Genomic DNA, 72089 nt, shown 5'->3' on the forward strand with positions numbered 1-72089 from the left:
TGCTTGTAAAAACAAGTCAATATGTAACTCTCTGATGCTAATTAACCCTAAAGGAAATTCACTAGGTGAATGACAACTGGTCCAATGAGTGAAGACAACTTTGAAAATCTATAAATAGAGGTTTTGTCATCAAAATTTGATATATAAGTTTTGTATAGGTTTATTTTAACTATGAGATGCAACCTAAGAGGAGGGGTGGTTGAATTAAGGTTGTCCCCTTTTTTTCAATTTAGCGTTATGTTCTTAATTTTTTTCGGATATGAAAAAGAAGTGTTCTTAGCAATATAAAGTGTTATATTGCAGAAAATTAAAGTGTTAGAAAATAAACGAACACAAGGGATTATCCTAGTTTCTCTTATCAAGGGTACATCTAGTCCCTTCTCACCTTGAAGGATTTTTCATTATGTTAGATCTTTGTACAAGCCTCACACCGAGATCTCCTTTACAGTCTTCTAACATAAACACTAAATCTACGGTGGAATTTGAATCCCTAACACAACCGCAAATGTATGACAATACGAAATAGTATAATAGATTGTCGAACCTCAGAGACCATATGCTTAACTACTGATTTCTATAAAGTTAGAACAACCGAATATTTAAGTGTTTTCAACAATAGCTTAAACCCCAAACCCCATAAATTCAAACCTAAAAACTCTACCAGTTCTAAGCATGCTAGCAGTAACTACACAAACCAATATATTTCTCACTCTGTTAACCATAATTCTGTCCCTGTGAACCTTCCTTATCATCCTGAAGGTGCTGAAAGTGAGTATAGTCAAGGTCAGTTGGAACGAAAGCGGCGAAGGCAACAGGTTTCCAGCAGCAGTGTAGAGAGTGTCGAAGATGTCCAGTCTTTTTTATCGGCAGGTCCTGGCAGCCAGGACTGTCGGGACAAATGAAGATTTTAAGCTGGAATTGTCGGGGCTTGAGCAACCCGCGTGCAATTCCAAATCTGAAACAACTTGCTCGTAAACATCACCCGGATGTTTTGTTCCTTTCAGAAACTTTGTCAAAGAAGCAGAAGCTGGAAAGTATCCGTGGGTTGCTGAAGTTTGATTCTTGCTTGTCCGTTGATGTCGTCGGAAGGAGCGGAGGTCTGGCGGTGTTTTGGAAGGAGACTGTTAAATGCAGTATTATTAATTTCTCAAGGAACTTTATTAATGTAAGGGTTGAAGATGAGGAGAAGGGGGAATGGTGATTAACCTGTTACTATGGCTTTCCGGAGAGAAGTCGTAGACGAGAGGCGTGGGATATGTTACGCGATCTTAAAGAATTGTCTACTGTGCCGTGGTGCGTTATAGGAGACTTCAACGATTTACTCTCGCAACATGATAAAGTTGGTATTCATCAACATCCCAATTGGCTTTGCGCAGGTTTTCGAGATGCGGTTACTGATTGCAACTTACTAGATATCCCGCTGGAAGGTCACCCTTACACTTGGATTAAAAGTAGGGGTACTGATCATGTTATCGAAGAGCGTCTTGATCGTGCCCTTGTGACGCAAGATTGGCTGCACGCTTTTCCTGAGGCTAAGCTTTTCAATTTACTGGCCTCTCACTCAGATCATAGTCCTATCTTGCTGCACTGCGAACCGCTCCAACGGAATCGCCCCAAAAATTACTCTTTTAGATTTGAGAATGTTTGGTTAAGTAATGTTGATTTGGATGATGTGGTTAGGAAAGGTTGGGAGGTAGAGGCTAATGGGGAAGTTCTGAACCGTATAAGCAACTGTGCTAAAGAATTATCAACATGGAATAAGTTGTTTTTCTCTCAGCAGAGACATAATATGTCTTTGCAAATGGCAGCCATGGAAGCTGCGAGGTCGGCAAATGATGAGGGAGCGGCAAGTCGATTCATTGAGGCGCATCGGGAGTATAATAACATCCTGATCCGAGAGGAAATTTTTTGTAAACAAAGAGCTAAAATGCATTGGCTCCGGTACGGAGATTCGAATTCAAATTTTTTTCAAAGGTCTGCCACAGTAAGGAGGAATTTCAAAAGAATTGATGTGCTTATTGATGAGACAGGAACTGAGATAAATGATCAAGAGGAAATCTGTCGCATAGCTAAATCCTATTTTGAAGATCTTTTTAAAGTTAATCAAGGGGAGTATGAACCGGTTTTATCGTGCATTTGACCGATTATTTCTCAGGTTGACAACTACAAGCTGCTCTCACCAATTACCAAAACTGAACTTTACGAAGCTCTTCTTCAGATGCATCCGGATAAATCTCCGGGTCCCGACGGTTTTAACCCGGCATTTTATGAACACTTTTGGAATTTATGTGGAGAAGATATATTCCAGGCAGCGGTTATGTGGCTGGAGAGAGGTTTCTTTCCTCCAGAGCTTAATGAGACTAACATTTGTCTTATCCCCAAATGTGCTAATCCTAGAAATATGAAGGATCTTCGCCCCATTTCTCTCTGTAATGTTGTCTACAAGCTCATTGCCAAGTTGTTAGCTAATCGATTGGAATCGGTTTTGGATAAATGTGTTTCGGAGGAGCAATCGGCTTTTGTGGAAGGGAGATCCATCCTTGACAACACTGTGGTAGCTACGGAAATTATTCATGCATTAAAAAGAAAGACGAGCGGTAACTTATCCAACCTGGCCTTAAAGATTGATATTAGCAAAGCTTATGATAGAGTTGATTGGGGGTTTCTTAGAAGCGTTCTGCTCCGCCCGGGCTTTCATGAGAAATGGACCCACTGGCTTCTTATGTGTGTTACTTCAGTGCATTATTCTGTTCTTGTTAACTCGGAAAGAGTCGGACCCATTATTCCAGAAAGAGGACTGAGACAAGGCGATCCTTTGTCACCATACATGTTCATTCTTGTCTCCGAAGGTCTTTCTGCTCTTATTAGAGTTGCCGTCTCACGTGGGGACATTCATGGAGCGCGTGTTTGCAAGGGGGCACCTAGTGTGTCCCACTTTCTTTTTGCTGACGATTGTTTTCTCTTTTGCAGGGCAAATCTAACGGAGGTGTCGAATCTTATGAAGATTCTTAATACTTACGCTGACGCGACAGGGCAAGTGATCAACCTAACCAAATCTGAAGTGTTTTTCAGCCGTAACCTAAGTGGACCAGCTCAAGCGGATTTAGCCAAGGTGATGGGAGTACGATGTGTTTTGGGTACAGAGACTTATTTGGGTCTACCTTCCATGATTGGTAAAAGTAAGAAGGCGGTGTTCTCATTTATTAAGGATAAGACATGGAAAAGAATCAATTCTTGGAGTGGTCGCGCTTTATCTAAAGCAGGGACGGAGGTTATGATTAAATCAGCTCTTCAATCGATTCCAGCTTACATTATGAGTGTCTATTTGATTCCGGATGGGGTTGTGAACGATATTGAAAAGATGCTTAACTCTTTCTGGTGGGGGGGGGGGGGGGGGAGGTCGAAACAATAAAGGTATTCGGTGGTTAGCTTGGGAAAGGATGACTATGTTGAAGAGTGAGGGCGGTATGGGGTTTCGAGACTTTAAAGCCTTTAATATGGCTATGGTAGCAAAGCAAGGTTAGAATCTTTTGGCGAAGCCCAATTCTCTCGTAGCTAGAATCTTCAAAGCAAGGTATTATCCCCATTCCTCTTATTTTGATTCTAAGGTGGGTAGCAATCCGAGTTATGTCTGGCGGAGTTTGTGGAAAGCTAGGAATGTTCTTAAGCTTGGTAGTAGGTGGAGCATAGGAGAAGGAAGTGGTATTAAGGTTATGAATGATCCGTGGCTCTGAGAGAAAGAAAGTTGGTGGGTGCGTGGTCCACAAGTTCAAGGTATGTATAATCTTTGTGTTAAAGATCTTTTACTTCCTGAAGTAAAACAATGGGATGTGGGTAAGGTGAACCTTCTTTTTGACCATGTGGGGGCTGAAGCTATTCTTAGAGTCCCATTATTGGAGGAGGTTGTGGAGGATAGATTGGTGTGGCAAGAGGAGAGGAATGGTGAGTATAGTGTGAAATCGGGATATAGACTTTGGAGAAGTGTGCAAAGTAATAGCCGACAATATGGTAGTGAAGGTAATTGGAAGAATTTGTGGAACATAGTAGCACCTCCGAGAGCTAAGCATTTGTTATGGCGAATTTGTAGAGGTTGCCTTCCGACTCGTTCTAATTTGCTACATCATCATGTTCAATGCCCGTCTTTATGTCCTTGGTGTGAATTAGAAGATGAAGATGAATGGCACATTTTTTTCGGTTGCGTTTCTACTTCTCAAAGTTGGCGAGCAGCAGGTTTGTCATCTATAATCGATCCTCGAATACATACTTTTCATGATGCTAAGTCCCTTATTTTTGATGTGTGTAGTCGAGAGGATCGTAGGGATGCTGGTAGGTTTGCTGTGTTGCTTGAGTCCCTTTGGAAAAGCAGAAACAATGTGGTTTGGCAAGATGATCGAGAAGATGGTATAAGAATTGGTTTACAAGCCTATCACAACTGGTATGATTGGTTTTTAGCTAGAAAGGAGCTTAATGTGTCCGCAACCAGTAATAATTCAGTGGATTGGATTCCTCCTTTGATTGATAAGGTGAAGTGTAATGTCGATGCAGGTTTTAATAATGTTGGTGGTACTACTAATAGGGGGTGGTGTTTTCGGGATCACTTGGGGAGATTTATCAGAGCCGGTGTAGCTTGGGATGTGGGTCTTTTTTCGGTCTTTGAAGCCGAAGCCATCGCTTTGAAGGAAGCTATCCAGGATGCTATCTCTCTCCACTTATCTCATGTTACCTTTGAAAGTGATTGTCAGTTTGTGGTCAATTCTATTCAATCTAAACATGTTGGTACTTCCGAGTTTAGTTTTATCATTAAGTCTATTCAGAATAATTTATGTTTATTTCCGAACTTTGAGGTAAAGTTCATTAAGCGCTAAGCGAATTCGGTTGCCCATAAGTTAGCTAAGGCGGCCAATTCTTGGTCTAGGCGTAGTTCTTTTAATATGATACCTCCTTGTATTGTTCCTTGCTTGATGAATGAAAGATGTTAAGTTTGCTCTTGTAAAAAAAAGTGTTTTCAATTTTTTTGAATAAAATTAGTAGATAAAAATTTATAATGATAAAGAAGACTTTAGAGTACATGATAATTGTTCGGTCATATCCAATAGATCCTTTGATTAAAGAAATTAGATAAAACGATGTTAGATTGAAAATTTCCGCTAAAAGAAAGTCAATAAAAAATGATGTGTTGAGAAACGCTAAGTGTTGAAAGCATTCATTATCAAGCTTTGACAGAAACAATCCCGTCGACTAAGAAGTCTCGACCAACATGATAGGTATGGTTTGAAAGAATCACAACTCTTGGGTTAAGTGGAAGACCGTGTGTTAACCTAAAAGTAAATGGGGTTGAGGGGTTAGGGATCTCCAACTGGTTAGCTTAGCCTTATTTGGCCAAATATAGATTGAAATTGATTAAATGTGTTTATGGTTTTTATGTGATATATCGTTAGCTAGATACACTGCTTCAATTGTTTCTTCTCTTAGGTGGCGAGGGAGGATTATGGGCTTCCGATCAGTTTCTTGTTGGTGGAAAGACGTGTCTCTTCTCGGGTCTAAAGAAAAGAGGATGACTCCTCTAATTGGTTTGTAGATGCTATCTTAAAAAAAGTGGATCATGCCTCTAGACTTCTATCTTTAAAGATCCTTGGGCTAAATCTATTTCCCATACGATTAAGTTCCTTAGGCTGTTTACCATCTCTAATCAATCTGATGAGTTGTTGGGAGAGATTAGTCAGTGGGTTGATGGGAACCTAACCTAGGTAGAATCTGAGGTGGAGAAGACCCTTCTTTCTCCACAAATTACCTTTATAGATAATAATGTCTTTGTTTTTGGAGGCTTTACTCTCTCTCTCTCTCTCTATATATATATATATATATATATATATATATATATATATATATATATATATAGAAATAGATAGAAATACGTGGAGTTGGATCCATTCAAGAGATGATATATTCTATTCTTTTTCCTCTCACATGGTTGAGAATCCGACCCTTCCCCTCATAGGATTAGTTGGACTCCTTCTAAGATTGATATTTTTTTCAGTCAATTTTTGCAAGATAGATTTCCCTCTAGAGAAAACATGATTAAATGAGTGGTGATTGTAGATCTAGATGGGATCTCCCGTCCCCTGTGTAAGGATTAGTTGAATCAGTGTCTCATCTTTTTGTCACTTATGAGTTAGCTCTTCATTGAGGTATAAGATCTTTAGGTGGTCACTTTCTCCAATAGACTTAGGCTACAGTTTGACACATCTTGTGCTATCTGAAAACCATAAAATTACAATCAAGTCAAATACTACTAATTAAAAAATGAATTTAATGTTAATAACAAATTATTTTTTGGACAAAGAATAATTGGCAGGTAATGAACATATGGAAGAAGAAAAAAAAAGGAATCATATCTTCTAACAATTATAAATCAATTGTGCATTTCATTACATTTGTTTGGATAACAATTAATAATCTATTACACATTATTTAATAACTTTTTCTAAAAACTATTAACCTTGAAACTATTTCTACCGTTCATTAGCAACATCTAAACATGAAGTCAAAAGAAAGCTCTTGCAGAAAAGCTAATCCTACACAGAAATTATTGACAGCAAATCATTTAGCTATTAAAATCAATATTTGACACATTCAAAGGATGAAGAGATTTGACAACATGGTGACTAGTGAGATCATAGTTTTGAGCATGTAGTAGTTGAGCAACTGTGAGTTGATAAGCTCTCTCTGAAGGATGAGCAGCATCCCAGAAAAAGTAGGCTGCAGTACTTGGACATTGGTAAGTAAACATGTTGCATGATGCTCCCATTTCAAATGTTCCAGTTCCACAACACCCATTCACCACATTTTCGAACCCTGATGTCGAAGGATTCGTTATGATATTAAGCATAGGACTATAAACATCAACAAACTTAACATCATAATCTGGAAGAGAGGCCTTGAGATTTGAAACCCCGGTCGATAACATGCCATTGAATGTTTGTGCCAAAACATTCTCAAAATCTAGGCATGCACTTGGTCCTCCAAATATAGACCTAGCTGAAGGTAAACACCCCAATGGTATTGTACTTAGAACCCACACATGTCGTGCTCCAAGTTGATATAGACTCTGTCAAAGTAGTAGTTAGGATTTTGATATTATAATCTCAAGAGAAAGAGTTGATGAAATTTTGAAAGATGCATCCATTCGAACCTTGAGGAAATTTTGACTTGAATCAACTAACATATCGGCATATACATTGAAAAGTAAAGCTCTCCTAATGGTATAAGAATAAGCAAATGCAACATCATTGTTTCCGGCCGATATTATAAACAAAGCCTTTGATATGATTTCGGCTGCTTTTTGTGTTCCAACAGCTGTTCTCAGTTTTTCTATGTATTGTTTGAACAGGTCCAGTTGAGCTCCCATTGTTAAAACTCCTCCCTACAACACAAAATATTATTCATTATAAATCGAATGAGCTGACACAAAAATGTTTGCACACCTAGTCGGGTTCTTGAGAGGAGGAGGACACTCTCAGGTGCGCAAGCCTTCACCACTAGACCAACCTTTGAGGGTTAATAACTTGTGGATGTGTATGTGTACATGCATGAAATTTCAACAAACTGAGTATTACTCTATTAGTACCTGCGAGTTTGCTGTCAAATCGTCTAACCCTGAACCGCCCGAAGCAAAGCATACTCCAGTAGGAAGGTCTTGATCCGTTAATTGTGGGTCTAGGTATGCCGGTAGCGTGTCTTTCACTCCAAGAGCCGCCGCTATACACAAATTGATCACATTAAATCTATTAGTATATATGCAGAGAATAATCTGTCGAACAAAAGAGAACTATAATAGACAGTAAAATTCTTCCTCTAACAGATTTAACTGCTGTATTAGTTATATAATAACATGAAATGATAATGAATTATCAATGCTTGTGAATGTGAAGACTTACTTATCACATCTGATAGAACTTTGCCGTTACCGAATCTTCCCGTAGCAGCTCCTCCATAGAAATCCCTTCCATAGGGAGGAAAGTTACACTTAGAAGCAGTTGCAAGATTGTTATTATTTCCAGTGTCAAAGATTGAATCACCAAATGCAAACACTGCAGGATATACTGCATTGGCATATGCTACAGTTGCAGTATTGGATACTCTGCCAAATAAAACTAGAAAAATTATCACTAACCTCATCCACATTAAGTTCTTCATTCTACTATTACTTTCTGATTTTCTTGCAATAGTGTCAACCACAGTAAAATATTTATAGACACTAAATCTATGTCCCAAGTATTTTTCTTGTTTTAATTTTTAGAAAACTAATTAATATTTTATAACTGTCTTTGACGAATTTTTAACTATATATTTACTTGAAGTTATAATCCTAAGCATAAATACACGTAATACTAATTTAATTCTTATCCACCTTCATAGTTTAAAAAATCAGTTACCAGAATAATAAAGAAAGAAAAACAGTAGAATATTTTTTATTAGTTTTTAATACTTACTTCAATTGATATTTAATTTAATTAATGAATTGTATTTTTAAAAAATTAAAACTTTTTAATCAAGCTAATTAATGATTTCAAGCCTGCAAGATGTGCTTTGATTTTTCAATTTTGTTTTATATATCAATAAATATTTCTTTTATCAAAATAAAAATAAAAAATAATTTTTAAAAGAAAAATGCTAACGGGTGCTCTACAGAAATGCTAAAGATTATAGATTATAAAAAATAGTTTATATTCTTATGTATATAAATTTTAGGTGCTAAATTTTTTTTCATCTAAGATTCTAAACCATTCTATGTTTCTTAAACATTCATGGATGATTGTCATTCAAAGCACAACTTTAAAAGACAAAATTTCAGGTTTTCTGAAGCAACAATTGATTGCTCCTATACAACAATCGATTGATGTAATTTCTATTTGTGAAAAAATGGATTTTATAGAGCAACAATCAACTGACCGACTGTCCCATTCAATCTTTTGACATAGTGCAAAATTTGATATTTTTTAAACTTTGGAAGTGGATCAATCGATTGACATCTCCATCTTTTCTGAAAAATCTGAAACAATGTATTACCTCTTCATTGCACATGTTCATGAAACCTTTTCACATATCACTACTATTAATCATCAGCACTTTTCAAGCACTGCTACATATCACTAGGGTTATTTAGACGACCGTAGTAATATGGTGTTACCAAAGGTATATTTAATAGTAGTGAGAACTCTGCTCTGGCCTTGATCTCCTCATTTGAGGATGCTTTATTTTGCGCCAGGTACTCGTTACTGGATGCCCTTACAAATATTTTTTGGTTTGGAATTGGATGAATGACCTCGATGGGTTTTTCATTAAACTGAGCCATATACTTTTGCAATGGCTTGAAATGACCTTGGTGAACATTAAAATGACTCGTGGTGGATACCTTCCTATGTTAACTGACTAAAATTTGATGAATCATCTTCGTTAGGTACTGGTAACTTGTTATTTAAAATCTTGAAATGCTCATATACCATCTGAGGGCCGCTTCTTTCAACATCTCCACCGTTCACTTGAACTTAAATGAATCAGTTATCCCTATGATAACTATTTGTATGTTGATAGCAATGATATATATGCTCTTGTAGATCACTCTTGCCAATAGATGTTGGGGGGGGGGGTTTGAAATTGTCAGAGATTTGAGCATTCTAAATCTTTTCCGCTAAAGGTTGAAGGTCCATAGGGTCTTCATGTTTTTCACATACTGGTTGACATTGATATTGTTGCAAAACATGTATGTTGTCTTGTAAGGTACCATTCTGGCGATACAAAGCATCTTTGCTATTGAGGCTCGATTGTCGTTGTTGTAGCTGGTGGTGGTCGCCTTTACCTTTGTGGGATGTGTTAGCCGGTATTTTTGACACCACATTGTTGTTGGAAAAATGGAGCATCTGGAGAAGATTGGAAGTTTTCGACAGATTGTTATAATTGAGGAAAGCCCGTCGAAGTCACCTTTTGATAAGGGAAGTTGTTGGGCAAAGACTTAGAAATATTTTCTATGTTTGGTATCTGGTTTGACAGAAAGGAGCATTCGATAGGGAAGTTTGAACGAAGAGTTAACTGTTTTCCGCCTTGTTCCGTTGTGTTAAGGGACGCGTGGAGCCTCAGGGTGGAAGAAGAGCATGCCGAACACAACGTGACATGCCTTAATAGAGAGACCGTTGAGAGCGGTTACTTCGAATTAGTATATATTTAAAAGTCTTAGCGTTTAGGATTCGTGTGTTCATTTGTGTACAAAATCTCACTAAATCACTCAAAGTATCTACGTATTGAGAAAAGAATCATCTGAGAATGTACGTGTGAAAACACCATTTTTTATATCTTTTTTATATTTTTTTACAGTTTACCATTTCCAGAATTTTAAGTTCTTGTCATTTACTTTCTTGCAATTTACCTTTTAACTGTCTTTACGTCATTTATTTTACAAGTTACGACATCATTTCAAAGAATCTATCTAGATTAAACTAACTTTTAAACAAGAACATGATATGCGTCAAAGTGTTCTTCAATTTAAACGATAATATTTAAAAGATAAAACACATGTCCTAGGATCAATCTAATCGATCATGTGAGTAACCAAAAAACTTTTTGCTTTTGGAAGACTAACGCTTGTTTACCAATTTTTACGGTAAACATGATGATAAGGGGTTGATGTTTAGATATGATTGTGTGGCGCGGGCTAGGTTTATTGGGTCAAATGTACACATAAGGTACACTAATTGATAACTACCAGTGCGGAGTCAGAGTCGCAATAGTAAGTCTAAGTCATATGAAAAAAGGTTTTTCAATTTCTCATTTGAAGGTATCCCTTATATAGCAGTTCCAACCTGCTCCATATTTAAGACCTTTAAAGACCACTTAATAGCCATCAAACTCACTCCTCTCTTGTCTGGTTCAGACCCATTATGATTATTAATTCACTTTGAATGTATTGTCTAATGCTTCCTAATTCGAATGTTCCTTTGAGGTTTGCTCTGGACCAACCTAATCGATTTGACTCCTTTATTTCCTAATCGATCATGTGAGTAACCAAAAACCTTTATGCTCAAAGATAGGTAGAGTAGCATAAAAATTGTCATACATCCGACATATATCCCATTTATGTTATGAAAAAAATGCTAAAGAAACTCTTTAAATACTTATAAGACTGTAGTGTAAACTAAAATGTTTACTTTTAAAAATTAAATCTTTATTTGAAATTTTAAACAATGTCTTCGTTAGCAATACTCTTTTTTTTCACCACCTATTTAATTTGGTTTGGGGTCACTTCTAGCATTAAGTGATTTCAATCATCTCCCGATCATAGCAATTGGACCAATTAATGGTTGGTTCAATACTCTTATTTAATTTCAATACATCTTTAACTATATGGACATATATTATTCCAAAAATTGACAAAGTATTACATCTATCGCAAACAACAAATTAATATAATGATTGTGTTATAGTATGTTACATGCCCCGTTGAAGGAAGCACTATGCCTTAAGTTTTCATGACTGTTGGTCTTGTTTTCCAACCACAAAAAATAGGTCTGTGCATGCATGGTTTGACTTATAACTTATAAGGTTAGATCCAATTTAGTTGTTCCCATTCCCAAAGTGGTTCAGATTCATCAACCCCATTATTTGCTACTTCATTCCAATTTGTACCACTTGACCCTCCCATAAAAACATCATCATGATCTCTTCCTACTCCTTCCGAATGGAAAGTTGCATGCAGATTTGATTCATCAATCTCTGATACCATTTGTTGAGCACTTGTTGAAGCATTATGATCAAGCTGTAACTCCACTCTTGGTCTCTCTAATGGTCGACGATCGAATGAACAAAAGCTTCCCGATATCACATAAATTCGACACAAGCTGAATTCGTGTCGCAACTATATCCATACATGATACATAGTTACAAACATACCAAAATTAAGTAATGATCAATTCAAAATATAGTATACGAATTTATAACCAAGGTTTATAATATTGTGATCATGTTAATGATTAACGTACCTTAGGAGGATTTGTGTTAGATGAGTCAAATTGTTCAATGGCCTTATATTCATGCATCTTCCATTTAGTTTTCCTTCCATAAGGAGCTTTCCCTTGGTAAAACACCATGGTTTTCTTTATCCCAATCACTTTGTTCTTCGAATTGTAAACATAGCTAGGAGAGCCAGTAGCTTTCCAGTACCCACAAGATGTTGTCCTATTTGGTCTTCCTCCTCTCATCTCTCTTTCTTGTCTTGGCGAAAAGAAAAACCATTGCTCCGTTTCTCCACGACACCGTTCCCCTGCAAATGCTGATTACAATTTACAACAAAACAAACTCAGTTTTTGATGAAAATATATCATGGTTGGTTCCTATGAAGAAATGAATGAGTTAGTTAGTGTTACTTGGAAGAGTCCATGGTTCTTTGCCATTGATATCAATGACAGGGATGACTCTATTGATTTCATCTTGCTTTTTTCCTTCTAGCTGGTTGTGTAGATAGAAACCAACTAACTCTTCTTCTGTTGGATAGAAACGAAAACCAGGTTGTGGTTCTTCCATATTAATGGTAGATTCTGTTGTTGTTGTATATAGTTACCGTTTGTACATTTCGAATAATGAGGTAGGGTAATACTATATATGAAAGATGTGATATGAGAGATTTTCTCTCTCTTTTTCTATCTATCTACGAGTAAAATGGGAAAGGACAATGAGAGGTGGGATCGATTAGGAGCTTCCACGCGGTTACGGAGAAAGAATACGTCTTTATGTTTTGCCCCCCAAAAGGTGTTCAATCGTTTTATCTATTATATATGACATCATCCTTTGTTGAACAAGTCGTGTTTTTTCTAGTTTATGTTTTAAGTGATTTGCTATGTAAAACACAAACCATATATATATATATATATATATATATATATATATATATATATATATATATATATATATATATATATATATATATATATATATATATATATATATGTATATATATTATAGTTTTTTTTAAAGGAAAATAATAATTATATATTGATTAAAAGATGAAAATATAGGAATGAGTCTAACATTGTACATGTGCACAAAAATGGTATAAAAAGCAAGCAATACTTAAAAATCTAAAAAAGAAAAAACAAAATTAAACAAACAAATATAATGACAAAAAGAAATAAAATCATCCAAAAGCAAAAACGCCATCAAAACTTTACCATAATGAAGAATAAATTAGATTTCGGGTTAATAGAACTATTAACACCGGATTAAAGAAAGGAGCATAAACTCACAATTGACAATAAATTTCGATATACTATTCGATAAAGCGAAGACAAACCCGACCCAAGGACGAGGCAAGTAAGACCTCATATTTTTGTGCTATATAGAAGCCTCTAAAATTATTAATTAAAGATTAGAATGCACAAAAAGCTTTTTTCATTTTCTTTAATCATCAATTATTGTGATGATTGATAAAAATCATTATAAAATATTTATCATTAATAAAATATTTATCATTCAATAAATTTAATGAATCTGATTATTAATCTAACTATATATTTATCATAATAAATATTTATTTAATACAAAAATTAATGTTAAATAGATATAGTTATGTTTTATTTTTATTTGAAAAAATCATGTGTAATTTTGATTTTAAATACCTTACCTATTTTTATGTTTAATTTTTATTTTGATTTTATAATATTTTGAGATTTAATTAAAAAAATAATCATTTAAAAACTTTATTGGTAGTTTTTTATTTTAAAATATTAATTATAAGAATATTTTTTATTTTAAAAAAATTAATTTTGTCTTAGGCCTCCAAATTGGTTGGACCGGCCCTGTGCGAAGAAAATGGTTCTAAAGTTATTTTGTGAAAGTGCGAAAGTTCTTGGGGTATGTTGCATGATGTGTGGTTTAGTGACTTGTTTTATTATGTGCTATATTGTTTATAAATCTGTTTCTTTGAATGATCAACTTAGGAATAGATAACAACTTATTGTTGTGATAGATCCAACAAGTGAAATTCATAATAAAAATGGTTGAAACTAGTAGGATAGAGATATTCACTCACTTAGCTCACTTAGATATAATGAGTTGAAATTGTTGGGGAGTTCAGGATAAATACAAAAGTATGTTAGGGTTATAAGTGAGGCTTGGCGATTTGTTCCCTTGCTCTTATACACCACAAGATCACTCTGACCTCGCTTGTCACTACAAAACACATCGTAACACATATTTATTTTTGTGATATTAATGGATCATACCTCAACTCAGTCACTTTTGATATTTTTTCCACTCCTGTTTGCACTGTTTTAAGACGTGTTTTACTTGACACTGAACTTGATACCATCAACTATTATTTCTCTCCTTGCTCAAGCTTAATTTCAAGGATAGTTAATTACAAAATTAATCTAAGTAACAATATCAGTCCCTATGGATATGCTACTCTTATTTTTATCACTTGCTGCAATCAAATATACATATATACTTGCATGTGACACAAATAATCGAGCAACAAGTTCATATCAAAGGCTACACATGAAGTGGCTGAAAAGATTGTAAGGAGATACTTTTTTCAAAATCACTTATTTTAGTTAATTCAATTTGGTAAAGATGAACTTTTATATGTGTTGTAGGATGTACTAGTTGAACAAGCCAAAGTTGGTATCTTCGTTCCACAAGATCTTCATGACATATTGGTAGAAGCGATTGGAACTGAGGAGCATGTTGGGCGTGTATGTGGCCTTGGAAGAGGCGTCATCTTGAAGTTATTTTCTGATCATCGCAACCAATTAATGAAGTAAATTGTAAGAAAAAAATTGAATTGATAGTTGCTGAAAATACGAGGAAGGTAATATAACATGAGTGGGAGAAGTGGACTCAGAAGGCGATGTAGAAGTGGACCCAGGAGAAACGTGAGAGGGTGCATTTGGAGGAGCGGGAGAAAATGTTGCAGGAGGAGCGGAAGGGATGTTGCAAGAGGTGCATGAGAGGGTCCAGGAGGAGCGAGAGAGATTGGTTGAGGTTGATCAAGAGAAGTGTATCCACGATGTGATTGAGGTATAAGTATAAGTTAAAAAATTCGTGTTGCAAGTTATTGTTATTGTTTGTGTATTTTAATTTTTGTATTGTATTTGATTTATGATGCAAAAATTGAAATCAATGGGTGTACTCAACCAGGGATGTTCGCGGTGCGGTTTGGGCGGTTTTGACGAAAAAAATCATCCGAACCGCAAGAGAAAAAATTGTGCGGTTTGGTTTGGTTTGGTTGGCTTTTAAAAAAATCCGAACCAAACCAAACCAAACCAAACTAATGCGGTTTGGTACGGTTCAGTTTTTTACAAATATTTTATTGAACCATACATACACATATAGATGATAACATAATTTTGTATTTAGACATTCATACAACATCAAATAACAACAAAACTCGTCATATTTTGACAACAATTTTCCATTTAATATGTAAAACTTAAATTAGAAAAAAGTGGAATATTAAACATAAAATAATAGCATAAAAACAATATAAAAATTATTATAATAAAAAAAATAGAAGAGACGAGAGATTAGTAAAGGTGAAAAAGAAAAAAAAAGTTAAGAGATTAGAGAAGAAGATATGCGATAAAAACGAAACTGAAATACGAAACATTTATATAAAAATGAGAAGGTGAAAAAGAAAGAATATAAGAGAGTTGAGATTATAGAAGAAGAGGGAAGATGTATGTGACAAAGAAGGTGCGATAATGTTATTAGAGATTTGAGAAGATCGGGACTGAAATTATATATGTAAGGATGAGAAAATTGTTCATAATCATAAGGCTAAGGTATAATAGGTTTAAGTTTGTAGTCGTGAAAATAACCCGACAATTTTGAATGTGAATACTATGTTATGAGAGATATGTTAAATATTGTCTCTGGAGGCATTACCAATCTATAGATTAAGGTATTAACTTTATTCATATACATGTAATTTATGTATATTTGTTAAGTTAATGTTGGTGTTGTTAGCTTATCATAATTTACATTTTGTTTAAATTATAGAGGTTTAGCGACAAAATACCATTCATACAAGAAGATGTAGATGACATTCGATCATGTTTGGTCGGTGTTTTCCTATCTTATTATGAATCTAGAAAATAGTAGTTATTCTTGGTTATTGAAAGCATTGTATAGAGATTTTGTCATTATATGTGCAAATAAGTATAAGTTCAAATATTTATAGGTTCTTTTGATAGATGTTTTGTGTATCCCAAATGTCATTATTAGTATTGTCAGTATTGTACATTTTGGTTTTGTTAACAATATAAATGTGATATTCTGTGTTATGTTTTGTAAAAAAATGATACAAGTCAGTTAAAATGAGATTTAAAACAAACAATAAATGGCAAAAAAAAAAAGGGTTATACCCCTCGGTTATTAACAAAAACCGACGTAAATACTGACATTTTTCCTCGGTCAACATTAACAAAAATTGAGAGATATAAAAAAATGTTGTTGTTGGGGATCGAATTAGTGATCAAAGTGTATGGTGGTAAATTTTCATGCCACCCTTCATTATCTCGCTTGTCTAACCGAGATAAATTCCTCTTCGCACCCGATATAAAATGGGTTTGTTTGTAGTAGTGCACATCTGCTATTTCAAAATAATTTGGAGGGCAGTGGAGAATTGGTTATGAGATATTAATGTGAACGTAGCAAGTTGGAACAACTTCAACATATCGGTAAAAACTAGGACAAAATGATATGATATTTAGAGATAATGTTATTAGAGATTTGAGAAGATCGGGACTGAAATTATATATGTAAGGATGAGAAAATTGTTCGTAATCATAAGGCTAAGGTATAATAGGTTTAAGTTTGGGTTGGATGTGAGTTAAGTAAAATTTAGGTTGTAACATAATGCGGTTTGGTTCGATTTACAAAATACAAACTGCAAACCAAACCGAACCGTGCGATTTTGTTAAAAGATGACCCAAACTAATCCAAACCAAATGCGGTTTTTTGCGGTTTCGATTTGGTTTGGTTTGGTTTGCGGTTTTCTATTGAGTTGGTTTGGTTTTGAACACCCCTATACTCAACAACCTAATTCTAGATCAGTTTTACATACATGAGAAAGTAGTTGAGAAAGTTGTTATGGATGGTGCAAATACGAAAGATAGTTGTTATGTCTCGCATCACAATATTGAGACCACACCACCTCAACTAGATAACACTCAGAGACTATCAAGGATGCTAGAGGAGATTCCAGAACTCTGTGAGTTTAAATTAAAACATGAACAACAACAATCTTTTATACTTCATTAGAGTTGTCTTGTGGAATTTTTAAAGACAGGTGATTGGTAGGACATACCCATACTACAGTTGTGGTGTTCGTAAATATTATTTTTATGACGATTTCAATTTATATTCATTGCTCTCATACTTTAACAAAAAGATATGACTTTTGCATTAACTTTTAATTAGGTCCATGCATGAGATGTGAGTCGAAATGAAATTGAAAAAAAATTGTTTCTTAGATCCATTGAACATTCAATTTGAAGGTAATGCAACAACACTATCAAGATGTACATACAAAATAAGTTGGTTAGTGAGAATATAGAATTTTACAAGGAACCTTTTCATTTATAAATCACTTTTGTACACATTATAAATTATTATGAATGTTTATGTATATAAATCATTGACAAATAATTATTTTATGTTCGAAGCAAAATGTTGCAGATACGTTATGCTTGTTACACTATAAACTTAATGGAAATATGCAAAATAATTATTTGTAATACTAAAATTTTACCTTTAGTTTTGAATAGTTTTTATTCATGTTTAACTTTTAGCGTCACATAGAGCTATGGGGAGATTCAATTTTGCAAAATATTTAAAATACTTGGTAAAAAGCCAAAGTTCATCTTCTCAAATGTAAATATTACTTGTGCTTTTTGACATTCTTTACTCGTTGTTTTACTTGTGCTTTTTGACATTCTTTTATTCTCGTTGTTTTACTTGTGTGTATTGATTAATAACTATATGAAAATTATCTGTAGTCGTGAGAATAACCCGATAATTTTGAATGTGAATACTATGTTATGAGAGATATGTTAAATATTGTCTATGGAGGCATTACCAATCTATAGATTAAGGTATTAACTTTATTCATATACATGTAATTTATGTATATTTGTTAAGTTAATGTTGGTGTTGTTAGCTTATCATAATTTACATTTTGTTTAAATTATAGAGGTTTAGCGACAAAATACCATTCATACAAGAAGATGTAGATGACATTCGATCATGTTTGGTCGGTGTTTTCCTATCTTATTATGAATCTAGAAAATAGTAGTTATTCTTGGCTATTGTAAGCATTGTATAGAGATTTTGTCATTATATGTGCAAATAAGTATAAGTTCAACTATTTATAGGTTCTTTTGATAGATGTTTTGTGTATCCCAAATGTCATTATAAGTATTGTCAGTATTGTACATTTTGGTTTTGTTAACAATATAAATGTGATATTCTGTGTTATGTTTTGTAAAAAAACGATACAAGTCAGTTAAAATGAGATTTAAAACAAACAATAAATGGCAAAAAAAAAGGGTTATACCCCCTCGGTTATTAACAAAAACCGACATAAATACTGACATTTTTCCTCGGTCAACATTAACAAAAACTGAGAGATATAAAAAATGTTGTTGTTGGGGATCGAATTAGTGATCAAAGTGTATGGTGGTAAATTTTCATGCGACCCTTCATTATCTCGCTTGTCTAACCGAGATAAATTCCTCTTCGCACCCGATATAAAATGGGTTTGTTTGTAGTAGTGCACATATGCTATTTCAAAATAATTTGGAGGGCGGTGGAGAATTGGTTATGGGAGATTAATGTGAACGTAGCTAGTTGGAACAACTTCAACATATCGGTAAAAACTAGGACAGAATGAGTGGTTCAAAAAAAGAAAGAAATGGAAGATGAAGATGAATATGTAACTAACGAGTTGGACAGCTCAGGCCCTGACTTATCAAATGAGGACAAAGTTCACAAGTTTGAAAAGTTCAAAAAGGAGCATTTCAACAAGAATTTTAAATTTGAGTGGGGTATGGAATTTAATTGTCTTGATGAGTTTAGAGAAGCTATACGTGAGTGGTCAGTATTAAATGGTAGGGAAATAAAGTTTGTGAAAAATGAGAGCTACAGGGTTAGGGTGGAATGTAGGGCCAAGTGTGGGTTTTTAATACTTTATTCAAAGGTGGGCCACAAACATACTTTTGCTATAAAAACAATATTTGATAAGCACACATGTGCTAGGGTTCTAGACAAAAAATCTGCAAGCTCAAGGTGGGTGGCTAAGGCTGTCGTAAAAAATTAATTATCTAAATCAATAACAACTTAAAATTGTGTCATGATTAGGGGTGTTTACGGTGCGCTTTGAGCGGTTTTGACGTTAAAAATCATCCGAATCGTGAGAGTTAAAAACGTGCGGTTCGGTTGGCTTTCAAAAATAAAATCGAACCAAACCAAACTAATGCCGTTTAAATTATAATTTTTTTTGGTAATGTATGAACGATTAAACACAAAATTATATTTTCCTCTTAACGACCGCAAGTTTTTTTCTTTCGTGATTCAGATGATTTTTAACATCAAAACCGTCCAAACTGCATCGCGAACCCCCTAGAGGAAAATATAATTTTGTGTTTAATTGTTCATACATTACCATAAAAAAATTTATATTTGTCAAAATAAGTTTATAATTTGATATATAAAAATACTCTTACAATTTTATCTTAGATTTAAAGAATGATATACATAAAATTGTATTCGTAAATAAATATTATATAAAGAATACGATAAAATATATTTTGTCAAAATCGTATTTATAAATAAATAATATTTTATTTTTTAATGATATATAAATTAAAATAAATATTATACAAAAAATATGATAAAATATACATATAATACTACTTGATTTCTCTTAAAAGTTAAAGAAATATATATTGGTTAGTAAGATTTTATAATATAATGCTGTTTGGTTTGGTTTGATTTGTAAAATACAAACTGCAAACCAAACTGAACTGTGCGGTTCTGCTAAAAAATAACACAAACACATCCGAATCAAATACAAATTTTTACGATTTAAATTTAATTCAGTTCAATTTTACGATTTTTTATTATGTCAATTCGATTTTGAACACCCCTAATCATAATCTACAAGAAAGGATCAACCTATACTATTGCTTGTCTAACAAAGGTCCCCCTATATTTCAGTATGTTTTAAAACTACTGATATATTCACATGTTTTACATACATATAATTTAGATATTTATATATTATTATATATTTGTTATATATATATATATATATATATATATATATATATATATATATATATATATATATATATATATATAATTTTACATATTTGCAAGGGCTATATTTTGTTTTACATGTATTATGTATATACTTTTAAATAATAATTTATTATTTTAATAATATAAGAAAAGTGGATAGGATGAGATATCCCGTCTAAATTAAATATTTGTGTTTTAAGTTGTTTATAAAAAATTAATTAGACTCTGTTTGGTAAGACATGTTTTCGAGCTTATAGCTTATGTCTTATAAGCTCATATGATAATTTAGACCCGTTTGGTAACGGTCTTTTCATCACGAGCTTATAGCTTATTTTACTAGCTTATAGCTTATTTTCCAGACGCTATTTCAAATAGCGTTTTACCTTATGTCTTATAGCTTATTATTTTTTCTTCCTTTTTTATCCTTATTATTTTAATTAAAATCCATTTTTAACCTTTATAATTTATTTTAATTTAAAATAAAATAATTATATATTAAATGTCTTTTATGTCATTTTACATTTATAAGTTAATTGAACCGCTAATTTTACCAAACACTTCAATTAGCTTATAAGCTATCAGTCTCAACCATCCACTATAAGCTATAAGCCATCAGTCATCAGCCATCAGTCATAAGCTATAAGCTATCAGTTAGCTTATCAGTCAACCGCTATTTTTACCAAACAGACCCTTAGGCTCTGTTTGATAAGACATGTTTTCGACAGGGGCAAAGAGCCATTAATTGAACCAGTTCAATTACATGTTGAAGTCACTGTTGAAGATCCTTCGAGGCAAGAAATGGAGGAGATATTGAAAATCATCTGCAAAAGTGATTACAATATTGTCGAACAACTGGGGCACACTGCTTCAAAGATTTCAATGCTATCTCTGTTGAGGTATTCAGAAGCCCATGCCAAGCACCTGATGAAATTCTTGAAAGCTGCACATGTACCACAAGAGATTTCAGTCGACCAATTTGAAAATTGTGTTGCCAGTCTAACAGTGGATAACGGTCTCAGTTTCTCTGATGCTGATTTAACCCCTGCCGGAAAAAATCACAATAAAGCCCTGCACATTTCTATTGAATGTAAAGGTACCACTTTGTCTCATGTACTGGTGGACAATGGTTCCTCGTTAAATGTGTTACCAAAAGTAGTACTGGAGAAACTTGACTTCGAAGGAGTTGTGTTACAACCAAGCGATGTTGTGGTAAGGGCTTTCGACGGGTCAACAAGAACAGTATACAGAGAAGTTAAGCTCCCAATCAGAGTAGGCTCTCAGATCTTTGATTCTACCTTTTACGTGATGGAAATTCATCCAGCGTACTCCTGTTTACTAGGACGCCCTTGGATACATGGGGCAAGCGCTGTAACTTCTACCCTGCATCAGAAGTTAGAATATCCGATAAAAGGCAAGGTCGTCACGGTTTATGGTGAAGAAGAATATGTGGTTAGCCACCTGAGTAATTCCAAGTATGTTGAGATGGATGGTGAATTCATCGAAACCCCCTGCCAATCGTCTTCGTCTAGATCGACTTCTTTCATAACCCTTATAGCTTATTTTCCAGACGCTATTTCAAACAGCATTTTAGCTTATGTCTTATAGCTTATTACTTTTTCTTCCTTTTTAATCCTTATTATTTCAATTAAAGTCCATTTTTAACCCTTATAATTTATTTTAATTTAAAATAAAATATTATATATTAAATATTTTTTATGTCATTTTACATTTATAATTTTATTTATTATATTTTCAATTATACAAATGTATATGTGAGTTTTGTCCCCATTATATAATATTTTTGGGTTCCTTCCCCGTCTGCAAGAAATCTAAATCTATATCCCCTATAGAATTTAGTATTACCAACTTTTGACTTTTCTTCTTCAGACGTGCGTAAATCGTGGAGCTCGAGTGAAATTTTACCCATTGATTAAAGAGAGATAGAGACAAAATATTCAAATAGAAAAAAATGAAGGGCTCATGAACTTCTAGTGGTGCAGATTTGCACACTTCTCTCTCTCTCACGTGTAAATAGATACACATAGGAGCAGTGTTTTAAAAACCGGACCGAACATCAAACCTGTGAGAGTACTGAGTTACTGGTTTATTGGTCGAACCACTGGGTCACTGGTCGAACCGCATGACTAAACCGAGTTAAACCAGATAACTCGGTTGAATAGACCGGTCGTTATAACAAAATTATATGGGTATAAAATCTGTCGAACCGGATGATTCAGACCCTACAAAATATAACTAGTACTTAAATTTTTTGAAAACATCATATTTTTTTCAGAATTTAAATTCAAATTTTACACATAGGTATCACACACAATAAAATAGTACATAATTATAAAATATAAACAAAAGTTTAATCGCAACATAATTTAATTGAATAATTTATAACAAAATAATTTCTTTGTCTACTAAATTTAACTTCAATAAAAGAAAAATTGTTTCAATGTTAGAATTTCCTTCTTCAATATCAAAATCATTTGTAACAAAATCAACCGCATCTATAACCATTTTTTTATTTTTTTATTTTAATTTTTAATTAAAATAGCAAAATGACATTGTTTTAATTTTTTAAAATAAAAAAAATTTTAAAAAACTAAAAAATGCATTTAAACCACCGGTTCACAAAAATCGTCGGTTTTCCCGATTTTAGCGGTTTATACCGGTTTTGACCGGTTCACACCGGTTCAATGACATTCCTGATCCAGCTATTGAATCAGACAGGTTACCTAGCTGGTTCTCGGTTCAACCGATCCGACTGGTCGGTGCGGTCCATTTTTTAAAACACTGCACAGGAGATAATTCTCATTAATTTTTCAGAAAAATACATTATACTCCTATATTAATATAGTGACTTTTCTTTCAATACATGTGTGTTAATTTTTCAAAAAAGTCCATTATTCTACTAAATTAATATGGTGACTTTTATTTTTATACACGTACGTCATATTTCAACAAAATCTATTGTGCTAGAAAGATTTTGTTGAAATCTTGCAAAAATCTTAAAATATTAATATAGTGACTTTTCTTTTTTTACATGTGCGTTAAAAGAAAAGAAGTGTATTAATAGTGACTTTTCTTTAATATACTACATTTTTTTAATATATACTAACTACACCTCCATTGTTCTAAAACTAAAGAGAAAAGTAGTGTTTTTTTTTTTTTTTACATGTGCGTTAATGTTACGATACATATGAAATCTTGCAAAATGGAAGAAGTTGATTTACCATTGTCCTTTTTAGTTAAGGCCTTTGTTTGGATTTACTTGTATTAATAATTAAAATAATTTCTACAAAAATACGTAGCGCATAGAAATATAGAACAATTAATTTGATGGCAGCAGAAAATACTGCATATTTATAAGAGGTTAACTGTTATGTATGAACAGTGTTAAGGCCTTAGCTAAATAAATGTCCTAGATTTTAGCATTGATTTGTTAGTTGATTTAGTAAAAGTTTGTTTCCTTAATTTTAGTCGGAACGTGGGCTGTAGAGTCTGTTACAGCATTAGGTTTTTGTCTATTTATTTGTTGCACTTCCACATGAATAAAACAAGTCATTCCAGAACTGCTATTTGCAATCTAACAATCTGGTATTAAGAGCAGTGACTTGAGAGATTTAGTAACAGTAGGAAAACACTTGAGGGAGTGAAGAGAGATGGGTTCGGAAGCACACTTTGCAGCAGCCTCCATTCTGAAGTTTGACGGCGACTACGATCACTGGAGTATGGTCACGGAGAATCTCCTTCGATCCAAGGAGTATTGGGTAGCTGTTGAATCAGGCTACACAGAGCCGAAGAGCATGGATGGGATGACGGCAGCGCAAATAAAGAACTTGGAGGAGATAAAGCTGAAGGAGTTGAAGGCTAAGAATTACTTGTTTCAGTCGCTAGACAAGTCAATTCTTAAGACGATCACTCAAAAGGAGACATCTAAACAACTTTGGGATTCCATGAAGTTAAAGTGTCAAGGAAATACTCGAGTGAAGAGAGCTCAGCTCAATCGTCTACGCCGAGACTTTGAGGTCTTAGCAATGAAGCAGGGTGAATCAATCACTGATTATTTTGGTCGAGTAATGACGGTTGCAAACGACATGAGGAATTATGGGGAAGATGTGGATGATGTCAAGATCGTTGAGAAGATTTTGAGAACCCTAAATGATAAGTGGAACTACATTGTTTGCTCCATTGAGGAAGCCAAGGACATAGATCAACTATCTGTAGATGCCTTGCAAAGTTCTCTGCTCGTTCATGAGCAAAAGTTCAAAGTAAGTGGAGAAGATGAACATGCTTTGAAGGTAACTCATGAAGAGAAATATGGTGGAAGAGGACGAGGAAGAGTTGTTTTTCGAGGAGGTCGGGGACAAGGCAGAGGCAGGGCTAGCTAACTGAGGAATAAGGAAACAATTGAGTGTTACAAATGTCATAAGCTTGGACACTTCCAATACGAGTGCCAAGCAAATTTTACAGATTTGGAGGAATCAGAAGAGATGGTGCTAATGGCATATGTTGAGAAGCTTGGAGGCAATCGAGATGTTGTGTGGTATATTGACTCTGGGTGCAGCAATCACATGTGTGGTGATTCATCACTCTTCTGTGAGTTAGAAGAAGGGTTCAACAAGGTAGTTAGATTGGGAAATTATGCAAGCATGAACGTTGTTGGAAAAGGAAGTGTTCAGTTTACGATAAAAGGAGTGAATCACCTTGTACGAGATGTGAATTATGTGCCCGGTTTGAAGAATAATCTTCTTAGTGTTGGGCAGCTGCAAGAAAAGGGCTTGGCTGTACAAATGCAGTCAAATCAGTGTCGAATTTTTCATTGCACAAAGGGTTTGGTATTCCAAACCTACATGACAGCAAATCGAATGTTTGTGTTGCTATAGAGCACTCAATCAATCAAAAGGGAAAGCAAGGAAGAGTGTTTCCAAGCAACCACTGAAGACGTGGCTCATCTTTGGCACCGAAGATTCGATCATCTCAGCTACAAAGGGTTGAATACTTTACAAACAAAAGGCATGGTGACTGGCTTGCCAAGTTTCTATGAGGGTAAAGCTGTGTGCACTAATTGCTTGAAAGGGAAGCAACATCGAGATGTAATCCCAAAGAGAAGTACATGGAAAGCATCGACAAAGTTGGAGCTGGTTCACGCTGATATTTGCGGCGCGATTTCTCCGGTTTCAGAGGGAAACAAGAGGTATTTCATTTGTTTCATTGATGACTATAGTAGGAAAGGGTGGGTGTATTTTCTTGCTAATAAGTCAGATGCATTCACTACCTTTAAGCTATATAAAGCTCTTGTTGAAAAAGAAAGAGGTCTGTCCATTAAATGTCTACGAACGGATCGTGGAGGTGAATTCACATCAGATGAGTTCAAAGAATATTGTAAAATGAATAGGATCATGAGGCAATTTATTGCTGCATATACACCGCAACAGAACAGAGTCGCGGAGCGGAAGAATAGAACTGTGATGAATATGGTGAGGAGCTTATTGGTTGAAAAAAATGTTCCAAGAAAATTCTTGGCAGAGGCTGTAAACTAGGCATTCTATGTTCTTAATAGATGCCCAACATCATCGGTGAAGGAAATAACGCCAGAGGAAGCTTGGTGTGGGGTGAAGCCTTCGGTTGGGCACTTGAGAGTCTTTGGTTGTCTGGCATATGCTCATGCACCGGATGCTAAACGAACAAAGCTTGAAGATAAGAGTCGTTGTTGTGTTTTTTTTGGTGTAAGTGAAGAATCAAAGGAATACCGACTATATGATCTTACCTCCAAGAGGATCATTATCATTCGGGATGTCGTATTTGAAGAAGATGGGCAACAAAATTGGGAGAAGAGCTCCGAAGAAGATAAAACATTTGATTTGGAATGGGAAGATGAGAAAAGTGAAGAAAGGGAGGAATCGAGTGATGACGGTGAAGAAGAAAATGCAGCGGAAGGTAATGAAGAAGAAAATGCAGCCGATGGTAATGAAGAAGAAAATGCAACTTCTCCACTGACAGAACCCAGAAATAGAAAAGCACCGAGGTGGATGAATGACTATGTCACCGGTGAAGGTCTTTCCGATGAAGAGGTACAAACACACTTAGCCTTGTTTGCTCATGCTGTTCATTTTGATCCTACTTCATTTGACGAAGCAGTAAAGGAGGAGAAATGGAGGGCAACCATGGATGCAGAAATGAGAGCGATTGAGAAGAATGGAACGTGGTATCTCATGGAGCTGTCGAAAGGAGCGAAAAAAATAGGAGTCAAATGGGTGTACAAAACAAAGTTCAATGAGCTTGGAGAAGTAGAAAATTACAAGGCTCGCTTGGTCGCAAAAGGGTATGCTCAGGAATACGGAGTTGATTATGAAGAAGTATACGCTCCTGTAGCTCGTATTGACACGGTTCGAATGATTTTGGCACTTGCTGCACAAAGAGGTTGGTGTGTGTTTCAGCTGGACGTGAAGTCGGCCTTTCTTCATGGGAAGTTAGTTGAAAATGTGTATGTGGATCAGCCAAGAGGTTATGAAATAAAGAATGAGGAGCAGAAGGTATATAAGCTTAACAAAGCTTTGTACGGACTCAAGCAGGCACCGCGAGCATGGTTTAGCCGAATTGAATCATACTTCAGAAAGGAAGGCTTTGAGAAGGAGGATAGTGAGCAAACTTTGTTTACCAAAGTTAAACAAGGTAAGTATTTGTTCATTAGCTTGCATGTTGATGATTTAATTTATACCGGAGATGATGAAAAAAAATGATGTTTGAATTCAAAGAGTCCATGATGAAGGAATTTGATATGTCAGACTTGGGTAAGATAAGGTATTTTCTTGGTATTGAGGTAGTTCAGTTTGATGGCGGTATATTCATCAGTCAAACGAAGTATGTGATAGAAGTTTTGAGAAGATTTGGGATGGAGCATAGCACTCCTGCTGAAAATCCAATGGTTCCTGGATTTAAAATCTCCAAAGATGAAAATGGGGTTGAAATGGATGGTTCATTTTTCAAGCAACTGCTTGGAAGCTTGATGTACCTGACCGCTACGAGGCCGGACATAATGTATGTGGTTAGCTTATTGAGCAGGTATATGTCAAGGCCTACAGAAGTTCATTATTCTGCAGCAAAGAGAATTCTACGTTACTTGCAAGGTACGACAAAGTTTGGCATTCTCTACAAAGCGGAAGGAAATTTGGAATTGATTGGCTTTACTGACAGTGATTATGCTGGATCGGTGGAGGATAGAAGAAGTACTTCAGGTTATGTTTTTATGCTAAGTGGGGCTGCAGTAGCTTGGTCTTCTCGAAAGCAACCAATAGTAACATTGAGTACGACGGAAGCCGAATGTGTAGCAGCTGCGGGAAGCTGTTGTAAGGCAATATGGATGCAAAGGGTGCTGAAGAAGATAGGCTACACGGGAAGTAGAAGTACTGTCATTTTTTGTGACAATAGCTCAACAATTAAGTTGTCGAGGAACCCGGTGATGCATGGCAGAAGCAAACACATTGATGTGCGCTACCATTTCTTAAGGGAGCTTGTGAATGATGGAGTAGTGCAGCTTCAGTTTTGTGGTACAAGGCATGAGTTAGCGGACATCCTCACCAAACCGCTGAAATTAGAGTCATTTCGGGAGCTGAGATGGAAGCTTGGAGTTTGTGATTTTTCAGAAGTTAACTAGCTGCAAATGCAGTCTAGTTCAAGGGAAGGAATGTTAAGGCTTAGTCAAATAAGTGTCCTAGATTTTAGCATTGATTTGTTAGTTGATTTAGTAAAAGTTTGTTTCCTTAATTTTAGTCAGAACGTGGGCTTTAGAGTCTGTTACAGCATTAGGTTTTTGTCTATTTATTTGTTGCACTTCCACATGAATAAAACTAGTCAGTCCAGAACTGTTATTTGCAATCTAACAAACAGTGTAAAATATTTTATATAATCAATACATTACAATGATTTACTTAAGTAATATTTTATATGAAATTAAACAAAAAATTAAATTTTTTATAAAATTTTAATAATTATAATCACTATGGTATACAATTTCTTTATACAATCTGTGTATTTCAATTAATCTTACTTATAAATGTTTTTTATTTTATTTTACATGTTTTAAATTTAAAAAAAAAAATTATTTAGTATATTTGAAAGTATTTTATATAATTATTTATTTTTTACAAAAATCACAAATAATATTCAAAAAGAATGTTTGGAATCTAAGACATTGGTAAATTTTGTGGTTTGTTTTATTAATGTTTTTTAAGGCTAAATTTTGTGGTTTGTTTTATTAATGTTTTTTAAGGCTAACTTACACTACCATCTCCAAAAGACAAAATTAAATTATAGTTTAATTAACGCTTTCGGCTATAAATAATATTTATGATGGAAATTTTACATCACCTAATAAAAAATTGAGCTATTCAAGGAATATAAAAACGCCATTGAGGTCAATAAGCATATTATGGAGAGGAGTATCACAGAGATACTGGTTCGCTGGAATTGCCCTCCTATGGATTGCGTTAAACTCAACGTTGATGGTTCGAGTGGTCAAGATGGTAGGTCCAGTTGTGGAGGCTGTATTCATAACGAGCATGGGGAATGGATTTGCGGCTTTGCTAAGTTTATTGGTAGATGCAGTCCCATCATGGCTGAATTTTGGGGGATTCTTACTGGTATAAAGATGGCGGTGCAGCATGGTTACACAAGGCTCATCGTGGAGACCGATTCGAAGGTTGCTGTTGATGTTATCATGCAGAATTGCAACAAGAAGTTCAGTAACAATAGTCTGATGCGTCAAATTAAACTCAGTTTGGTTAATTTTGAGTTGGTAGAAATTAAACATATTCATAGAGAAGCTAATGTTTGTGCTCATTTGCTTGCAAAGGAAGGACAGCAGCTGCATGGTGAATCTTATTTCTTGAGCACAGCCCCTAACTGTGTTAGGAGAGTTTTAGAAAGAGATAAGTTTGGTGTTAGTTCTAGTAGGAGTGTTCTCTTGTAATCTTTCTTTTTGGGCTTAGGCCCTCTTTGTTAGCAAAAAAATAAAATAAAAAAATTGAGCTATAAATCATAGACATGTTACGTTTTAATATTTTTTTAATTTAAAAAACCATATATTATTCTCTCGATTAAGCTAGCAAACAAGGGATAAAGTATTTAAAGGGCAAGCATTTGAATCCCAACAACTACATTTTAATTTTAATTTTAAATACTTATTACCTCGATTTTGCTGAAAACCGATGGATAAAGTATTTAGAGGAAACGTCTTCAAATAATAACAACTATATTTTATCACCTTTTAATTTTTTTATGATCTATTACATCAATTTTGCTAAAAACAGAGGGATAAAGTAGATAGAGGACACATTTTTGAATCTCAACAACTATATTTAATCATCTTTAAATTTTTGTAATTTTTTAATGGCCTATATTCAGTAGCGGAGCCAGGACCCTGGTCGATCGAGGGAGTGCAAACTTCAGAATATTAATTAATATTAATAATTATAGTAATATATATTTAAATTAATTAATAATTATAGTAATATATATTTAAAAAATTACATTGTATTAAAAAAATAACAATACCAAAGTCAGTTCTAGTGCTGCATTAAAACAAACAATAACAAAGTCTAAACCAAATATTCCTAAACTTAATTAAAAGACCCACATGAAACACTTTAAATTTTAAAATTCAAGCTTAAAAGATCTAAATAACTCTTGTTCTTTACAAAAGAGGTAAACAAGTCTATTTTCACTTCTTATATACTGCAATGATCTTGAAGTAAATATTCTTTAAGATTTAATGAGTTCTAACAATTATAAAAACTAGTATTTACTAGCTACAAGTTTCAGTAGACAAATGATAATTTATTTCCTAGTTCCAACAATACAATACTTCAAATTTAGAGATAATTTGTCTCTCTAAAAAACAGACCTTCATCCAAGTTATCTAACAAAAACCAATAGCATGAAAAGTAAATCTCAATTCTATTAGAAAATTTCTTCACCCACCTCCTAACCTTTTTGGCCACCTCCGGTAAATTTACCAAAATACCCCTAGTTTCGGAAGTTTATTTCCGAAAACGTATTTTTATTGAAAAAAAAGGTGTTTTCGGAAATGCACTTCCGAAAACACGAAAAAAAGGTGTTTTCGGAGATTCATTTCCGAAAACACCCCCCTTTTTTGAGTTTTCGGTGATGCATTTCCGAAAACACCCTTTTTGGGAGAGGGGGTGTTTTCGGAGATGCATATTCGAAATATTCCAAGACAAAATTGGTCTTGGAATGTTTTGGATATACACTTCCGAAAAAATTCAATAATTATTAAAAAATTAAAATCAAGGTGAATCAATACAATTAATAGGTATAAAATGAAAGTGAATCAATAAAATGAAGGTGAATCAATAAAATCAAGGTGAATCAAAATTTCCTAAACAATTTTAAAGTTAAAAATTATTTTACTAACTTATATAAATCAAAAACATCTTAATTTCATAAGTAAATTTTGAATTATATAAAATTAAATATAAAATTTATTCATTAAATAAAATTAAGACAAAACCTTTTTTTAATTTTTTTAAATTAAATAAAAAATTATAACTCATTTTTAATTATGAATCAGAATAGAAATATATAAATATATAATCATAATTATTAATTTTGTAAGTGAAATATATAAATATATAATATATAAATATATAATAATTATTATATAAATATATAATATATAATAATTATTATAAATTAAAACACTCATTTTTTTAATTTTTTATAATTATTATATAAATATATAATAATTTTTATAAATATATAATAATAATTATAATAATTATATAAATATATAAATTAAAACACTCATTTTTTTAATTTTTTTATAAATATATAATAATTATTATAAATATATAAATAAAAAATTATAACTTATTTTGTAAGTGGAATTATTTTAATTTTTTTAATTAAAATTATTTTAAATTTTAAAATATAAATCAGAATAGAAATATATAATAACTATTATTCATAACTCATAAATTATATCAAAATATATAATTATTATTATTCATTACTCATAAATTATATCAAATTTATGATATATGAATTAATTAATATCCTAAAATTAATTTTTGGGATTTTTTAGATTTTTTTTTTGTTGTTTCGGAGATGCACTCCGAATTAGTCAAAATTCCAATTTTTGGAATTTTTTCGGAAATGCACTTCCGAAGTCTGGAAAAATTTAGAAAAAAAAATATTTCAGAAATGCATTTCCGAAGCGGGGTATAATGGGGTTTTCGTAGGGGGTGACCCCCATAGAGAGGTGGGTAAAGAAAAAACCTTCTATTAAATAAAATAAAAACAAAATCAGTAGCTTAAAAGAAAAACAAAATGAATAGCATAAAAAACTAGTAACATAAAAAAAAAACAATAGCATAAAAATAACTATTAACATAAAAAAAAAGTAAATCTAAAAGAAACCATATATGATATTGATTCAACTGATAAAAAAATAGAAAAGAGGAAGCAAATATGAAAAAAAGGAAAACAAATTCCACAAAATCCTAAAATTAGTTTTTAAAATTGATTATCTTAGTTGTTATTAGGCTGCAAAATTAATGTTGACAGCTTGAGTAGTTTATTTTTGGATGGAGGAAGTGGAGAAAGGTGGAGGAAGAAAGAAGACGACTTTTGGCTTTTGAGATCTATTTCTTTCTTTGACAAGAGATCTATTTCTTTCTTTGACAAATGCGTTAGAAAGAAGCTGAAAGAATGACGAGGATGACGCTTGAGGACGAGTAGTGATGGTGGTGGTGCCGCCACAACTGCAATCAAGGGTGGAGGTTAGAGGAAGTTAAGAGTTTTAATTAGTTCAGAAAGTTTAGGGTTTGAGAGAGATTTAGAGAGAAAATAAATGAATGAAAATTAATTTGAACTTCGACTATGGGTGCAAAACTATTTTTTTCAGGGGGTTCAAAATAAAATAAAATAGAGATATTGGTGCAATATTTTAAAATCCAGGGGGTTCAATTGAACCCCCTCATTATACTCTCCCTCCGCCACTGCTTATATTAACTCGGTTTTGATGAAAACCGAGGAGGAAAGTAGCGCATTGTATATTTATATATATTTTTTTATAACCATTGTATATTCAACGTCCATTAATAAAGTAACAATGGTCAAAACATTGTCAACTCATCAATTCACATGAAACAATAGTGATTCGCGTGAAACTCTCACTAGTCAGTCAAAACGTGAATGCTACCAACTATCCATCTTGGATGCAGAGTCTTGAAATTTAAACTAGATGACTAGTCCAAAAAAAAAAATCATTATTATTTTTTTTAAATAGGTAAGAAAAAAATTTTAAAATTGTTATTTGGGCCATATAATCTTTAAAAAAACGGTAACAAAAGAGCTAAACAAATATTTCTTAAAAAAAACTAGATGACTCCTTTTCTATAGTCTTTTTATATATTATTAGTTCGATTAATTTAAGTACTGTATAAAGAAAAGGAGATATTGGATGAGCTTAAGTCATTACATAATGCTCAGAATAGTGCTTTTACATATCATAATTCATAAATATTGGACAAAACAGCACAATGTAACTATCTGCTTTTCCAACCTAACACATTAATGAACTTGCTTAGCAACAAAATAACAAATAAAATAAAATGAACTTTCTTCACAAACATCTTAAACATACATAAATTTATTTTAACCATCACAACTACGTCTTCCATTCTTCCAGGTGACAAACAAAACCATATAATAAAAGTGCACTTAATGCAACATACATATGATCATGGTATTCCAATGATTGGGAAGAAAGGAAGATAAAAACTACTTGGTGCCAAACCCCACTGTGAAGGCAAAGGAAAATTATAGGTTTTGGATGAGCCAAATTGATTATTCTCATCTTTGCATACTTTGTTTTTGGGGCAAGAAGTGAAGAAACTTAGAGGAGTGGAAGTTGTGTAGATGTTTTCCTCTTTGTCCTTCACAATTTGTGAGAATTGGTTTTTCCTTGAAGCATAGAGATTACTTGGTCCACCAAGAAGTTTTGCATGGCAATTATCAGAAGCAGGTTTTGTATGGTATGTGGAAAGATCAACCATGAAGGAGCCATCATTTTCTGTAGTTGCCACAGCCAGGTTTTTCATACCTTCACACTTCACAGAGACCTTAATCCCTGAAACCATGGAAAATAGTTATCTAATATAATATTCATAATTAGTTTAATCTGAAATAAAGTAAATAAAATAATTAAATGAGAATCGAAACAAACCTGAGAAATCATAGTCCTGAGTGCAATCTGTGCAAGTGACCTTGCCCTTTACAATTTGGCATGCAGAAGGGTCAATTCTAGCAAGAGTTAATACAAAAAATAGTGCTGTGATAACATGAAAAGGCTTCATATTGAACCAAGTGAAAGCAAGAAATAACAATATAGCTGAATGATATGAAAGTTAGAATTTTGAAGAGAAGATTGGTAGTACTGAGTTATATATATTGACAGCTTGAGACATATTGATATTAATTGTAGGGGTCCTAAAGTTTGCTAGAGCTGTTATTAGTAGTTGGTATCCACAACTGTACACTTATGTTTGCATATGTATATGTATGTAGAGTTTATCTGCATGTGACTTGGAGGTACCTAATTTTTTTTTGGGTACAATGGAGGTACCTAATCTGCATTCTGCAATACTTCAACATGCACAACACAACTAAAATTATAATAATTATATCAATTATATCAACAAGCAATGGGGCTTATAGTTAAAAAAAAAGTGTTTCTTTATTGCTGGAACGAATAAAAGGTGTTATTAAGAAAAAACAAAAATAGGAATATCCGTGAGTATTGTACAGAAAGTGGTAATTCAGGTTATGGTTGCATGTATGTAATAATATTTAGAAGAAAAATGTGACAGGAAAAAATTAAATAACTTAGGACACTAATAAATGCACCGATAGATCTTGTTTCATTTAATAAGTAGGAGAAAATTGCTTTCATACAGGGCTGGTCTTTATAAAAAGAATTAATGCGTAAGAGGCGTTAAGAAAGAATTTATGTGTTAAATCTAAGTGTGCAGCTCAAACTTCTTAGAGTGATTTCTCGAGGAATCTAAATTTAAGATGTAACTTGGCAAACTTTGGTTAAAATTTTCATTTATTTCTTGCCGAATAATAAAGTAGCAATGTCACTTTCTATGAGATCTAGTGGTGGAGGATTAGGATAAAGCTAATACTGTATTGTTATTTTCTGGTATCAGATTAAAATTTGTTTAATCTATTATTAATCTATTATTAATATATAAACGTAAAAGTATCTGGAAATTCCACTTAAAGCCTTTTGATAAATATACTAAAACTTTTCTTATTCCATGGATAGAAATGACTTTTTGCAAAATAACTCAATATTATTGATTTGACATTTATTACTGTTGATGTATCGCTCCCTTAATTTTTGTTGGTATTTTATATTTATTTTTATTTGTTGTTATTAAGTTATTTATTTACACAAATTACAAAATACTAATAGCTACTATTAAATGCATAGAGTTATTCCATAATTTGGAATGATGAGTTTTACGTTTTTGAAAATCCAAGCCCTCCACTAAAGAAAAATACAATTACTCCTGCCCTTCCATATTTCTATACAGATTGTTGGGTTATATATTTACTGAATCAATGGAATTCACTCTTCAATTTATCTTTTTCAGGTTTTCAAATTCTTCTCCATATCTGTTTTGCTGAAAGTATGATTTTAATTTGCATTTTTGTTTTTGTGTCTTTTTATTTCGATTTTAATTTGCCAAATCAAGTGAAATCTGTTTTGTACTTGCAACCTTTTAATCACTGGCATGCCCAATCGATTCTGTGAAAGACATCAATGAGTCGAAGGATTTGTGGAAGACAGCAGTTAGGTGTAAGCATATATGGCCTGCAACAAGTTTATTTGTGTAATTTTTTTTGATGGGTAGTTCATTGTACTGAAACATTGCTTCATGGTACTAAGTTTGATTTTAGCATAGATATGGGAACTCCTTTTAACTTGGGAAGGTGATTGGGACAAGGTGATTGATTTCATTGGAACAATGAAATTTTAATGGTTTTAGCTGAATTTTAATAGAACATCTCAAATGTTGAAGCCTAAAATGTAGGCTGGAGTACAAACGTAAAGTATTTCCAGATTATTGAGGTGAGAAGACTACTATGAATAGGAAAATTATTAGAAATTGGAGTTTGTCCACAATCTACTATTTCATATTTCTTCTATTGTCCACAATCTGCTGTTTCACATTTCTTCTATTAGGGACAAAAATTTTCTATTTTCCACAATCAGCAGTTTCATTTCTTTTATGGAAATTGTGATTTGTTCATAAAAATGTTTGAGTGAATGTTATGTTTCGTAGCAATGTATATATTATGATTATTTTTTTTAGAATATTTGGTTGTTGATTATTGTCTTAATAACATTTTGAGGTTTATGAAATTATAATTTCTTGATTTTTTTTGCATTTAGTTGTTGATTAGAAGTAAGATCCATTCTCAAACACTATCGAATCTATCAAATCAATTAATGTAATGATGAGTGGAAGAGGGTTTGGATTACCACCACCACCAAACTCAAACAAACTCAAACTTAAAGTGGCTATCTTACTGCGTCTATTCCTATTCTCTTAGTGTAGCCAATAAAGACTAATAAATTTAGTTGATCTATTTTATTCTATTTTATTTATTCTTTATAATCAAATATCATAAGAGTCATTCTGAATTGTGGTAGTAATAAATACATAAAATAAAAATTATTAAATATATTTATAATTGCTATTAATTTAAAAATATATATTTTACCTAAATAGTAGTATCATAATATAACTTTTATTTTGAGACAAATAAGTAGTATAATAATATAATTTTGTCGTGTTATTTGAATGAATTTAAACTTTACAAATATAGTACTCTTTTGTTTTTTAATGTACTTCTAAGGACATTTCGATTTTAAAGTACTTCTAAGGGCATTTCGATTTTAAAGTACTTCTAAGGGCATTTCATCTGAAAGTGCTTTTAGATTTTTGGGTATTCTTTTATTAATTACAAATATTTTTAGTAATTTATATTTGTGTTATTTATTTAAATATTTTGTTTTAATTTTATTAATAGTTATAATTTACTAAAAAAAATTAAAAACATATTAATTAATTCTCTATGAAATGGTATATTGAAAGATTTGCATACAAATAAATAGATTCTCTAAGAATATAGAAAATCAGTTTGACTATAAAATTTTAATTATTGTAATTTATGGAATGGAACGATATCACGTCTAATACGTCCCATACATATTTTTTGTATGGGTAATGCTAACGAGTGCCCCAGGGGCACTGATTAAGAAATTAAAAAGGCAAGTGGAACATTGTTTAATAAAGCAAAAATATATGTTTTTATCCAAAATATATGTATTAAATGCATTGAAAATATAAATAATTAACTTTTTTAAAGAAGATTAGGTGTATTCAATGCATTGAATATAGAATATTTTCTTAATTTGGAATGCTTAATCAGTGCCCCTGGGGCACTCGTTAGCATGACCCTTTTTGTATTTAATATTTGAATGTTTTCAATTATTGTGTTTACAAATTCAAATCTTACGATTAAATAATACATTAATTAATTTTAAAATATCTGAATTATTGGGTTTAATCATAAAAAATGTTATTTAATATTTGAATGTTTCTAAGTGTGTTTACTAAATAAATATTACAATTAAGTAATACGTTAATTTAATTTTAAAATCTTAAAATCTTAAAATTATTGGGTTTAATTGTAAAAAATGTTGATAGTAAATTTTAAAATTTATTTTTTAAATTGGAAAATATATGAAACATTTAATTAGAAAGAGTATTACCGAACAAAAAATATTGCAAAACCTCAATCATGATTAATTTTATTATTTATAACAAATAGTGAAAAATGTCACTTCAAATTTGTTAATATAACACTAATTTTAAGGTAAGAATATAAATCTATAAATAAAATAACATAAATAAAATTTCAATAGATGACTCAATTATAACTTTTTCAATTTCAAATCTAAAAATTAAACCTAGAGAATTTTTAAAATAATGGAGTTTTAATATCTAATCTGACAATTATAATTATATATTACTCTATCTAATTAAAGAGTTTTAATATCTAATATTGACAATTATAATTATATATTACTCTTTATAATTAAAGAGTTTTAATAATATAATTGTTTTTAATAATAAAATTGCAACTTATATATTGTGTCTCTTTTTTAAAAAATTGTATTAAATCATTATTATTGAATTGAAAACTAAATCATATTATGATAATTTCATACGTTATTTTTTATGCAAATCAATCAGTTTATGATGTTTGTACATAAACTTTATTACTAAAATAAATATTCCAGTTATTTACTAAATTTATATTTTAGTTTTTATTTTTAAAATTTAGTAATACATTAACTATAGTTAAAACTACTATTAAAATATAATAAATTATATTAAAATTTCAATTTATCAATAAAGATTAGTGTTTTTTTATGATAAAACGGTATCATTTATACTAAAAAAATGTTATAAATGTTCGTATATGATAAAAGAATATGAGACAATCATGATAGAAACATGCATACATTTTTTATGAAAAATATAAATTTATCATTCTTTTTACATTTCTACAATTATATATTATCATTTTATTTAATTAGTACATATAATATAAATTTTTATCACCACATCAAAAGTAAATTTACCTCTTTATAAAAACGTATAAAATAAAATACATTAATTATAATAATTTTAATTATTATAATAATATACATTAATACTTGAAATTTTTAAACATTTGACGAGAGCTGCCATACATTTTAGGTTTGAAAAAATGAGATAATATCTCAAATAGGTTTAATAAATTTTATTCTCTAACTATGTTTAATTTTTTAATTAAGATTATATTTTTTTTAAACTTATAAAATTATATTTTTATATTATAATAATATACATTAAATGTAGAAACTTTTAAGCATTTGACGGGAGCTGTCATACATTTTAGGTTTGGGAAAATGAGCTAATATCTCAAATAGGTTTAATAAATTTTTAGAATTAACTCATTTGGATTCAACTGGGGTTTGAATTGACGGGTAGATGTGAACGTATCTATGAGATGTGAGCTATTGACTGATCATTTTAATGTCTATCTTTTAACTATTTCTTTTACTACTGTTTTATAAAATTGAAGCAGGCCACATGTCAGAAAAGAAGGGTACTTGCAAAATTTTGAAGTGTAAACAATAATTTAGTTTTTCAATTTAAAATATTTTTACTGTAAAAATCTTTTCAAATTAACTTCATTATTGTAATCATGATAAAAATATTTTAAATGGTAGTCATGCAAATTTAATAATAAATGATAATAATAAAAAATAATGATAAAAGATAAAAATGTATTAATATAGTCAATTTTATAAACTCAATAAGCTACAATTGATTTTATAAACGTGAATAAGTTACAAATAATTTTATGAAAGTAATAAATTTAACTATTTATACAATTATTTGTATAAATGAGAATAAAAAGCAATGAAATTTTCATAATTTTTTATTTTAGAATTAATTTGACAAAGCATTTTAAATTTGAGATTCTTATATTTATTACACTATCCAATGAAAATTACTTAATAAGATTATTTAATTTATATGGGAATAAATATATATTATTTACCATAAGTTTTATATTTTTATTTTTTTTATAATTGTATATATTTAGATCTAATTTTTCTATTAACATATTCATATTTTCATTATTTGTTTAATTTTTAAATATTTTTTGCTCTTGAATATTTTGACGGGTACTGTCATACATTTTAGATTTGTAAAATTTGTAAATTTGAAATTTTACAGGGAGCTGTGATATAATTTAGGTTTCTAAAAATGGAATAATATCTAAAATAGATTTAATAAATTTTTAGAACTAACTCATTTGGATTCAACTAGGGTTTGTTAACTCATCTGAATTCACGGTTAGATGTCAACGTATCTATGAGATACAAGTTATTGCATAAAATATGTTTGATATATATAAAGGAATTTTACAAGTCAAAATTAGATATATGTAATGTGAAATTCCAACCAGACCCGTGCGACAGCACGAGTTTCCTACTAGTAATAGCAATAAAATATGAGTAAGTAATTAGTTCATATTAGGTGTCTAAGTTTAATATTATTTCTAATAAATTACTGTAAAAGATTAATTTAATAATTATTAATTTTTTTAATATTTTAATATTTGACCTTACGATTACGACCAAGGAAGATTAATTTCACTATTTATTTACAGAAATCTTTTTAGACCATAGCAAAATTTTGTATAGATATGATCTAATACAGAAATTATTTATACTTATCGAAATTCGAATCTAAACATTGAGAGAAGTTCATTCACTTAATCTCATTAAGTCCAACACACTATTTTATATTATATTGATGATTAAGTATACTAAATTTTAAATAATATAAATACTTGTTATTACATGTTTTAAGATTAGATATAGATTTTAAATAACATATTATTTATTACACGTTAAGACTAGATAATATAGTTTTGATTTATATAAATTTTATAGACTTAGTTTATTGAAAAGAAAATTAATTTTCAATGTTGAATTAGTTGAATTCATTGTTCACTATATATATATATATATATATATATATATATATATATATATATATATATATATATATATATATATATATATATATATATATATATATATATATATATATATATATATATATATATATATATATATATATATATATATATATATATTGATAATGTAAATGTGTTAAACTATGAGTGTCAGCATATCTGGTTCATAAAATTAAAATATTATTTTCTTACTATATAATTTTTCGTTTATAATTATTTTAACTTATTTAATAATAAATATTAATTTTGTAATAAATTTTTTCTATACAATATTAATTATATTTTGTAACTCATAGAATTATCACAAAATTTACAATTAGGGACGAAAATAGTTGTGTTGAAAGAAACAAAGAATAAATGCTGCATTACAATTGGAATGTTTTATTATAGTCTAGGGTCAAGGGGGGAGGGACTCTATTTTCCATCAAAAATACTACCAGGATGGGGCTACTTTCTATGAATATTAATGAACCGTAAGTAGTAGGCCATATGTCATTATCTTCTTATTAGTTTTCTAACTTTCGGTCATATGGGATCCTAGATCAGTCAACACCAACGGACCAATATGTTGTCTATCTTTTTTCACTCATACTACTCTGTTTTGGAGAAATCAAGTTCTTGGTTATGTTGATCAGATGGAAACCTCTTTGATGGGTTCAATAATAGTGGTGGAGGCTTGAAACTCACTCTTTCTCAGAATCATGAGTTCGAATTTTACTAGGTTTTAAACGGGACTCCTGCTAATAGATAGTGGAATTAGTTTTCTTGAATTAATCGGTCGCAAGTCAAATATTAAAATTTTAAAAAATGAGTAATACTATTTATTACGAAAGAATTTGAACAAAAAACAGAAGAATATATATATATATGTGTCATTAATTTAATGAATAATTTTAATTTATTATAAAAAGTTGAAGTATATTAGGGAAGTAAGAAGCTACCATATTAAGAGACGGTAGACTTTTTCCTCCGCATTGCAGAGCATCCATCACAAGAATGTCATGTCAAACTTTCATCCAACGGTTGGCCGCATCCTATGTGCATTATCAACCATCTTCTCTAAAAAGGAAAACGCACAACTCTTTAAGTATTCCAATCATTTCTGTTCATTTTCTATTTTTGTCTTCTTACTAACTTAAACATTTGAGTTCTACCTTACCAGTCAGATTCCTCTCCACTACATCAAAAATAGCAAACTACCGTAAGAGAATGTAAATACATTCCTTCTGATCATCATCTAGTTCTAGAGCAGCCAAGTATCATGCATAATATAAATGAACATATTAGCAAATTAAGGAGTAGGTTTTAAATTCTCAAAAGCATCACGCATTTTGAATTTCCTAATAAAAAACACTTGTCATTGACAATATCAATCGAACTCACTCTAATGCTTATATTCCTAGTTAAGTAGCTTCTCTTAGATTTTGTGCGTGTTATACATGCAAGAGGATGAAGGTGTTCAAAGTTGTCAATGGCAGAAGATCATAAATCCAATATATGAAGATTTTGTTGTGGCCTATGGCGGCACATCCTTAACAAATTAATAAATAAATTCAAATATCTCATAATTCATATATGATGAAACTCGATGGGGGGAAATGAAGACAGAAAAACAACATAATACACTCGCAATACACTCGCCATACCAGAAGCCTAAACCCAACCATCTTTCTCCTTCATTTTTATTATCTAAATGCTTAAGAAGCTATCTTTTTAACAATCAGTTATCTTTTTAACAATCGACTAATTCGTCTTTGTGTTCAACAGTGAATTGTTTCTTGGGGTTCCTTATTCCTCATCGTCGTCACAATGTCATATAGATCAAATTTTAGGTCAATATCAAGTTTATTTGGTCCCATGATAGACATCAATTATATATGATAAAAAGTACAATGATAAACAACTCGTAAGGTTGTTAGAGAATTTAGAAAATTTCACTTTATTTAAGGATAGTTTGTAATTGATTTTCTCGCAAGAGATTGCAAATCTCTACTAAACTCTAGGTCGGGAAATTTTAGTTAGGAAATGTAATTTTTTATAAAATTAAATTGGGCTGTCTAAATTCAATTTTTAAATAAAAATTTTGAAGAATTTTTATGAAATGTTTTTTCGAAGCTAAATTGAGAAAATTTCAAATACTACATACAAATTATCTTAATACAATGTGAATCTCAAATTAATTTCTATAATTTTTTCAAATTTTGCAAAAATCAATCCCCTAATTTTGGAATTTCTCTATAGACCTCCCAACCTTCTAGTCCACCTCTGGTGAAAAACCCAAACTACCCCTGACTTCGGAAGTTCATTTCCGAAATGCAAGAAAAAGGCATTTTCGGAGATGCATCTCCGAAAGCGTCGTTTTTTTTGAAAAAATTGTCTTATTTCGGAAGTTCATTTCCGAAAACAGCATTTCGGAAGTTCACTTCCGAAATACTGCGCGTTCTGCAGATTTATTAAAACACTCCCCTCCCCCATTCATTTACCCTAACTCAAATAAAAAACAAGCAAAGGCGAAAATTTGTGCAAACAGAATTCCAAGGCTGCATCAAGGCTCCAATCACACTGCTAAACAACATTCAAAAGCCCTCAATCCTAACACTTTGTAAGTTTTGAAATTTTTAGATTCATTATTCAAATGCATGTTATTTAGGGTTTTAATTGCATAAATGATATATGGTTAGGTTGTTAGTAGTATTTAGGTTGTTTAGAAGCATTTTGATTTGGTTTGAAGTTTGGTTTAGGGGTCTGCCATGGAAGTTGCAGAAAACTCCATCGCAGGGGTGTTTCGGAAGTTCATTTCCGAAAACACCTCCATCCCAGTTTTCGGAAATGAACTTCCGAAATGTATCAGAAGTTCAAATTTTTTTGTTTTTTTATTTTGTCTCGCATATTAATCGATTTCAATTGTTTACAGGAACATGTCAGACAACCAACCAGCACGCATCAGACAGGGAAGGGAGACCAAGCCTGCGTCGGCTAGAGAGGGTAGGGAGTGTCCGTTTTAATTTGCAAGTACTTTATTTTTAACGCCTTTGTTTATTGTGCCTGTTTCTTTGAAGTTTGTGTGCATGCGTTCTGACTTCTTTGACGGCGTGTCGCTGGTTTCCAACGTCTTTGTTCTTTAATGACTTGTCTGTTTCCCAAGCGTTTTTTTCCCAAGCGTCTCATGGACCTTTCTTTCTTCATTTTTACGCAGGAATGGGTGGCGCTAAGGGAAGAAAGGGTTCTTCAAAGAAGGAGGTGAAAGAGGTGGAGGAGGTGAAGGAGAAGAAGAAGGTTTTGACTGGTTCTGCTTCTCGTCCCCTTGGGGTCCATTGCTCGGACGTGCAGGCTCAGTCTTCAGGCGTGATCAACGCTGATGGTTCTGAGACTGAGTGGGATGAGGATTGGTATAATTATCTTCATTCGGAGGAGTTCGCTCTTCGGGAAGAATAACGTGTTTTTGTTTTGTTTGATGTGTATTTTGTAACGCTCGTCGGGCAGAATAACGTGTCTTTGTTTTGTTTTGTTTTGATTTCGAATTGTATCTTTCGCACAGTGTTTTTGGATTGGATTTATCATCTTAGTATTTTCAGTTTATCTGTTGCTTATTTTTATTTGGCGTTTGCGTTTAATTAAAATGCGAGACAGTTTAAGAAACAACATAAAAAAAAACACAGTTTCTGCATAATTCGGAAATTCATTTCCGAATTCAACCCCCATGAGGTGTTTTCGGATGTTCATCTCCGAAGACACCCCCCATGAGGTGTTTTCGGAGATGCACTTCCGAATTGTGCAAATTTTTTTAAAAAAAAAGCGCTTCGGAAGTTCATTTCCGAAGCAGGGGTATTTTGAGATTTTCGCTGGGGGTGACCCCCATAGGGAGGTGGCTAAAGAAATTTTCCTCATTTTTCATTTTAGAAATTGGTCCGTACAAAATTTCATAAAAATAGCCCACAAAATTTAAGAATGTTTTACTCTATGCAAACAAAAAAACTTAAATATAAAGGGAATTGATTTGATGCATTTAAATTGTTTACAATTTTAATTTTAATAAAATTTAAAATTTCCTAGTCCTCACATACTAGGAAATGCATTTTTGAAGTCGTCCAGGATAATGCATTTTTAAATATAAGTTCCAAAGACAAGTATCTTTCCTCTCTCCCCAGGATAATGCATTTTTGAAGTCAGATTTCACTATTTATATTTATATGTGTCTGTTGTATCAACTGTCATGAACTTCGCTTGCTAATTCCAATTGATGCAGCAACAAAAGCCTTTTACCTCTCCTAACTCATTACTTAGAACTTCTCCAATACCATCAGGGCTTGGTTTCCCTATGATGGTCAATCCACATTCCGTTTCCAACTATTCGATGGTGGCGGAAACCATGCATCATTCAGACTTCTCTCTTTACCTACACTACAACTTCAAATTTCTTGAATATTTTTAAGTGATCATTTCACTACTAGGTTTCTATTTGTTTAAGTCATGAGTTAAGATCCTCTCCATTTCTCAAAAGAAATGGAGAATACCATTACTACTGTTTTCATTAGATACAAGTTAAATTACATAGATTACATGTCACACATTTCAAATATATATATATATATATATATATATATATATATATATATATATATATATATATATATATATATATATATATATATTTATATTTATACACCAGTACTTTAGTAACTGTGTTCTCAATTTTTTTTTAGAAACGGAGAGGATCTCAACTCGGTTTTAAGGTTTTAAGGTATAATAACATTTAAAGGCACACAAATCAAAATGAAAGCAATTGCATTACAGCATGCTGCATGTAAGTGTGTAACCACTATTTTTGGCTTTGCTGCCCATAGGTACATAGATTAGTAGCAGAAGAAAAACCAAAAGTCTTACATTTTCAAACATAAGTCTAAGAATAATCTCTGAATCCTTCACAAATGTATTACACTTCCGCCATCTCTGTTGTGCACGGTACTTCATTTGCGTGCTGTATGAAAGTGTATAAATCATCCTAAAGATAACATAAAAATTAAAAGTCTAGGAATAATTTCTGAATCTTTCACTAAGCCATTAAATTTTATTCTGGCATCTCTGCTGTGCATGATCCTTCATCTGTATGCTGTATGAAAGTGTGTAAATCATCCTAAAGATAACAGAGTCGGAGAAAAGCCTTCCAAATTTTAAAACAAAGATCAAACAGATATAAGAAAGACTGTTGGAAAAACGGACTCCTAAACGAAGTGTTTAGGTTTTTCATTTTTCAATTTAAATGAGTGTCTCATTGAAACTTAAAAGTGTGGAGTATCAACATCATGTGTCTTTTAAACAGGAGTAATGTGGCTGCATGGTAAGAAAAGAAGCTAACCATCAAACTTTACTTATCTTCTAAGTTCCAATTTCTATCCTTTGTCATTCCTAACATGCTCATAAGAACACCCAAAACCAGAGGCTTAGTTCTGTAACCATTGACTATCCTATAGGAATAACTTACACAATCAGAACAACATCACCGGCTCCATGTCGGTAAGATTTTAGACACCAATTTTCTTTTCATCATCTACAACATACTCATCATGATTTCTAAATCAACTATCAACAAAATCATAAAAAGAAAAATATGTCCTACCAAACTAATCCAAAAATAGTAAGAAACTAGACTACATGTAACTTACAATCATATCAATCACCACATAGTTTCAACAAAAATTTCCAAAAAAAATTTCTATGGAAACAGAAACAAACTACTTCAACACGTCGCAAAAATCATCGTTAGAGTTGTATAATTCAAATAAATTACCCAAAATTCACAACAATATCTTCCAACAGAACACATTAATCATAAGAGAATTATATACTTTTGTTGATTAAAGAAATAATAAAATTGAAATACTTTGCTTCTATTATTGACCAGGTCTTCAATTTCATCTTTATTCATTAGGGTTTTTATTCATATGCAATTTCTCAGCCAAAACTCATAGGCGGAGATTCAAAAACTAAGAAAATATGTCAAAATATAAAGAATCAAAAAGAAAAAAAGAAAAAATCGAAAAACAAAATTCAAAACTCATTGTTTTTCAATCAATGAAACCTGTTTGGCTCAAAACGGCATTCCGAACTTTACGCAAATCTCTTCCCTTTAGGGTTCTTCCAACTCCTTCAAACAACGAACACGAATGCATCCGTGAAAAATCCAATTGCTTCGCAAGAAACTCATGCGGAGGCATCTTGTTCTTGAAATCTTCCTCCTCAGCCAACTCTCGTGCTTCTTCCTCTTCGAATTTCCTTGCTAGCTCCGCCATCTCCAGCGACATAATCGGAATATTAATCGGCGCGGAATGGTAGAATTTAGTCGCGGCGAGGGACGGAAACGGCCGAGTTCGGTCTGTCGCTGATTGCTGGACGAGAATCGGTTGCGTTGCGTAAGAGGAAGATAAATCGGAGGAAACGGAAGAGAAGATTGAAACAGAGTCGAGATCGAGAAAATCCGTAGCGTCTACCGCATCGGGAGAGTCTTGGTTTTCCGGCGAGACGGCGTGGATTTCAGATGAATCGGGAGGGCCTAAGGGAGAAGGATTTTCGTGATGGTAGTTGTATTCGTCGTGACCGAAAACGACGTCGTCTTCGCTGAATTCGAAGGGTGTGGAGTTATCGAGTGGCGGCGCGTGGTTTGTGATGCCGAGAAAACGCTCGGCCCTCGAGGTGAGGAATTTGGGTGATCGGAATCGGGTCGGGTTGCGTGAGTACATGTCAGTTAGTTACCGGTTCTGGGAATTTTTTTTTTTTTTTTGGTTTCTTTATTCGTGTGAGAAAGTGAGGAAGGTTTACGGTGTAAAAATGATGAGGTAAATGATTTTTATTGGGAAAGATGAGTAAGTAACAGTGATGATTATACTTTCTTTGATTTCGTTTCAACTTTCTTTGAACGTGGCAACGAAGCAATAAATCAAGGATATCCACCAAAATAAAAAAGAGGTAGATAAACATGTTCGAATTTTAATTTTTTTTACGTAAGAAAAAGAAATTAAAAAGCAAAAAGTTTTAAAACTTTAAGTAATTATGTCATAATAATTTACAATTTTAATATTCTCTTGGGTCACAATTACACAATTATAAGGTAAAATAATTATTTTCACATCAATTAAAAAAATTAATCAAGTGTAATTAATTTTTTTGATTTTATATAGAATTTAAATAAAATTTATTATCCTTACCAATATTTAATGCTTTTGAATTAAATCAATGGTATAATAATAGTAATACAAGTATTAATTAGTATAAAAACTAATGACATTTGCTTATAATTGTGACTAAGATTTAATGTAATTTTTTGTTTATAAGAGTACTTGGAGGGAGTATTGTACAGAGACAAAACACATGTTAAACCATCGAATTGTGAATCTGACCATCATAAGACACTTGTTAGTTGTATTATATTTGTTAATTTATTACCATTAATATTTAGAACTCAGTATTGTTGTCAATACTAAAATATTGCAAACATCTCTTAGAAGAGCCAACGAAAAAAGAGGAATCTTAGTTACCAAATGCTCCTTCTGATATGAGATAAGAGTCAATGAAACTCACTTTTGATAAAATATTCACCATTAAGATTTTTACTCCACAATAAACAATATACAACAGAAGTAACAAAAGTTGATTATAATCTTTGATTAATTGAAGTAATAACTTTATGGGGAAGCAACATATTTAGGTCTTCAATGATATTTTTTCCCATCAACCCCATAAGTGACAGCGAGATATTTTGGATATTAAAAAATATGTTTTGAGAGTCATGGTTAAAATCAAACATTGGTATCTCCATCTTTTATATTAGAAATAAAACCATCTTTCAACACATCAAGAGTCTTGAGAATTTCCGTGTTGACGGGCCATCTTTGACATATTGCTTTCTAAGATATATTAATCTTCCAAAAGTGAGACCCAAAGTTTCTTGTCTGATTGCGCTTAACTCCAGCAAGTTTTCCCAACAAAGTAATGTTCTCAAATCGAGTTAAACGAGTCTCTATACCACCTTTATTTTTATGATTAATAACATTTTCCCAACGAACAATATCCATGGATCAATTTGTCTTACCATGGCAAACAAAATTCCTTACAATTTTATCGAAAGTCTCACAAACATATTGATGAAATCAACAAACTTGCATATTATATATAGGTAAAGAAATAAGAATGGCCCGAGTAAGAGTAACATTCCTTAGCTTGTTCAAGAGTCCACCTTTTCAAGAAACAGGTTGAAAGCTACCTTATCATAGATTTTCAAGAAATCCATTTCCTTATTGGATTGTATTTCATTTTGAAACCCTACTTATTTTGCAAACCGATAAGTAAATATAATATTGTGAGCTACTCAAGATCATCTATAGTGGCTCGATTAATACCTTTAGAGGCATAAGCTCTTGATTTATTTAGACTCACTTTATTACCTGAAAAGAAGAAAGAATGTTAAAAAAGTTAGCAATGGTTTGTGCTTGAAAATATTTTGTCTTCATAAACACTAACACATCATCTGCAAAGAACAAGTAGGATATTTTGAGACCATTAGGAGTGATATGTAGGGGTTTTTCATTAAACTTCCTAAACTTCTTTATAAATCAAATCACTAAACGTTTTCATGAAAAAAGTGAAAAAAATAAGGAGATGAGAAAGTTTAAGGTGTTCAATTCTTTTTCCATTCTACCGCAACGATACATAAGTCGAGGAGATACTACTCATGATCAAAGAGATTACCACAAAAATCAAATTAATGGAGGGTGTCACGAAGAAAATCCTAATTCACTTTATGATAAGCTTTCCCAAGATCAAACTTATAAATAACATTATATTGTTTCTTCTAAGACTTATGCATATGGTCAATGTATTATTGGAGAATAATATCATTATCAATCGTACATGTATCTCGAATGAAGCTACTATGTAAAGGGATGATAATCTCACTTATATGGATAAGGCGGCTAACCAAAAATTTTAAGAGCAATTTATAAGTCATATTACACAAGTTAATAGGTCATATTACACAAGTTAATAGGTTGAAATTCCTTGAACGTTTGTGACTTATAACTTTTATAAATTAGAATCATAAGAGACTTATCCCATAAGGATCCATGTAACCTTTGTCAAAAGTAGATCACGCAAAATTTCAAATATCATTTCAAATATCTTCCTATAATATTTTAAAGAAAGTAAGTTGGAACCCATTCAGACCAAGGGCTTTATAGAATTTCATGATCATAAGAGCTTGATAGACTTCTTGATATATAATTGTATTCTCTTGATCAAATTTAAATAGGAAGTGGTAGATGTTATAATTTTTCGGTAATTCAAGTAGGTGTAACCGGTTAACACGGGTATGTTACCGATTATAGACATCATAAAGAGTCAAATAAGCTGCAGAAAAGTGCTTTTGAGGTTGGTGTAACCGGTAACACAAACGCAGTAACCAATTGCAACTAATAGTTATTTTCTGTTTTGTAAAAGTTATAACCGATTACAAGTTTATGTTAACCGATTACATCCTCGAGTTTTTGACTTTTCTAACTTTTGACTTGATGCTTTTGTATCCCAACATTTGTATAAATACTCTAGTGATATGTTTGTAATGGAGAATGAATAAAATCATAATTGATCACCCTTAATTATATCTCTTTGGAACTCTCTTCTCTCTCACTTTTCTCTTTCTCCACATACTCAAACCCTCCATTAATTACCAATTATGTGATTGTATATTCCAACATTTGACATCAAGAGTGTGATTTTGATCCACAAACACCTAGTGTGCAATATGAATTATGTCTCTAATGATAGTCCTTTCATTAAATGCAAGCAAATGAAGGTGTTGTTTGGCTACCAAAATGTTCTTGAAGTGATCAAGAATGAGGTGATCAATTAAGAAGAGGAAGAAGAAGAGGAGGACCCATAAAAACTATAAGAGAAGTTATTAAGAAAGATCTCGAGATTAATGATTTGGATAGAAATCTGGTCCTTTATAGAAAATTATGGCAAAAGTTGATCCATATAGACGATCCCACCTAAGAAAATAAAACTTAGTTGTTGACTTGTTGAAAAATCAGCTAAGATTATCCAAAACGAAAAAAAGGTCTTCATATTGCATCTATCCGAAGTTATCACGTACGTGATATTCAAAACAAGAATTTCAAAAACTTTTCTAATGAAAAAGGATTTGAGCATACTTTTTATGCTCCAAATACTTGATAACAAAATAGAATATTTGAAAGAAAAAATATATCTCTTAAAAGAGTTAGTGCAAACTTTGTTTACTTGCTCTGTTTTACTGAAAACTGTTGCATTATTGGAAATCCATAACATAAAACGTATTTATTATTGCAAGTGATTACACTAACAGAAATAGTTATATCAACCCTTTCACATCTCTCACAACCTTTTCTAAAACAATCACTGAATTATTAAAATAATAACAAGAATAAACATTTAAATAATGGAAATAATAGGCAGCTTGATTTCCCATTTATTGGAATCCTTACGAAGCAAGTCCTTTCTTCAAAGATTGAATGGTTGCAACATTAGTTTTGAAAGCCAAAGCCAAGACATTATCATCAATGGTAGTGTTAAACAATGTGTTAGGAATTGAAACAGTTCCAGCATTAGCACTGCCAAAAGCAGAAAAAGCCAAAGCAGGTTTTTGAGTATCAGAATTGAATTGAAAATGCACAAGTCCCTTAGGAAACACAAACATATCACCAGTTTGTAGCGTCTGAGTGAATAGCTTATTGGTTGTGTCCACAAATCCAACTTGAAGGGAACCTGCCGCGAGGAAAAGTAGTTCTGCCGAACGAGGATGTGTGTGTGGCGGATTGATTTTTCCAGCCGGGAATACTAGAGCAGCATATGATACACTTTGTCCATCAAGAGCTGGAAATTCAGCTTTGCTTGCTTTCAATACTTTGAAAGCTGAGGGTGGTGGGTTTGGTGGAAGAAGGGCGCGGAAACCGGTGAATGTGAAGAAGGTAGCATCAACTTTGGTTCCAATTGGGGCAATGAAGTCAGTGAGGATGTCTGGATCACCAGCTGATGTTATTTGCATTATGGTGAATGCAGATATGATCAGTGTAAGGAGTTTTGAGGTTGTGGAAGACATGGTTTTATGATTAGATGGAATGTTTCAAAGTATGAAATTGTATCAACTGTTGAAGGATTTGTGTTTTTTGAAACTGAGGAATGTTGCATATATAGTGGTTTCTATTTGTATGCTGGCAATTTGTGTTGTAACATGTATGGAGATTTCAAGGTATTGTTGTCTGCAGCTGTTTTCTTGTGACTTTTTTAATTGTTGCAGGCACCAAAAACAAGGATAGGAATGTGCCTTGTAAACACCATATCCAGCTTCACAATTAATTAAGTTATATATGAAACCTTATAATTAGTAAATCCTTTTCCTACAAGAAGATATGTAGTAGCAAAGAAAAAACTCATCATAGCTATTTCAATCTACAATTTCTCATTCCACCCACGAGTCTCTTACGCACCACCGAATTGACTAAAATATCCTCGTACTTTCGTAGATTTTTCAATTAATTGGGAAAATCAAAATGTTTCGTAGATACGCGTAACACTCTCTTTTTAAACCATTCCGTAGATGTAGGTACATGAAGGGTTTGAAAAGAGAGTGTTTCATAGATGTATTTACGGAACATTCGGAGTTAACGCTACCGTAAATGCATCTACGGAAAAAAAAAAACTAAATTTTTCAAAAAAAATAGGATGTTTTCAGAAATGCATCTACGAAAAGAAACATAAATAGAATTTCGCGCAGTGTGTAAGAGATCTATGAAATATTGTCTTTCAATCATATTGCATATACTTTATTGTAAGATTAGACTAGGTGATTGAAATAAAAAATTAAATTTTTTTGTAAGTAATTCAAATGTTTTAATTAAATTTTTTAAATAAAAAAAATTGTTTGGATAAAGTACTGGAATTCTTTATTGTTATAATTTTTGGAAATTTTTGGTTATCTTTATTAATGGGCAAATTTAAAAGGCCTAATTTACACAATTTTCATGAAGATTAATTTTTTATATTTAAAAAAAAAATGAGAATTAACTTGTAAAATTTAAAATATTAATAAGAATTAAATTGTTTTTCATGTTGTATAGAATGCATGTTATATAGAGTAAGAGAGTTATTTTAAATTTTAAATTTTTTAGAATTCATTTGAAATTTCATAACTTTAGCATTGAAAATATTTCATATGACTTTTTAGAATTCATTTGAAATTTCATAACTTTAGAATTCTTTAGAGATTTATTGACAGTGACTTTTTTTTTTATAATTTAGATATTCTTTGTGTGCAGTTCTTTAATGAACTACAATAGATGGAAAAATTCTTCCTCCAAATATTTAACATTATTGCATGTAAAATGTTGAATTTAAACCATATATAATTGATGACTCTTCTTCATGGTGCTGAATTCAAACTATAATGAACTACAAAACCCTCCCTCACAATGCTGAGTTTGAATTACAATAGACGACAAAAAAAATTCTTAAAATATTTAACATTATTACGTGAACATGATTGAATTCAAACTCAAAATCTCTTATCTCATATTCAAGAATACTTTAAAGAAAGGCAAAATTATACATGGCAGAAGTTGATTCTTTAAATTTTGGATACTTTAGTTGATAAAGAAAGGCAGAAATTATAAATGGGTATATACTGAATTGAACCATTTAAAATAGTCATATACTTAACAGGACCTTATGTTTAAGTGTGAAAAGAATTGAAGTTATTCTTTTGGGCAGTGTGTTCTAAAATCTAATAAACTGAGTTTTGTAAATTTTTTTTTTTTTTAAGCAAGGGATATATTGAAGGGAGAAGTAGGGGTTCTCCAACCCGAATACAAAATCGACCCAAAACTGACAAAAAATAATATTACAACCAATTACAATTACGACAAAGAAGACTATGGGTCTTTGAAAAAGTCATAAAAACAACAATTGGAATAGATAATATTGCCAAAAGAAGCCCACCTCCAAGCCAAAAACTTGATGCTCCAAACCATATTATTTATTTTCCACACTTCATTCCTAAAACAAAAAGCATTCCTAATCAACCATATGATCCAAGTTGTGGCTAACCAAAACACCCCCAATTTGCCGCTTTTAATCTTTTTACCACGGCTCAACGAATGTCATTCCACAAAAAACGGGATACATTCTTCCTCCGACCAACCCGAAAAGCCCACCCACGAAGCAATTTCTTTCCACACCAACTTAGTCACAAAACATTTAGAAAACAAATGATCCGCCTCTTCGACATGAGAATTCCAAAAAACACACATTAAATTGTCATGATTTAGATTAATACCTCTATACACCAATAAATCTTTAGTTGGTAACCTATTCAAAAAAAGCCTCCAACCAAATGCCTTTATCTTAAAGAGAACATCCGCTTTCCAAATCAAATTGAAAGCCTCTTCACACTTAACCGGAGGACCGTAAGGAATACGCCTAGAAGCATAAAAACAATAACAAGAGGAAACCGTATATCCGCTATTCAAGTCCAACAACCATTCCACCTCATCCTTCGAATCATTCAAGCTACCGAAATTATCCAAAAGATCCTTCAACACCGAAAGGGAATATAAAAAAACCGCATCCCTACCAACAACCGAAATGCCAAGATCTCCCCACTTCCAAATCCCATCAATCCACCCTCCCATAACCGCAACCGACACCTTTTTTAAAGAAGAAGCCAAAAAAAGTTCCGGAAAAACTTAATTTGTAAGTGTATTAAAGCTTTGAACTAATTATTACGCTTTTATCTATCAACTCCTAACCAAAAAGACAAAACATAAATCAGATAAAACCGAAGCCAGAGAACCCCACAAAATAAAAATAAACTTGAAAATCACAAAGACCACCCGGTGTAATAATTTATTTACATTTATCTCTTTTTTCGTAGCATATAAACAAAATGGTTACTTAAATGTGAAAAATATTTTTAATATATTTTAGAGATCTGATTACAATACTTGTTTATTTTTCTTAGGCAATCGAAAGCATAGAGAGTAAAGACGGTTGAAGAGTTAAAATTGTGAGTTTGTTAGACTACTAAAACAAGGAAAGATGGTTAAAAGCAAGTGGGTGTAAGTGGCAATATCAAATTTCAAGCGTTGCTTGAATTTGATCAAGTTTACGGAATGTTGATTTAATTCAAAAAGAGAAACACGATGGTTGCTTGGTAAAGTGACATCACCACAGTTTAAAGTCATAGAGGGGAATCATAGAAATATGTCTTAAAACATCAAGTGATAAAGAGAAAGAAAATATATTTCGAGACTAAAGAAATTAGAAAGTCAAAAAGCAATAGAGCAGTAGACAGAAAACATTGAGACCGTGGGGGCGGTTTGACCAATGGTGGTTGGCAGTGTCGTCAGGGAGCTGTGGTGATGGTGGTCTGGAAGTCGTTGGGTGTCTTAGAGACAAATCTCGTCCGTGTGTGACAGTGGTCCATCGAAGGTTCGGTCATCCTCTGAGGCAGTCCTATGAAGATTCAATTGCCCGCGACAAAGTTGACGGTGACACAGTAACCGACTGATGTCCGGTCAGGTATTGAGCTCTGACAAGTACAAGGTCGGGTCCTTCGAGAAACAAGTCTTATGGTGGTCTGGAGGTCGTTGGGTGTCCTAGAGACAAAGCCCATCCGTCTGTGACAGTGGTCCAGCAAAGGAACGGTCGTCTTCCACGACAATCCGACAAAGATTTAATCGTTCGCGACAAAGTTAACGGCGACACAGTGGCCGACTGATGTCTGGTCGGGTGTTGAGCTCTGACAGGTAGAAGGTCAGGTCCTTCGAGAAACAAGTATGATTCGAGCAATTTCCTTGTATCGAGCTTTGTCCTTTCACCTTAAAAGCCAGTTTTGAAGGGTTGAGTTAGGCCCAACCACATTTCTTAATATTAGAGTTTGACCTAACTCGTCTTACAAAACCCATTTGTGAGGTGAGACGGCATCACTATATATAAACTCATTCAATGTTATATCTCCAACCAGTGTGGTACTTGGGATTTTTCCAATACACCCCTCACGCCCAACAATTTTTTTGGGCTTGGTGCATGGATTTAAACGGTGGGCGGCGCAGGATCTGATCAATAGGATCTGCTAACATATTAGAGTTTGCCCTAATGCATCCTTACAAAACCGGCTTAAAAGGTGAGGGTGTCACTCTATATAAACTATTTCAATGCTCTATTTCCAACCAATGTGAGACTTGCGATTTTCTCAATATGGTATCAGAGTCTATCGATCGGACTATGGGTCACCCGCCATTAATATCCACGCATCAAGCTCAAAAGAGTGTTAGACATGGGGTGTATTGAGAAAATTACAAGTCCCACATTGGTTGGAGATAGAGCCTTAAGAAGATTTATGTAGAGTGACATCTCTTATCTTATAAACTGGTTTTAAAGGGTTAACTTAAGCCGAACCATTTTTCTTAACACTATTAGGATTATATATATATATATATATATATATATATATATATATATATATATATTAATCCTTCAATACTTAGTGAGAAAATTAGAGAGATAAATGTAGAAATTTCTTGGGTATGTTTAAGGAGATTGATAAACGCTTCTAAACAACTTGGCTTATGTGATTCATATACAAGGAGTTGAAGATATTGAGAGACATTTAGATTGAAAACAATTTTTTTTATCTTATCTAATTTACTATTTTCTTGTAACTCTTTTAATATTATTTGTAACAATTTTTTAAATTTATAGCGAATTGGATCATTATTCTCTCTTTTTTCGATAGATCGGTTTGATCTAAGTAAATAAACTTACAAGTTTCTTGTTCTTGATATTACATGATTTTTTTTTTTTAAATTTTGGAATCCGGTCTTGCCCGCCCGTTTAAAGCCAGAACAAAATTTTGCATGGACTGTTCCAACACAAAAATTGTTAGCACTTAACAAGATTTACATCCGAAACTCCGAAACTGTGAGAAGAGCACACCCTCAAAATTCAAACTTTTATCATTAGGCGAACCTTTAGGGGGGTTATTTATAAAATATCATTTATATTTACTTTCATAACAAAAAAAAAAAAAAAAACTATTTCAGCTTTGCAATAATTGCAACGTTGCACAAACAATTTGCATATAGATAAGAACACCATTTGTACGCACTAATGTCAAATACTATATCACCACATTATCAACAAATCATCTTAAACAATTTGCCAATGTAATTCTATTATAAACTTGCACATTATGATGCTTTATTATTTATGTGCATCATACTAGAATTACAATGATAGAAATAGTTATATCAACTATTTCACATCACACAACCTTTTTGAAAACAATAACTGAATCATAAAATATCTGGAAAAAAAAAAAAGAAGCAATCTAATATTGAAATTTTGCAATGTTCGACCAATTATCATATTCCTTAAGAAGTAAATCCTTTCTTCAAAGTTTGAATAGTTGCAACATCAGTCTTGAAAGCCAAAGCCAAGACATTATCATCAATGGTAGTGTTAAACAATGTGCTAGCAATTGAAACAGTTCCAGCATTAGCACTGCCAAAAGCAGAAAAAGCCAAAGCAGGTTTTTGAGTATCAGAGTTGAATTGAAAATGCACAAGTCCCTTTGGAAACACAAACATATCACCAGGCTGTAGGGTCTGAGTGAATAGCTTACTGGTTGTGTCCACAAATCCAACTTGAAGGGAACCTGCCGCGAGGAAAAGTAGTTCGGCCGAGCGAGGATGTGTGTGTGGGGGATTGATACTTCCGGACGGGAACTGAAGAGCAGCATACGCCACACTTTGTCCATCAACAGCTGGAAATTCAGCTTTGCTTGCTTTCAATACTTTGAAAGCTGAGGGTGGTGTGTTTGGTGGAAGAAGGGCGCGGAAACCGGTGAATGTGAAGAAGGAACCATCAACTTGGGTTCCAATTGGGGTTATAAAGTCAGTGAGAATGTCTGGATCACCAGCTGATGTTATTTGCATTATGGTAAATGCAGATATGATTAATGTGAGGAGTTTTGAAGTTGTGGAAGACATTGTTTGTGTTTTGGAATGTTGAAAATAAGAGGTTACTAAGGAAAAGCTAGTTCAATGAATGGAAGATTTGTGATTTTTGAAATTTGAGGAATGATGTATTTATAGTGGTTTATGGTTTATTATAGGCTGGCAATTATGAATTTGTTTTTTTCAACATGTATGGAGATTTCAATGAAACGGTTCTTTTGCTGTCTGCAGCTGTTTTCTTGTGACATTTTTGTCAATTACATTTATAATAATTAAGAATGTTACAAGGAGTATCTATATATTGAACCAATTAAGTGAGTAATGTTGATACAACTTATATAGGATCTCACGTTAAAGTGAGAAAAGAATTTAAGGTTTTCTTTTAGGCACTGTGAAATCCTGATAAATTGAATTGAGTAATGAAGTGTCTTAGTGTCAAATGTATTTGGCCCTATTCTAGTCTTTTACTATAGACACATTAACCAATCCTTTTTTTGTTTATGAGTTTGTTGTGTTTTTAGTTATGGCTAACTGTATTTTTCTTGAATAGAATGAAGCCTATCAATATATAAAGGCTACACATTATCTTGTCGTATGTGTGTAATAATATAAAATGTTTTCTTTACATTTTATGCAATACCAACATGGTATTAGTAGCATGTATGCTCTGCCAGCCATTATTATCTTCCTTCAACTTTTGTCGTTCTCTTTCTCTGCTTCCAATGGTTAACCCGAGCTACTATGATTTTACATCGAATTCTGTAAATCCTTGTTACCTTCACCCAAACGCAAATTCAGCTCTTATTCTTGTTTCCCTTCTTCTTTATACCAAGAACTATCACACATGGTCCTGATTAATGGAAATTTCCCTAATTTCAAAGAACCAACAACATTTCATAGACGAAACACTCTCCAAACCCTCACCCACTGATCCTCTTCATGTACCATGGACAAGAAGCAATACAATGGTTCTTGCTTGGCTTTTTCGGTCAATCACTAAATCAATCGCAAAATATGTTCTTTGGATTCATACCGCTGTCGAGGTTTGGGAGAATTTGTGAATGCGATTCTCTCAAAGCGACATCTTCTGGATCTCCGACATCCAAGAAGACTTATATAAATTTTGGCAAGGTACTCTCACTGTTTCCGATAATTTTACTCAACTCAAAGTTTTTTGAGATGATATGGAATCATACCGACCAATTCCTTCTTGTTCTTTCTCAATATCTTGTTCATGTGAAGCGATTGCATGTGTCAAAAGATATCTAGAACAAGAATACATGATTCATTTTTTGAAAGGCCTTAATGGGAAGTTCTCATCTTTAAAATTGCAAATCATGATGATGCACCCCTTACCAGATATTGATCGAGCTTTCTCATTGGTGATTTAACAGGAACGTAAGATGAATCCCCCTTCTTCGATGCATTTTCCTTCAATCAATACAATGGTTCTTACTTTTGTTTTGCAGGTTAATTCAAATCTATCTCAAGGTGGAAACAAAAATCGGAACCCTAATTTCAAAGGAAAACCCTCTTTCTCCAAGCCTAATCGTGTATGCACTAATTGTGTTCATACCAACTACATGATTGACACCTATTTTTTCAAACATGGATATCCACTTGGATTCAAGAACTAGGTCAAAGACCGCTTCTTCCTCCAACAATGTTTCTGATCAGGAACCTACGACTTCAACAAGTCCAAGTTTTGGTTTTACACAAGAGAAATACAACAACATCATGGAGCTGCTCCAACAGTCAAAACTTCAATTCATTCCTCTGACCAACTCAATACTAACACACCCGTTCTGATGATCACAAACTCCTCCTTGCACAATGGTAAGTCTTTCATTTTTTGGATATTGTGCAACTGACCACATCACTTATAGTCTTACATATTTTTTCCTCATATCAAACCATTAGTCCTATTTCTGTTACTTTACCTAATGGATTCCAAATTAGTACCTGCATAAACAATGTCTTATACATCCATACCTTCAATGTTATTCTTGTATTTGTGGCCAAACTAACTATTGACCTAAACTGTCATCTATTTTTCTATGCTAATGACTATCATATTATACAAAATTATTCCAAGAAAATGATTGGTATAACTAACTTATAAAGAGACTTATACATTCTAGAATCTCCTGGCTATCGAACACTTTTTAATTCTGACGACAATAACTCATACGATCTTTGGCATTCAACATTAGGACATGTATTTGATATAGGTTTAAAACCAATTTTTAGAATTTTTCCTTTTATCTATGGTAATCCTAATTTGGCCCCTTGTGAATCTTGTCATAATGCATAACATATAAGATAATCCTTTCCTTCAAGCAATACTTTTACTAATGCTCCTTTTGATTTATGGAGCCCTTACTCCACTATTTCTGTTCTAGGTCATATATACTTTTTAACTTTAGTTGATGATTACACTAGATATACATGGTTCATATTCCTCAAAACCAAATATCAAACTAAAGTTAGAATTACCAACTTAATAGCTTACAACAAAAATCAATTTAAAACAACCCTAAAATATTTCGGATAATACAATGGAACTGAGTTCCTCACCCTAGCACCTTTTCTTTTGTCCAAAGGAATCTTACATCACAAGTGTTTCCTTGAAACTCCTCAACAGAATAATATGGTGGAAAAGACACCAACACAATTGGCGCCGTTGTCGGGGACTGCCATAATATAAGTGATTAATAAGTCAATTGAAATTTTGTTGCTCTGCAACTAAAATTCTATTTTTCTGCAATTTTTATTTTGATTTTATTTTTGTTATTATTTGTGCTTCCAATTAAGCATTGTCTAATCTTGTATGCGAGGTAAGGCCTCAGCTGAACTTCTTTTTGACGCAGAACCAGAAAGAACATTGCGAGCACGACTACGAGAAGTTAAGCGGAAAAGACTGGCATCGAAAGAGGGATCACCTATAGTTTCAGAATCGGAAGACGAAGAAGGACTATCTATTCCGTCCGAGCATTCAGAGTCTGAATCAGAACCTATGGCAGCCGATCCACCTCCTCCAGAGAGACTTTTAGGAGACTATGGAAGGGCTAATGCCCCGCTTGGAAGAATGACCATCGTAAACCAACCGGTCAATGTGGCACACTTCCAACTCCATCCTTCAACTATCCGACAGTTGGAGAGCAAACCGTTTGCGGGAAGAATCAATGAAGATGCAAATAAGCATCTACAAAGATTCCTCACCACAACAACATCATTGAAGATTGAAGGCCATTCTGAAGAAGCCAAGAGACTCGTGATGTTCCCATTTACTTTATCCGAAGATGCAGAAGAATGGTTTTACTCACTTCCAGCTGGAAGCATCACAACATGGCAACAGATGGAAACCGCCTTCTTGAATGAGTATTTCCCTGCTTCAGTCTTCATTCGAAAAAGATATGAAATCGTGAATTTTAAGCAGAAAGAAGGGGAATCGCTGGGAGATGCATATAAAAGGTTCAAGAGGTGTTTGGTTGCTTGTCCTACTCATAACATGGACCCAACAGAGCAAATGCAGACTTTTGTTAATGGTCTACGAGTCAAGACAAAACAGCTGATAGACACTGCAGCCGGTGGCTCAACTAATTTTTCAACAGCCACTGGTATCAAGAGAATCATAGAAGCTATTGCCGCTAACGAGCACATTGAGTTATATGACCGTGCAATGAGCCAACCGGAAGGTAAAATTGATTTGAAGCTTGTTGATCAGGTGGTTAAAATGGAAGAACAAATTGCGGTTGAAGTAGAAAGAAGATTGAAGAAGATGAATATTGGTGAACAGAAAGTAGCACAAGTTGAGCCAGTCGCCTCAGTTGTATGTGAAATATGTAGTGGACCGCATTTTGCTATGCATTGTGTGGCAACGCAAGAACAAGTGGAACAGATTCATATGTTGAGGCAGAATAATCCATACGCCAACACATATAATCCAGGATGGAAAAATCATCCTAATTTCGCATGGAAAGACCAACAAGGGAATATTCAAAAGCAGGGACCCAACCAATATCAATCTCAAGCTCAGCCACATCAATACATACCTCCACAACAACCTCCATATCAACAACAATTCCAACATCATCCTCAACAATTTCAACAACAGGTACCAAAGAAAGAAGATTGGGAGATCGCTCTTGAAAAAGTGGCAACCCAAAACTCTCAGTTTCAAGAAGAGACAAGAGCCAACCTCAGGAACACCACGGCTTCAATTAAAAATCTTGAAGTTCAAATGGGTCAAATAGCACAACATCTCACTCTACAGGCACAAGGAAACTTTCCGAACGAAACTGTGAAAGATCAGAAAAATCTAGAGAAGATCAATGCTGTTACAACAAGGAGTAAAAAGGTGTTAGAATCGGAAAAAGAAAAAGAAGAGATAGATGACCCTATGGTGATAGAGGTAGATTTGGAAATAAGAGAGAACCCAAGAGAGTCAGAAGTGGTGATACCACCGGTTAAACCAGCTGAAGAAAAAATTAAAAAAGATGCTGAACCGGTAATTAAACTACCCTTCCCTTCAAGAGTAACAAAGAAGAATTCAAAAGAGAAAGACTTTAAGAAGTTCACTAAATTGTTCAAAAGGTTAGAGGTGAATCTACCTTTTTTTGAAGCACTTGAACACATGCCTTTGTATAAGAAATTTATGAAGGAGGTGTTGGCGAAAAAGAGATCACTAGGAGGAGAACCAAAAATTGTAATCGAGAAGTGTGGTATAGTCTCTTCAGCAAGAAAGATCCCAATTAAGAGGAAAGACCCTGGGGCGGTGGCGATACCATGCACTATCAAGAATATAGCATTTAAAAAGGTACTCCTCGATTCTGGTTCTAGTGTGAGTTTAATGCCTTGATCCATTTTCAAAAAGCTTGAATTAGAAAAGATTAGTGAAAGTAAGACACAGTTAAGGTTCGCCGATCACACCGTTAAGAAATCCTATGGGGTAGCTGAAGATGTACTAGTGGAAGTTGATAAGTTTGTTTTCCCTGTTGACTTCCACATCATGGACATTCCGGAAGATGAAGAAACTCCTATCCTTCTTGGGAGACCCTTTTTGTCAACAGGCCGCTGTAATTTTGACATTGAAAAAGGGACGCTAACGCTGAAATCATTTGATGAAGAAGTAACCTTGAAGATGTTAGGAGTCAGGAAACATAGGTCAGATGTGAATGAGAAAACCTCAACTGGTATGACGGAAGGTGAACAAGAAGACAAAAATCTTAAAAATCTCCAAGAAAAAGTTTCTAGCATAGCCTCTATGATGGAACCAACTTATGTAGCTGTCAAAAGTCCTAAGAAAGCTGAAGAAGTAGAGAAAAATGTGGGAAGCAAATTGAAGAGAAAAGTTATCCAGGATTTTCATCTTCATGAGTTCGCGGTTGCGGAAGTGGCAAGCAACAAGGTTTGGAAAAGGAAATACCCTCCATAATAAAGGGTAATGGACCGTCGAGCCATGCGACGTTAAACGAAGCGCTTCGTGGGAGGCAACCCACGGTTTTAATAATTAATTTTTCTGTTTGTTTGTTTTATTTTCAGGAAATAAAAGAGAGCATCTCTAGTGGAAGCCAGGAAGTGATCATTGGAATGCAATACCTCTGTAAGCAACCTCTCCAAGGCTGGTTCTAAAATATTGAGGACAATGTTTAGTTCAAGTGTAGGGAGGTTCTTATTTTATTTGCTTTATTGCTTTGCTTTCCGTTTTGAATTCATAGTTTAGTTTGTTTAATTTGAACCATTTTCTTTTGTCTTTCTGTTATTGTGTTTATTTCAAGTTTGTAGTGCTGCCATGGTGTTACCAGGTTGGATACAAGTCGGAAGGGGGCAAATGAATAGATAGTGGTTGAACAACACATCTCATACTTGATCTCTACAGGCACCACGGAAGTTGACACAATCAAAGAGAAGAAGGTAGGACGCAAAAAGTCAACACTGAACCAAGAGAGGAGTATGGTGTACTTTAGATGAAAGGAAACTGCAGGACACCAATAGCACCTCGAAGCATGCAAGCTTAACCGACCCGGTGAGATTTCAGAGCCAAATTCATAACTCCACATGAGAGTCCAGTCAGGTATGGCACTATTCACTTTGATTTTGTGTATGTTCTCATAACACAAGCACACTATGAAAGCACACACTGAGGCAAGTTTTTTTCCGTAACCCCGAGCCTTTCTAACCATCCCGTATGCATGTTATCCATCGTTAACCCCCTTTGAGCCATAATATTTGTTTTGTTCATTGTGTTAGTCTGTTTATCACCCGTTATCTCATTGTTCATGTCATCGCTCGGCATTCATGATTAATCACTTGTAAGACACTAAAAAGATCCAAGTGTGGGGTTGTGAACCATTGAAAAGGGGGGCAAGAAAAAAAAAGATGAATATGATCTTGTGAAAGCCACCAACAAAAAGAGGTTTAAATCTCAAAGCAGAATAAGATATTTGCCCCGGTCCACTTTTAGTTTGAAAAAAAGTTCAAATCCCATTCTTACGATTCATATCAAAATGAGTAGAGAAGTGAATCCTTTGTAATGCCGAGCACCTAAACCATTTGTTACCCCGTTCCTTGTTTACCCACCAAACCAAAGCCACGTTACATCCCTAAGACCTCATAAAGTGTGTGTAATCTCTGTGTGTAGTGATTTGAGGATTTATTCAAAGTTGAAAGTAATATGCATACCTTGATACTATGAGTGTAGACACTTTAACCCGGAGAGATTTTGTGAGAGTGTGAAAAGCTTGCAGGTGAAAAGCGTGTTCGAAAGTGGGAATGCCGTTGATAGTCTGAAGAAGGAAACCTTACACTTGATTGCTAAGTGTAGGAATCTTGCGAAAAACCTGGTTGTGTTGTGGAGAAAAGAGTCTCGTCGGTGACCTTTGTTTTAACTTGATACATCACTTGAGGACAAGCAATGAGATAAGTGTGGGGTTGTGATCGGTCACCATTTCTAGTAAGTTTCCGCACCTTTTTCCGACCAAAAGTCATAATCTTGGTAATACTAAGTGGCATTGTTATAGGTTTTATTATAAGTTTCTTAATTTGTCGGTTGTTTGAATTTTGCATATTAGTGTGTCTTAAGTTTTATAAAAGTGCCATTTTATGCGTTGGTTGTTAGTTTGTTGTTGGCCAGGTTGACCCAGGAATGAGATAGGAACTTAGGACACTCCGAGGCGAAAAAAGAAGCTGAAAGAGCCAAATAGAAGGTTCACACGGGCACCAGTGTGCATGCACACGGGCCGTGTCAAAAGATGGCTGGAAAGATGTTTTTGAAGGCTAGGCAGAGGTTTCACACGGGCACCCGTGTTCCTGCACACGGTCCGTGTGAAAAGCTGAGCAGAAAATGATTTTTTGGCAAAGGAGCAGTTAACCAACACGGGCACCCGTGTTCCTGCACACAGTCCGTGTTGGCAGGCGCGGGCAGATTTCCAACTTGTGATATTTTGAAAGCCTTTCACTCATTAAGGGTATTTTGGACCTTTCGGATATGAGGGATGACTGCCAACACTACTAAAACCTAACAGGAAGAAGGAACCAGGCATCTTGGATCATTGAGCATAGAGAATTACAGAGAAAGAACAGTCAAGGGTTTTGGAAGAGATCTTCAAGAGCACTCGCGATTGGAGATCATATCGACCGATAATTTCTTGTAATGACTTCATTTACTCTTGTTATTTTCTTAAACACTATGAGTAGCTAAACTATTTTATGCTAGGGTGATGTCCCTAAATCTTTTCATGTAATGACTTGTTAAAACCGTTGTGATGAATTTGATGTTTTTATAATTTGAGTTTATGATTCAAAGATTTTCATGCTTCATCATATTGGAAAATATTTTGTTGATCTATGATTAGGGTTAGGCGTGACACACCACTCTAATGCGTTTTGAATCAAAACATTACCGGTAAATCGCTTAGGAATAAGGATTTCACCATAGTGATCATTCATTCTAGATTACGATGCATAATGCCTTAATACTAAAATCAATTATTGAGGAATTGAAATTGACTTTTAAGTATTAATAAGTTCTCCACTAAGGAATTAGGGAAAACTATTTTATGGAATTGATACTCAATTGTAGTCACATCTTTTCATGAACAACGGTGTTCTCAAGGAGTTACATAAGATTTATACATCAACCTTAGCATGCCCTCTCATTTGTGAACCAAATCATCATTTACTTATCGTTTTTAATTATAAACAGTTAGTAGTTTTATCAAGCAAATCAAAAATCAACAATAGCTTTTTGTTCAGTTGAAATTTAGTCCTGGCTTATATTTTATCCGCAGTCCTTGTGATCGATACTTGGATTCAACTCCATTTTAATAACTACATCGGTAACAAAAGTAGTTACCGGAAAATAGCAAGTGTACTACTTTTGTTACCGATGTAGTTATTAAAATGGAGTTGAATCCAAGTATCGATCACAAGGACTGCGGATAAAATATAAGCCAGGACTAAATTTCAACTGAACAAAAAGCTATTGTTGATTTTTGATTTGCTTGATAAAACTACTAACTGTTTATAATTAAAAACGATAAGTAAATGATGATTTGGTTCACAAATGAGAGGGCATGCTAAGGTTGATGTATAAATCTTATGTAACTCCTTGAGAACACCGTTGTTCATGAAAAGATGTGACTACAATTGAGTATCAATTCCATAAAATAGTTTTCCCTAATTCCTTAGTGGAGAACTTATTAATACTTAAAAGTCAATTTCAATTCCTCAATAATTGATTTTAGTATTAAGGCATTATGCATCGTAATCTAGAATGAATGATCACTATGGTGAAATCCTTATTCCTAAGCGATTTACCGGTAATGTTTTGATTCAAAACGCATTAGAGTGGTGTGTCACGCCTAACCCTAATCATAGATCAACAAAATATTTTCCAATATGATGAAGCATGAAAATCTTTGAATCATAAACTCAAATTATAAAAACATCAAATTCATCACAACGGTTTTAACAAGTCATTACATGAAAAGATTTAGGGACATCACCCTAGCATAAAATAGTTTAGCTACTCATAGTGTTTAAGAAAATAACAAGAGTAAATGAAGTCATTACAAGAAATTATCGGTCGATATGATCTCCAATCGCGAGTGCTCTTGAAGATCTCTTCCAAAACCCTTGACTGTTCTTTCTCTGTAATTCTCTATGCTCAATGATCCAAGATGCCTGGTTCCTTCTTCCTGTTAGGTTTTAGTAGTGTTGGCAGTCATCCCTCGTATCCGAAAGGTCCAAAATACCCTTAATGAGTGAAAGGCTTTCAAAATATCACAAGTTGGAAATCTGCCCGCGCCTGCCAACACGGACCGTGTGCAGGAACACGGGTGCCCGTGTTGGTTAACTGCTCCTTTGCCAAAAAATCATTTTCTGCTCAGCTTTTCACACGGACCGTGTGCAGGAACACGGGTGCCCGTGTGAAACCTCTGCCTAGCCTTCAAAAACATCTTTCCAGCCATCTTTTGACACGGCCCGTGTGCATGCACACTGGTGCCCGTGTGAACCTTCTATTTGGCTCTTTCAGCTTCTTTTTTTCGCCTCGGAGTGTCCTAAGTTCCTATCTCATTCCTGGGTCAACCTGGCCAACAACAAACTAACAACCAACGCATAAAATGGCACTTTTATAAAACTTAAGACACACTAATATGCAAAATTCAAACAACCGACAAATTAAGAAACTTATAATAAAACCTATAACAATGCCACTTAATATTACCAAGATTATGACTTTTGGTCGGAAAAAGGTGCGGAAACTTACTAGAAATGGTGACCGATCAACAATCTTAATATAGCTAGGTCCCTTCATTTTCATTCCAATACACCTTTATCCATGTGGAGTTTTTGTGTGCAATATGTTATCCACATAATCAACAGGTTGTCTACCCCTCTCCTCAATTCCAGAAGTCATTATGAACTTATTTTTAAAACCCCTTCATCCTATAGGCATCTAAAGGTCTATGGTTGTTTATGTTATGCAACCTTTACGCAAGCACATAAGACAAAATTTGACTCTAGGGCTAGGAAGTCTATCTTTATAGGGTACCAAGAGGATACAAAGGGTTTCATCTTGTATGATTTATCAAGTCATGCAATATTCATCTCCAGGAATGTTATGTTTATGAGTCTTATTTTTCTTTTAAAATGCATGCTAACTCTGCCTCATCCTGTTGCACCCCAATTTTTGACCTCTGAGATCCCATCATTTTCTAAGTGTTATGATCATTATTGTTATACCCCAAAATTTGCCTGCGTTTTTTTAAAAAAAAAAAGAGAAGTCAACAGACTCCTGTCTAAAAATTTGGAGTTTTATACAATCTTGGATTTTTATTTCATAAATATCCTGATTTTATAAATATTCAATTTTTAGAATTTTTTATACAGTATTTTGGTTCGCTGTTAAATTTATTCTTACATAAACGCCAAATACTGTTTATCACTTCATACACTGTTTATTTGAGATTTATTTTCAGATAAATAATGCTGACACAGTTGGTGCAGAATTAAAATTTGCAGGCGCGGAGTCCGGGTTTCAGATTATACTGGTAACAATTAAATTATTATTGGTTTTATTTCCCACTAATTTTTATTTTTATACTATATTATTTTTCCAAAATCTCTTTCTTTTCAAATATCTTCCTTTCTTTTCAAATCTCTTTCTTTCAAATCAAATCTTAGCTTTATTCTATACCCTTTTTTTTTCAAAACCTACCATACTTTTTTTCAAATCCTACTACTATTCAAACGGTAATACTCCACTCCCAACGTCTCTATCTCTCTCTTTTCACTCTATAAATACTCCTCATTTTTTCCATAAATTCACATCAAATTTCACTCATCTCCCAAATTTCTATCACGCTATCTCATAATTATTTTCTCTTCTTCCCCGGCAAAAATGGCAAAGTGGATGGATACACTTTTTCTTATAGTCGTCACTATTTTTACGGTGATCATGTCCTTCTTCTGCCTGCATAGTCTTGAAAAATGCGGACCTGCGATGGTTACACTTCCGATCATCTATTTTCTGTTGTTCGTAGCATGGATTATTAATCGTCATATGTAAAGTTTGTCGTATCTTTCGCTTTCAAATAATATACCGTTTATTTTATTTGTCGTATTGTTCATTATATTATGTAATATTTGTACTGTTAGTATTAAATGTTGTACTATCTGTCGTACGGTAGTTTAATTATCAAGATAATATTATGTGTGTTAAATATTTATTTTTTCTGTGCATTAAATATTTTTTCAAGGTTATTATCGGTAATTTCGTTCGCGTATGTAATACGGTGAACTGACTTTTTATCGAAATGTCGCGGTAAGCAAGAGTCGCCACCGACTTTTATTTTATCCAATTGGAAAGGCAAAAAGAACAGGAAAGACCTTTGAAAGATTTTGAGTTCGGGGGTAGGTTATACAAAGGGAAGGTGTAAGGCACCCTTTGCATCCATGGTTATCCATGGGCTCTTAATTGCTTAGTTCACTTGTTTGTTTATTTGAAAAGTTTGAAGTGTCGTGTGTGAATATTAAAAGATTTGAATAAGGACTTTAGCTTGTAAATAAGCGTAGCCTTTTGGAAATTGTTTTGAACAGGAGGTGTGGAAAGCAATTTTGAATTTGTTTGAACTGAGCAAGCAATTAAGAACTACCTACCCTAAATTTGTCTTTCTTGTTCTTTAAGTCTTTCGTTTGAAAGGGTCTATCCATACCATGGGAGGGTAGGAAGTCTTTCAATTGGATGTACGGGTCATTGAGAGAAGTATCTTTCACCATAAGACTGTCCCTTGCCATAAAGAGGGCAGGTAGTCTAAGGGGAAGGATATAATAGTCATTAGGCAACAATAAGGATACCTTAGCAATCGAAGGGACTATCACCATTTAATCGAGGGACGAGATCATATTTGTCGTAGGCAACTCAAAGGGACTATGATCTTTTATTCTGAGGGACGTGGTGATTTTGAATCGAAGGCAACATATGCTAAGGTATCCCTATATCCGAGGGACTTGACTATTTAGTACACTTAGAGGCAACATAATCGTTAAGGCAACAGGCAACAAAGGCAACAGAAGAGGTTACCCTAAAGGTGAGTGTGTGCACCAATCATGTGATTGTATTCAGATAATATTTGTCTTATAGTTAGTTATCTACTTCTGTTAAAGGCTTGCACTCCCTAAGATTACTAACCACGCAGTTAAAATGACAGAAATTAAGGGCAGAAAATAAATTCCTACGCTATTACAATAAACACCTGCGGGGATGTGGGAATTAAAACAGAAAATAAGAAATATAAATGATTATCTTGATCTCCGCCCCGATCTTCCTCGAACCCTTGATCGACTTTGATTAACTGAGAATTAAACAGAAAAACAATAGGGGTGAGTGTAGGCGGAATTCTTTAACAAATGAAGTAAACCCTAGTTGAACCTGTAAGGCAAATGTAATAATTAATAAAAATTAAATTTAAGAAAAAGAGTCAGAACTTAGCTTTTTGATTGGCATGGCGCGTGGCTGAAAAACCTTTAATTAACCTGAAAATGTTAAGAATGAAAAAAAAAAAAAAGGTTAGTGTATTAAAGTACTCAACACCTACAAGGATACTAAGTTAATGAACAACATCTACCTAACAGTGATTAATGATCATGAAGAAATCAGGGTTTAAGGCACAAAATAAATTTAATTAGCCAAAATTAAATTGTTACCCTAAAATAAATATTAGCTTAAAAAAATAATTATTTTTAATGTTATAACAAAAATCGAGTTTTCGATTAAATAATATAAAAACATTTTTTTTTTAATTATAAAAGAAAATTTGTTATTATTAAAAGAAACTTGGAGTAAATAATAAACTAAAAAAGAATAAATAAATAACTAAAAAGAATTGCAAATAGAAATAAATAAAAAAAATTTAAAAAAACTTAGCTGGGATCAGATGTGATGGACTTTTGAAGGAACATGGTACACCTATGCATCCATGGGCGTTGGATCTGGAAGGATGAAGATCTGAGGGGTGATGTGCTGAGGACGCACCGTGGACGGGAGTTGATTGCGTGCACTGGATTTGTTGACAAATAATTCATGCAAAAACATTGTCTCAGCCTGGGTTCGAACCCAAGACATGAGACTTACAAACATTGGCTGAATTACCACCCAACAAGAAAAGTTTAATTGTTAATTGCATAACTCAAAATAAATATATTTAATGCACAATAGGGTAGTGAGAAAGTCAAACGCTGAAAGAGTGGGGCCCCCATGGTTTCTGGCCACCGAATCATGTTTGGAGAGAGAGGAAAAGCCTGTTGACCGACGAGTGAGAGAAAGACGCGTGGGGTCCAAGTTTCAACCCCACTATTCATCTCCTTCAACCTCCATACCTGCAAAAATTGCTGCGAATTTTATTATGAGATTACCTGCGGATTTCCATATGAGTTCTTCAGCATCAATGGTGAGACCCGAAACCTGCACAAACGACTCAAATAGAAAAAGAAATTGACCCAGATCCACGTAAAAACACGTCAGGAATTCAAATATGCCGTTGTTTTTGTCTAGCGGTGGCTGTAACATGAGAAACGAGAATGAACACCATGTGTGCCCTAGCCATGGCACTTCACGATTTAAGCTTTCAAGCTCCGTTTTAATGGTTCATCCTTGCGCTAAATATTGCCAGGAACTTGTACATGTGGTTAAATCTCGTTAAAACACAACGATATTAGATATACGAGATTAACAAAAATGCATGAATATGTGAATCATGGATTACAAGTTCTTGGCATGGTTACGTGTTGTAATTCATTCAGACTTACTCTATATCTCCTTGTGAGTTGAATGGAACGGGCCTTTGATTTGTAGGGTGGCTGTAGAGGAAGATCAATGGTGCAACTTTGTATGAAATTTTTCTCTTTGAACCCTAGCTCTCCTAGTTGCTTCTTTTCGTCCCAAAAACATCTCCCCTTATTCTGAATATATTCCACACTATATAGGGATCAAATTAGGTTTTCTCTTGGGCTTGGACCTTGCTTTTTAGGTTGTCTTGAAACTTTTGAGAAAAATATCAATTAAATCCTTCTATTTTTGGATATTTCCCTTTAATAACATGCTAGCACGAATTTGGATCTTTATATGAGGTTATTTGGGCCCATGGATGATTAAAAGAAAAGCCATATAATTTAATCACATTATTTTCATATTTTATTCAATAAATTTGGCTTTTAAATGAATAAGAAACCCAAATAAATTAAATAATAATTATAAAAATAAGTGGTATGACTTATGGATCTTTATTCATGTTATGGAAGTGTTTGTAACTCAAATCTCGGGCCAATTAATCCAAAAACACGAGATTGCTTAATTAGGGTTTTATGCATTCTTGATTTTTAGCCAACTTGTGCAAGACATATCTCCTTCATTTTTAATCATATGAAGGTGTTTTCATACTTTTTAGAAAGCTCAAAGAGTCCCCTAAAGGATACTCTTGGTTTCATCTCAATTGAGTCTTTCATGTTCATGTTATGAGCTTTGAGAAAAAAAATGACTTTTTGCGATCCTTTAGAATGACCTGTAATGTATTGACTTATATCTCTTATGCGGAAGCGTTTCTTGACCTCGGGCCCAACATGAAAGTTGTAGAGAATCAAATTTACTTGAGAATGAGCTTTGGTTGGAGAATTTCTGAGAAAGTATGAGAGAGATACGATCAGTCAAAGTTGGTTTGACTTTTACATAGAAACCCTAATTTGGCAACTTTAGTTTCTTGATGATTCTGGAGCTTTTCTTGATGAATAATGATCAATCCTTGATCAAATGATGAGTGATACTCCGTAATGAGGATGTTGACCAAAAATCTGAAGTCTTGACTGTAGTTTGTCCATAGTTTGACTTTTAGGTCAACTAGTCGATTATTGATCGTTTGAGCAGTTGATTGATCAATCTTGTGAGTCAGAGCTTGAAACTTGGCATGAGGTAATGTGGGATATATTGAG

The 72089-nt window shown here is 33.1% G+C and overlaps 8 protein-coding genes and 1 long non-coding RNA gene across 9 annotated transcripts; 3 read left to right on the forward strand and 6 right to left on the reverse strand.

The window, feature by feature from the left end:
* The first annotated feature begins 3776 nt into the window (after positions 1-3776).
* Positions 3777-5558, forward strand: LOC131642024 (uncharacterized). The gene is made up of 2 exons (XM_058912313.1): positions 3777-4776; positions 5473-5558. Exons 1-2 carry the CDS (start codon positions 3777-3779, stop codon positions 5556-5558), a joined length of 1086 nt encoding a protein of 361 aa, XP_058768296.1.
* Positions 5559-6604: 1046 nt separating this feature from the next.
* Positions 6605-8196, reverse strand: LOC131642025 (GDSL esterase/lipase At1g23500-like). Its single transcript, XM_058912314.1, has 4 exons — positions 7938-8196; positions 7628-7758; positions 7193-7423; positions 6605-7108 (listed from the first exon to the last, which is right to left on the reverse strand). The coding sequence occupies exons 1-4, from the start codon at positions 8194-8196 to the stop codon at positions 6605-6607; spliced, it is 1125 nt and encodes a 374-aa protein (XP_058768297.1).
* Positions 8197-11476: 3280 nt separating this feature from the next.
* Positions 11477-12596, reverse strand: LOC131642021 (NAC domain-containing protein 90-like). The gene is made up of 3 exons (XM_058912311.1): positions 12417-12596; positions 12033-12322; positions 11477-11908 (listed from the first exon to the last, which is right to left on the reverse strand). Exons 1-3 carry the CDS (start codon positions 12571-12573, stop codon positions 11597-11599), a joined length of 759 nt encoding a protein of 252 aa, XP_058768294.1. The 5' UTR covers positions 12574-12596; the 3' UTR covers positions 11477-11596.
* An 11421-nt stretch (positions 12597-24017) lies between these two features.
* Positions 24018-24746, forward strand: LOC131642026 (uncharacterized). The gene has a single exon (XM_058912315.1). It carries the CDS (start codon positions 24018-24020, stop codon positions 24744-24746), a length of 729 nt encoding a protein of 242 aa, XP_058768298.1.
* Positions 24747-32819: 8073 nt separating this feature from the next.
* LOC131642019 (uncharacterized) lies at positions 32820-33796 on the reverse strand. Its single transcript, XM_058912309.1, has 2 exons — positions 33605-33796; positions 32820-33508 (listed from the first exon to the last, which is right to left on the reverse strand). The coding sequence occupies exons 1-2, from the start codon at positions 33732-33734 to the stop codon at positions 33120-33122; spliced, it is 519 nt and encodes a 172-aa protein (XP_058768292.1). The 5' UTR covers positions 33735-33796; the 3' UTR covers positions 32820-33119.
* Positions 33797-42563: 8767 nt separating this feature from the next.
* LOC131642016 (uncharacterized) lies at positions 42564-43299 on the forward strand. The gene is made up of 3 exons (XR_009295711.1): positions 42564-42661; positions 42974-43044; positions 43256-43299. It is a non-coding gene; the product is annotated as an uncharacterized LOC131642016 (long non-coding RNA).
* A 1531-nt stretch (positions 43300-44830) lies between these two features.
* LOC131642015 (protein S40-7-like) lies at positions 44831-47001 on the reverse strand. The gene has a single exon (XM_058912306.1). It carries the CDS (start codon positions 46794-46796, stop codon positions 46125-46127), a length of 672 nt encoding a protein of 223 aa, XP_058768289.1. The 5' UTR covers positions 46797-47001; the 3' UTR covers positions 44831-46124.
* Positions 47002-50569: 3568 nt separating this feature from the next.
* LOC131642028 (germin-like protein 9-3) lies at positions 50570-51187 on the reverse strand. The gene has a single exon (XM_058912318.1). The coding sequence runs from the start codon at positions 51185-51187 to the stop codon at positions 50570-50572; it is 618 nt and encodes a 205-aa protein (XP_058768301.1).
* A 5329-nt stretch (positions 51188-56516) lies between these two features.
* LOC131642027 (germin-like protein 9-3) lies at positions 56517-57134 on the reverse strand. The gene has a single exon (XM_058912317.1). It carries the CDS (start codon positions 57132-57134, stop codon positions 56517-56519), a length of 618 nt encoding a protein of 205 aa, XP_058768300.1.
* Positions 57135-72089: the final 14955 nt, after the last annotated feature.

The sequence above is a fragment of the Vicia villosa genome, unplaced genomic scaffold (genome assembly GCF_029867415.1).
Source record: "Vicia villosa cultivar HV-30 ecotype Madison, WI unplaced genomic scaffold, Vvil1.0 ctg.004379F_1_1, whole genome shotgun sequence".
NCBI lineage: Eukaryota > Viridiplantae > Streptophyta > Magnoliopsida > Fabales > Fabaceae > Vicia > Vicia villosa.

Coding starts and splice junctions, on each gene's coding strand:
- LOC131642024 (XM_058912313.1), top strand. CDS start 3,777: ATGTATAATCTTTGTGTTAAAGATCTTTTACTTCCTGAAGTAAAACAA. Junction 4,777..5,472: donor TATTCAATCTAAACATGTTG/GTACTTCCGAGT, acceptor TTCTTCTCTTAG/GTGGCGAGGGAGGATTATGG.
- LOC131642025 (XM_058912314.1), bottom strand. CDS start 8,196: ATGAAGAACTTAATGTGGATGAGGTTAGTGATAATTTTTCTAGTTTTA. Junction 7,759..7,937: donor AGTTCTATCAGATGTGATAA/GTAAGTCTTCAC, acceptor ATTTGTGTATAG/CGGCGGCTCTTGGAGTGAAA. Junction 7,424..7,627: donor ATTTGACAGCAAACTCGCAG/GTACTAATAGAG, acceptor TTTGTGTTGTAG/GGAGGAGTTTTAACAATGGG.
- LOC131642021 (XM_058912311.1), bottom strand. CDS start 12,573: ATGGAAGAACCACAACCTGGTTTTCGTTTCTATCCAACAGAAGAAGAG. Junction 12,323..12,416: donor AGAACCATGGACTCTTCCAA/GTAACACTAACT, acceptor AATTGTAATCAG/CATTTGCAGGGGAACGGTGT. Junction 11,909..12,032: donor CTAACACAAATCCTCCTAAG/GTACGTTAATCA, acceptor GTATGGATATAG/TTGCGACACGAATTCAGCTT.
- LOC131642026 (XM_058912315.1), top strand. CDS start 24,018: ATGGGTTCGGAAGCACACTTTGCAGCAGCCTCCATTCTGAAGTTTGAC.
- LOC131642019 (XM_058912309.1), bottom strand. CDS start 33,734: ATGAAGCCTTTTCATGTTATCACAGCACTATTTTTTGTATTAACTCTT. Junction 33,509..33,604: donor TCAGGACTATGATTTCTCAG/GTTTGTTTCGAT, acceptor CCATGGTTTCAG/GGATTAAGGTCTCTGTGAAG.
- LOC131642015 (XM_058912306.1), bottom strand. CDS start 46,796: ATGTACTCACGCAACCCGACCCGATTCCGATCACCCAAATTCCTCACC.
- LOC131642028 (XM_058912318.1), bottom strand. CDS start 51,187: ATGTCTTCCACAACCTCAAAACTCCTTACACTGATCATATCTGCATTC.
- LOC131642027 (XM_058912317.1), bottom strand. CDS start 57,134: ATGTCTTCCACAACTTCAAAACTCCTCACATTAATCATATCTGCATTT.